This window comes from Mesocricetus auratus, unplaced genomic scaffold, assembly GCF_017639785.1.
Source record: "Mesocricetus auratus isolate SY011 unplaced genomic scaffold, BCM_Maur_2.0 Super-Scaffold_100006, whole genome shotgun sequence".
NCBI lineage: Eukaryota > Metazoa > Chordata > Mammalia > Rodentia > Cricetidae > Mesocricetus > Mesocricetus auratus.
The window spans coordinates 10,544,735-10,615,708 of record NW_024429190.1 but is presented as its reverse complement, the minus strand read 5'-3'; the positions used below and the strand labels follow the sequence as shown (position 1 = coordinate 10,615,708).

The 70,974-nt window shown below is 45.6% G+C and overlaps 2 protein-coding genes, 2 long non-coding RNA genes and 2 pseudogenes across 6 annotated transcripts; 3 read left to right on the top strand and 3 right to left on the bottom strand.

Moving 5' to 3' along the window:
* Window positions 1-12,333: 12,333 nt before the first annotated feature.
* On the bottom strand, window positions 12,334-12,779 carry LOC121140765 (annotated as a pseudogene).
* Window positions 12,780-12,898: 119 nt separating this feature from the next.
* Window positions 12,899-14,394, bottom strand: LOC121140766. The gene is made up of 2 exons (XR_005877669.1): window positions 13,647-14,394; window positions 12,899-13,527 (listed from the first exon to the last, which is right to left on the bottom strand). It is a non-coding gene; the product is annotated as an uncharacterized LOC121140766 (long non-coding RNA).
* Window positions 14,395-14,909: 515 nt separating this feature from the next.
* Window positions 14,910-18,347, top strand: LOC121140764. Its single transcript, XR_005877668.1, has 2 exons — window positions 14,910-15,927; window positions 18,131-18,347. It is a non-coding gene; the product is annotated as an uncharacterized LOC121140764 (long non-coding RNA).
* Window positions 18,348-34,259: 15,912 nt separating this feature from the next.
* On the top strand, window positions 34,260-39,042 carry Xbp1 (X-box binding protein 1). Its single transcript, XM_040746756.1, is given in 6 exon segments — window positions 34,260-34,515; window positions 35,171-35,267; window positions 36,302-36,436; window positions 37,436-37,495; window positions 37,498-37,581; window positions 37,851-39,042. Coding segments are annotated over 6 exon segments (1,137 nt in total). The 5' UTR covers window positions 34,260-34,309; the 3' UTR covers window positions 38,406-39,042.
* A 3,269-nt stretch (window positions 39,043-42,311) lies between these two features.
* Ccdc117 (coiled-coil domain containing 117) lies at window positions 42,312-58,819 on the bottom strand. Of its 3 annotated transcripts, XM_013126516.3 has the most exons (6): window positions 58,474-58,819; window positions 57,980-58,030; window positions 53,345-53,569; window positions 53,034-53,096; window positions 47,501-47,638; window positions 42,312-44,967 (listed from the first exon to the last, which is right to left on the bottom strand). In XM_013126516.3, the coding sequence occupies exons 1-6, from the start codon at window positions 58,653-58,655 to the stop codon at window positions 44,730-44,732; spliced, it is 897 nt and encodes a 298-aa protein (XP_012981970.1). In that variant the 5' UTR covers window positions 58,656-58,819; the 3' UTR covers window positions 42,312-44,729. The 3 variants fall into 3 exon arrangements, with proteins under 3 accessions (XP_012981970.1, XP_005087859.1, XP_021079593.1); XM_005087802.4 differs by lacking the exon at window positions 53,034-53,096 and having other exon boundaries at window positions 58,474-58,809; XM_021223934.2 differs by lacking the exons at window positions 53,034-53,096; window positions 53,345-53,569 and having other exon boundaries at window positions 58,474-58,815.
* LOC121141013 lies at window positions 45,198-45,296 on the top strand (annotated as a pseudogene).
* Window positions 58,820-70,974: the final 12,155 nt, after the last annotated feature.

The window sequence follows — 70,974 nt, the reverse complement described above, 5'->3', positions numbered from 1 at the left end:
GCCATGAGCTGAATAGGTCTGCTTCCACATATTCTACAGCAGTGCTGTAGGCCCTGCAACATAGACAGTGCCATGGACAGGAACCTTCAACCTGTGAGCCAAGTCATCTTTTCCTCTTTGCAAGATGATGCTCTCTAGTGTTTGATATAGTGATGGAAAATGGACTAACATCGGTCCCTAAATTGGGAGTCTCTCGGGTCCCATTTTTCTAGATGTCCAATTTTTGCTTCACAAGTGAAGTTTCTAGGGGCAAAATGACAGGTTGAAATCTCAGTTTTTACTAGATTGTCATCCCATTGTGTCCCTTGGCAATGACAAGACATTCTATACTGCCTTGAGCCAGATCTAATAAGCATAGCTCCATAATTCCTCACTGAACATGGACTTATACGTATAATGCAAGATGTGGGATGCACTTACATTAAAAATACTCCCTTGAAATTCAAAAGTAATTGGATATCCCACCTTTTATTTGATAATCTCCCACAGCCTGCCTGCCTTCTTCCCTCCCTCCCTCCTTCCTTTCACAGGAGCAGGGATGGAAACCTGGGCCTTGTGAATGCTAGACAAGGCTGTAGCACTGAGCTATGCCCCTAGCCACAGTCATGTTTTCTTACCACTTTCATCATCAAAATCTTATTCTCACAGGTCTTGCTAAGAAGGGCTGTGGTATCTCTCTCTCTCTCTCTCTCTCTCTCTCTCTCTCTTTTTTTTTTTTTTTTTTTTGGTTTTACGAGGCAGGGTTTCTCTGTATTGTTTTGGAGGCTGTCGGTCCAGCCCAGTCTCGAACTCACAGAGATCTGCCTGCCTCTGCCTCCTGAGTGCTGGGATTAAAGGCATGTGCCACCACTGCTTGGCTGTGGTATCTCCTTAATACCAGCATGGAGTCCTTCTTGGAGGAACTAAACGACGTTCCCAAGGGTGCAAGAGCGAGAGCAGCTGAGGCAGCTGAAGCAAGAATGGAAGAAATGTGGGCATCACCCGGGAAACCAGGCTAGGGACCACTTCATCAAAGCCCCTCCCAGGGTGGGTGATGCTCATCAGCAGGCCCTTTTGATTCAAAGTCCATGATGTTCTCACAAAGAAATTGATGCAGAAAAGCTCTATGTCCCTACATGAGTCATGATGCCCCTTGCTCCCCACCTTCAGACACCAAACAGAGCATCAGAAAGAGGCCCCCAGAGAACATTCAAGTATGGACCACCTACATGCATTGGAATATCACAAGGCAGGGAGAAGGGGAAACTGAAGGCATGGCTGTGAGGTTATGTTGCACAGCTCACAACTGCCTGTTACCCAAGCTCCAGAGTACCTGAGACCATCTCTTCTGGCCTCAGTGGGCGCTAGCATACATGTGGCACGCACACACACACACACACACACACACACACACACACACACACAAATAAAATAACTTTTAAAAAGAAACGTTGCCGAGTGGTAGTGGCACACGCCTTTAATCCCAGTACTTGAGAGGCAGAGGCAGGCGGTTCTCTGAGGCCAGCCTGGAGTCCTTACTGGCCTGGAAATCACTATGTAGGCCAGGCTGGTCTTGAATCATGGCAATCCTCCTGCCTCTCAGGATTACAGGTATGAGCTACCATAAGTGATTTAAAAAATACTGTACTTATTTCATTTATATATGTGTGTTCATGTGTACAAATATAGGTATGTACATGCCACAGCATGGGTATGGAGGTCAGTAGACAAATTTAGGGGCTGGAGAAATAGCTCCCAGGTTATGAGCCCTGGCTGCTCTTCTAGAGGACCTGAGTTCAATTCCAGGACTTCCCAGCACCCACATGTCGGCATCTGTAACTCCAGTCCCAGAGGATCTGACACCCTCTTTGGCTTCCTTGGGCACCACGTGCGCATGGTACAAAGTCACACATTCAGACAAAACACTCATACATACACAATAAAAATAAACAAAGTCTCAAAAATGACCACCTTAGATGTCACTCTCATTTTCTGCCTTGTTCATCGCTGTGCACTCCAGGCCAGCTGGCCCACAAGCATCTCGATTCTTCAGACTCCAACTAATGCATTCGGCTTTATGTGGTGGTGTAGGGATCCGAACTCAGACCCTCACGATTATGGGGCAAGTGCTTTACCATTGGGAACATCTCCTCAGCCCTTAAAAAATGAAGCCGGGCATTGGTGGTGCACGCCTTTAATCCCAGCACTCGGGAGGCAGAGGCAGGTGGATCTCTGTGAGTTCGAGGCCAGCCTGGTCTACAGAGCAAGTTCTAGTCTAGCCAGGGCTGCACAGTATGACCTGTCTCAAAACAAAACAAACCCCACCAAACCACGTAAACAAACAGAAGTGTCCATAGCCTGACATGGGACATAGACCTCTAGTCCCAGAGCTTGAGAAACAGAGGCAGGGGAATTGTTGCAAGTTTGAGACTAGCCAGGGCTACACAGCATGACCCTGTCTCAAAAACAAAACATCAAAATAAATATCTATAAGTGAGAAAATATAATAATTATAAATAAAAACAGATAACTTGAGTCCAGGAAAACTTACCAAATCAAATGTCGCCTTTTTCTAGGATACTTACTTTTTGTTTGATTATTTACAGTACGCTGTCTTGGGGCTGGAGAGATGTTTCAGCAGTGAGAATTCACCCTGCTCCTGTAGAGGACCAGAATTCCCAGCACCCACGTGGGGAAGTTCCCAACTGTCCCCAAGGACAGCTCCAGGAGACTGGGTGCCTGAGGGCCCTCACAGTCAAGGACACAGATAGATACGTTCCATACAATGCACCCTGTCACTGGCTTCCCATTTCTCCCACATTCACACACCCCCAACAAACAACCCTGAAACTCACAACACTTTGTGTTGTGAGCTTACTCATTAGAGCATGGTCAAACTTCCAATGGCCAACCCCTTAAAGACACCGGAGTCCCAGCCAGTCAGTCCAGCCCCATCCTGTCCCATGTCCCCCCACCCTACCCCCGGGCCCTGCCAGAAACCATCAACTATGAAGGGCTACACTTCAGCATCTATATCACAGTTTTTAAGGACTTCCTTCAATAGTTTCCTGTCTGGACTGTTTCTTTTTTTGGGGTGAGGATGGGCCGGGGTGTGGTGGGGAGGTTATTACAGGAGCCTTCAATGTCTCTTTAAAATAGCCTGATTATTTTGAGACAGGGTCTTACTATCCCACCCAGGCTGGTCTTGAACTCATATGCAAGCATGCCTTGTGCCTCAGCCTCCCAAGTAACTGAGACAACAGGAGTGACTCTACATTTTACTCCTTTAAAATTTTTTTTTGGTATCTTTGTTACCTTTCTATTGCTTGAAGAATCAACTCAGAGACAAAAGCATTTAATTTGGGGCTCATGGTTTCCCAGAGTGAGTCCATGACCACCATGATGGGGAGCAGGGCAGCAGGATGGAAGGCAGAAGGAAGGCAGGCAGGTGACAGGCAGGCAGGCAGGTGACAGGCAGGCAGGCAGTTGTGGCACTGTAGCTGTAGCCGAGAGCTCACATCTCGATCCACACACACGAGGCAGAGAAAGAGACACCAGGAACGGCAGGAGGCTTTTGAAACCTCAAGGTCCATCCCTCCAACAGGGCCACATCTCCAGTTCCTTCTCAGTTTCATTAACTGGGGACGTAGCCTTCAAATATATGAGCTGTGGCGGCTGTTCCCATTCAGATCACCCCAGTGAGGTACATAGCAATAGGGCCCTGAAACCTTCACAGACACTCGGAGCTCTGTAATCACTGTGAGCCCAGGACATTGCCATCCCCACAGGAAGTCCTTGGTCTTTGCTCCTCCTAGTGACTCACCGCCTTCTGACGGCTCTCACCAGAAAGCAGTACATAGGACGGCTGCTTCTTGACCCGCGTGTGCACAGATAGACCCACAGGCTGTGCTTTTTCTCATCTGCCTTTCTCCCTGCAAGGTCATGTTTGCTTTTTAATTAAGCTGAAATCCACATGGCATGAAAGTAATCATTAGCCAGGTGTGGCGATCCACACCTGCCATATCAGCACCGGGGAGGCAGAGGCCTGGAGGACCTCTAGTTCAAGGCCTGGGCTACGGAGTGAGAGTCTACCTATCTCAAAGAGACTCAGGGCTGGGGAGGTAGCTCAGTGGTAGACCTAGCACACACATGACCCTGGGTTTGATCCCTAGTACCACCTCTGCTACCAGAACAATACTAAATCCCAAACAAACAAACAACCATCTGAAAGTGTACAGTTAGCGGTGTTTAACTCACAATGTTGAGTAACCAGAGCCTCCACACACCCCTGCTGGGAAAGACTGTTATAGGCAGCCCCAGGCTCAGACTGGACGCTTGCAGTGGACCCAACAGGTCCAACCAGTACAGAGTAGCCGGAGTGGTTGACTCTTCTTTGGTTGCAGGAGGTTGGGTAGCTAATAAGCTAATAAAGTGGTAAGCAATTAACTAGTTGAGCAATAACCAATTGAATGGACAAATTGGATGACTGGTAACTAAATCTTCGAAGCTCTGACTTTCTCCTCCCTTCTTCCCTTTCTCTGTTCCCCTCCCTCCCTCCCTCCCTCCATCCTTTGCACTCCTGGAGATGGACAACCCCCCTCATGGCACATGGTAGTGAGCTTTCTACCTGGAGAGCCATACCCCTAGGCCCTGTTGCCTCTGGTTTTCTTTTTCTGTAAAAGCTACCCGACTGAGCTGTGACCTGGAATTCTCAGAACCTGCTTTGATTCCAGGAACTGCTCAGTTCATTTTGTTATGTGCTTTGCTCAAATAAACGCTACTGAATTTTCCCTTTGGCATTCCCACAGGAGACACCTCTACCTGCTAACTGGGTCTTCCCCCTCACCCCTGCCCAGCACCTGGAAACCCCCACCTTGCTTTCGGCCCACCCGTTCCTTCTTTATGGCCTGTCAGTTTCTACCTGAAGAAAATTGCACAAGAAGAGAAGAAACGCTTAGCGCTTGGGCTCCCAAGAAGGAGAGTCAGACAAAAATTAAAAATACAAACCACAACATGAAGTCAAGGAAAACTTGGCCAGATGGTCCAGCCCAGAAGAAAACATTCCTAAAGTCAAGAGCAAACCACTCCTCATCTTGGGTGCAAGGTCCCTCCTAGCCCCAGGCTTGAAGACTGCCCTTATGCCATTGATGGCAGCGTGTTTATTTTCTTATCAATCAAGTAAAAGCCAGAGACCAGGCTGAAAGAGAAAAGTCCCCACAGCTGTCATTGACATAAAGACCAAAGTAAATGTTAACATCCTGGAAACTTTGGCAGGTGTTTCAAATGCAGGTGGCCATGGGAAACATGGCCACCTGCCCAACAGTGTCGACCCAGAATTTATCCAAACAATCGTAAAATGTGCTTCTAGTTCATTTTGAGGATTTTTGTTTGTTTTGTATTGTTTTTACAGCCCAGTCTAGCCTCTAACCAGATAGCAGAGGATGACCTTGAACTCATGGTCTCTTGATTCCACTTCTCAAGTGCCTGGAGGGCGTTCATCATCACCCTGGGTTTCATTCAGTGCTGGGGACTGAACCTAGGACTTTGTGCAGGTTAGTCAAGAACCTCCAACTGAGCAAACTCTGCTCTATCCCTAGCCCAAGAAAGAGAGAGAGAGAGAGAGAGAGAGAGAGAGAGAGAGAGAGAGAGAGAGAGAGAGAGGGAGGGAGGGAGGGAGGGAGGGAGGGAGGGAGGGAGGGAGGGAGGGAGGGAGAGAGGGAGGGAGGGAAGGAGGAAGGAAGGAAGGAAGGAAGGGAGGAAGGAAGGAAGGAAGGAAGGAAGGAAGGAAGGAAGGAAAATGTTTGGGTCTGGAGAATCAGTTGGTGAAGTGCTTGCCTCACTATCCTGAAATTTGAATGCAGTCCTCAGAACTCATGTACAAATGCCAGGCTTTGTGAGGAGAGCTCCCCAAGAGGACCTACAGGACGCCTTATGCTCGACTGCTTAATTCTCACAATGACCCTTGAAAGTGTCATGATGCACTACTGTGTGTGTCTGTGTGTGGTCTCCTATGTGCAGATGCACTTGCACTGTGTGGATGTGTGGAGGGCAGAGGTCACTCTCCGTGTTAGATCTCTGACACAGGGTTTCCCACTGAACCTGGCAGGGTTTCGCTAGACTGGCATGTTTGAGCAGTCTTACCAGCCCGCAGTGTCACTAAATGTTCATATTTATTTTTCATCATTTTGGAAATGCTTCTTCAGCACAAAGCTTTTCTTGGGCCGGGGAGACGGCTCAGCAGGTAAAGCGTTTGCTGTGCAAGCATGAAGGCCTGAATTGCAGTCTCAGAACCTGCACAGAGCAGGACATGAGAGCTCCAGACTGTGGCCACAGTGCCTCTGTGGGGCCGGGCGGCAGAGCTAAGATCAGTTAGCCTGGCCTCAGCAGCAGTGCACAACAGATCCTGTTCAAACAACGTGGGAGATGAGGGCAATGCCCACAGTTGTCTTCTGACCTCCACATATGAGTACCGGAACTCCACACGTCATGCAGACACTCACACACGTGTACCGGAACTCCACACGTCATGCAGACACTCACACATGTGTACCGGAACTCCACACGTCATGCAGACACTCACACATGAGTTTTTCGCTTTTTGTTTTAAAGAAAAGATACTATCTCTTGGTTATTGAAGTTTGTTTGTTGCTGTTGTTGTTATTTAAATTCACCCTTGTGTGTCTTACTCATGCAAGGCTGAAGGCATTTCCACCATGCCTCTAATACAATCTTTAGGAGCAGGAGGAAAAATGCTTGGCCATTTCCTGAACAACTGTGTGCAGGGGGAGGGGCGATGGCAGTGTCTCAAGGATCCCTCCACGTCTACACTCTGTGCTTTCACTGGGAGTGAGGGAAATAATGAGAAGGGGGAAGAAGAAAGTGCTTGCTGTCTGCTACCAGAGCACGGGAAGCGAGCCAGTGGGATGCCGGGATGCCGCCTAGATCAATTCTCGGCAATCAGCCTAGGCAATTTCCTGTCGGGCTAGAGAGTCTGAAGAGGGACAGAACAGGCCAGCAAGGCAGAGCCAGACCCTGGGGGACGCCCACAGGGCAGCCTCCTCCCCTGCCCCTCTTCCTCTCCCTCCTTACCCCAGTTCTACCCCAGGAAAAGGCCTTTCCTGGATGACAGAGGCCTGCTTAGATTACCTGTTTTCTGGGAGTCGGCTCATGGTAGACAGAAGCCATATCCACCAGACAGTTCCCAGCAACACAGGGTTAGCATTCAGTAGACAGCCTCACACACTCCGGGTGATTCCCAAACAGGAGGAAAAGCGCTGGAGTTGTGTGAGCTGCCTGACATTCTTCTGAACATCCGTTCTACACAGCACATGTCAGCTTACTCCATGTGGCTTGCTGTGAGTGAGTCCCTGGGGCAGGCACTGAGGTCTCAGCGCAGGTTCCTGATGTGACGACTCACTCTGTATCATCTTTATCCTCTCTCTCTCTCTCTCTCTCTCTCTCTCTCTCTCTCTCTCTCTCTCTCTCTCTCTCTCTCTCTCTCTCTCTCTCTCTCTCTCTCCTCTGTCTGTGTGTCTGTGTGCCATGTGTACGCAGTGCCCTCAGATACCAGAAGAGGATGAGGGACTTCTTGGGACTGGAGTTAGAGATAGCACCGTGTGCATGCCGGGAATCAAAGCCGGGTCCTTTGGGGGGCAGCCAGAGTCTTCACTGCTGCACTGTCTTCCCAGCCCTGAGTGCACTCTTTAAGACAAGTCCACAAGTCTTGCACCCATGTCAGGCGCTCAGTGAACACTTAAAGACTTAGACGTTCTCTTAAGAAGGAGCAGAGCTGGAAATTGAACCGGTGCCTCGTTCACACTAGACAGGAGCTCTGTTCCTAAGCTACACCTGGATGTTCACAACACCCTTCTCCTGAATAAAGCTTCACCTCCCTCCTGTTGTTTTGAAACGGGTCTCAGGGAAACCGGGCTGGTTTTCAACACAGCTACAAAGCCAAGGGTGATCTTGAATTTATAATCATCCTGCCTCCATCTCCAGAGTGTTGGGATTGTAGGTGTGTGCTCTAACACCCGCCCCCCCCAGATAGTCTCCCTATACACTCCAGGCTACCCTGCTATACACTCCAGGCTAGCCTGCTATACACTCCAGGCTACCCTGCTATACACTCCAGGCTACCCTGCTATACACTCCAGGCTACCCTGCCTTGGAACACACTATATAGCCAGGATGCTCTTGAACTCATAGTGATCCTCCTGTCTCAGCCTTCGAAGTACTGTGATTACAGGCTTAAACCACGCACCTGGCTCTAAGCTTTACGTTTTAAATGTTACGTTTTTTCTTTTTAATTTGTCATTTAACTGACTCGGGACTTCACCATCAGAAAAAAGGGGGGGTGGGAATCAAAAGAAGAGACTTGTGTGACAGTATATGCTAGAATTCTGAGTATTGTTCTGGAACTCGCTCTGTATAACAGGCTGACCTTGAACTCACAGAGATCCAACAGCCTCTGCCTCCCCAGTGCTTGGATTAAAGGAGTGTGCCACCACCTCCTAGCTCCTTGAGTACTTTAAACTGTACTTGCCAACCTCAGGCAAGTCCTTCTGTCAGTCCCTAACAAGAAAACAGAGGTCTTAGAAAGCCAAGGCCATCCTGGGTTTGTAGGGTCTGGAGGTGCTTGAAGCCAGCAACTAAGTTCTGTCCAGGATCTAATATTCGTTCAGGTCCAGTCGTGGCTTCTGTAGCCTGAGAACTCACCTATCAACCGGCTGGTACCCTCCACTTTGAAGATGAGCGGCACACAGGGGTATTGGTTAGTAATAGCAGAGCCAGGGGTGGAGCTACGTTGGTAGAGTGCTTGCCTAGCATGCAGGAAGTAAGGAGTTTGATTGTCAACACTCCTTCAGCCAAGTATGGTGGTGCAGTCCTGCCATCCCAGCCTAGCTTGTGCTACATGAGAACCCTGTTTTCTTCTTTTTTTTTAAGTTGCCCTGCACCCTCATGAGCTCTCAGACCTCGGGCACACTCTTTTGGCCAGCTCTCTAAGCCAGGCTAAGCCTGGGAGCTGGTAAGCCCCACCGTGCCCTGCAACTGCTGTTTGCTCAGCTGGGTGTGGACTGCCTGCTTCTGAACTTCTGTTTACTGGGCAAATGTCACCTGGGCCCCTCAGTCTATCTTTGCTACCAGAGAATGGGAACAAAGACCGAAAGGAGCATTCTATTGCTTCTTTCAGACACCCTCGCTCAGTTTTCAGTTTCTGTCTAACAGCGTGCAGAGCAGGGGCTGGTGCAGTTGCCCAGTGATAAACTGCCTGCCCACAGAGCATGCATGGGGCCCCAGGTTGGCTCCATTCCTAGAACCAGAAGTGGAGGTCATTCGAGAGTGTTGCCACCAAAAGAACAGCGAGACAGGACCTAGTCCCTTCTATGCCCATGCAACCGGAAGGATTCTGCATAAAATCTACAGTTGCAGGGACCCAGATTTGAATCCCTTTTCCTTTATGGACAGCTGGGGTGATTTTGTATTTAACCTCTTAGAACCTCATGTTTCTTCTTTGGAAGGCATAGCCCAGGCTGGCAATGCACCCAAAGGACAGGACGTTTGCCTAGTGTGTGCACAGCTTGACCTTACAGGGATCACGGGAAGCAAGAAGGCCAACCATTCACAGTTCATGGCTTGTGTCCATATTTCTTAGCCACTGTTCCTAACACCGACCTGTTTCACACAGCCTCCTACATGTTTCTGTGCAAATAAAGACGCTTTATGGTAAAGCCAGCCCGAACGGGGTTTCACATTCTTCAATTGTTTCCTACAGGGTCTCTTCCTGGAAAAAGCTTCCAGGAACTTCTAGCCATGGGAAGTAGGCAAACAAGAGAGATATTAGTCTGTAGAAATAACAGATTCCCTCTTTCTTGGGCAACGGAGAACAAATCTACTGCTTGGTAACTCACCCCCTGTTCAGTGTCCAACCCAAGTGTCCTGTTCTGAACTGACAAACAAGGCCTTACTGGAAGCCTGGGTTCCAGGCCGGGGTGATGTCGTCAGCCGCTCACTCTCCCAGGAGAACCAGTGACACCTGTCAAGCCTGCAGCCAAGTCCAGAGGGCAAACTGCACATTTCAAGGTCCACCTGGCCCCTTCCCCTTTGTGTTTGTAATTCAAGTGTGGCACGTTTAAAGACACCTGTACTGTTGCCAAGCCAAATGAGGCTTGGAAAGAAAAGAGGAGATTGAAGGTCAGCAGGCTCATTGTGCAAAGAGAGGAGGCGAGACTCGGAGGGTGGGGGCTGCCAGCTCAGAGTCTGGGGAGCACAGTAGCCTTGCCTAACCCCAGAGGCCACAGCCCCGCATGGAGATGGGAAGGTGAGGGACTGGAGGCCAAAGGAAGAGGTGGGGAGACTCTTTCCCTCTCATTCATACCTCTTTTTACTCATTCATTTATCTGATCGAGTTCTTGAGACAGGCCTCATGTAGCCTAGGCCAACCTCAAACTCCCTATGTGGTGGAGGCTGTCTTTGAACCTCCCATCCCAGTGACTCCACCTCCCCAGTGCTGGGACTCTAGGCTACTTACTTACTTAAAAGTTGCTGGGATACAGGAAAGCTGGGCCATGGTGGTCCACACCTTCCTTGTAGTCCTTGTACTGAGGCAGGAGGATTATGCGTTCCAGGCAAGCCTAGACTGCTTAGTGATCTCGAGTCCATCTTGGCTGTAGAGTAAGACCCTCCCGACCCCTGTTTCTCTTTATCCATTAATTCTGATCTGTCTATGGTCAGAACCTGGAATGGTCTGTGAAAGGGTTCATAGACAAGAATTAAAATATATGGAAAAGGACTCGTGCTCTCTGGGGACAGTAGCAGGTGTTAAGGTTTACATCTGTCACTCTTTTGTCAGTTTCAAGTCACTTTTGGGACAGGACAAGCATTACTTCCTTCTTGAAATGTTGTCTCAGGTGCCAGGTGGCCTCGAGCCTCCTTAGTGCAGAGAAGCAGAGCAGGAGGAAAAGCAAAGCCAAACCCTGTGCAAACTCCTATCCATCCTTCAAAGCCCATTCAAATATGGCCTTCCTCATGAAGCCTCCTTGATAGTCTGGGAACTTGGACCTTGTTACCAGACTTCCCGAGAGGCCTTTTACAATTATGCTACAAGTGAACCAGGGTGTGTCACACAGTTGTGATCCCACTTACTCTGGAGGCTGAGGCAGGAGGATTACAAGTTCAGGGCCTTGCTGGACTATAGAGTGAGTCCAAGGCCAGTTTTGGAGCAGCTTAGCTGAGATACTTTTTTTGAAAAAGTGTTGTTATTGTGTGTGTGTGTTAGTGGTGTGTGTATATGTTGGTGGTAGAGGGGAAGGGTGTGTGTGTGGTGGGGTGTGTGTGTGTGTGTGGTGGGGTGTGTGTGTGGGGGGTGTGGTGTGGTGTGTATGTGTGGTGGGGTGTGGGGATGAATGTGGTGTGTGTGTGTGTGGTAGGGTGTGTGTGTGTGGTGGTGTGTGTGTGTATGTGTGTGTGTGGTGGGGTGTGTGTGTGTGGGGTGTGGAGGTGAATGTGGTGTGTGTGGTGGGGTGTGGGGGTGGAGGTGGTGTGTGTGTGTGCGTGTGTGGTGGGGTATGTGTGTGCGTGTGTGGTGGGGTGTGGGGGTGAATGTGGTGTGTGTGGTGGGGTGTGTATGTGCGTGTGTGGTGGGGTGTGGAGGTGGAGGTGGTGTGCGTGTGTGGTGGGTTGGAAACTGGTGTCTCTCAGAGGTAGAGCATTTGCCTAGTGTGAACGAGGCCTTGGCATCTCCCTCAGAACAGGGGGAAGAAAGAGTCAGGTGTGGTCGCAGCTGTTTCCTTACTGCTGGAAAGGACAGACACGCCGTAGCCTATTGGCGCAGCTGAGGGCCATGACCATTGCACAGGGGACGGGAAAGACTCTGAGTGAGTCATGAGGCTCCTGAGGACTTCTCACTCATTTCTTCGCTAGCTGCCTGGCCCATTTCTGCAAGGAGCAGCCCTTGGCTGAAGGTCTAAGACTCTGAGTTAGCATGCCCCAAACCCGTGCCCACGTGACCCAGGGCTGACAGAGTACGTGAGAGGTGTTCTTTCTCACAAAGGGTTTGTTCAGTTGCTATCACCTCTCTCATTTGTTTGTTCTTGGATTTGTTTTGTTTTTGAGACAGGGTCTCATCTATTTTAGGTTCCCTTCAAACTTCCTCTGTAGCCAAGGTTGACTCAGTAATGGGATCCTTCTGCCTCCACCCGCCAAGCTGGGATTAAAGTGCCTGTGTACCTGTGTGTGTGTGTGTGTGTGAGAGAGAGAGACTATGTGTGCCTGTGTGTGTGCCTGTGTGTACATGTGTGCACATGTGTGTGTGTGTGTGTCTAGTCTCTGAGTATTTTCTTCTTTCCTTTTTTTTTCCACAGGCCAAGCCTTGACCTTTATTTAAAAAGCTGCATGTTTATTTCGCTTTCTGACTCTGTGCTTGTGCCTTCAACACTTTCACAACAATTTTCTGCTCCTCGATAAGGAAAGCCCGCATGATCCTGTCGCGGACACACTTGGCACACATGGAGCCGCCGTAGGCCCTGCTGACACGCTTCTTTGTCTTAGACAGTCTCATAAGGACTTGGTCTGACAGCATGAACCCCTCAAAGTCTGCCTGGGCACACACCGCATGCAGATTTAGGTGCTTTCCCAACCTTCTTGGTATAAAGGTAAACGATCCTGTTGCCAGGGGTTCGAGACAGCCTAGTTTTGTTAGAGGCTGTGTTGTAGGAAAGTCTACGTCGGTATGTCAGACGCTGGACCATTCTGAACGCCTCTAAGCACCGTTCCCAGAAGAGCTTCTTTCCTTTCTTTTGAGACAGGATCTCCAGGGTTTTACTCTGAAGACTAGACTGGCCTGGTGCTCATAGCAATTCTCATGCCTTGGTCTCTTGAATGCTGGGTTTACAGGTATGAAGCACCATGGCAAGTTTGCTTGTTTGTTTTTATTCTTATTTATTTTGGAGTGCTAGGCATTAAGCCCGCAGTGTCAAGCGTTCTAAGCACAAGGTCACATTTTCACTTTAGCTGTTTAAGATGGGGGCCTCACTGTGCAGCACAGGCTAGCCCTCCGTTCTCAGGATGGGGGCCTCACTGTGCAGCACAGGCTGGCCCTCCGTTCTCAGGACGGGGGCCTCACTGTGCAGCACAGGCTGGCCCTCCGTCCTCAGGACGGGGGCCTCACTGTGCAGCACAGGCTGGCCCTCCGTCCTCAGGACGGGGGCCTCACTGTGCAGCACAGGCTGGCCCTCCGTCCTCAGGACGGGGGCCTCACTGTGCAGCACAGGCTGGCCTCCGTTCTCAGCCGTCCTTCTTTGATTCCAGAGCGCGGCCAGTGTGCTTCTCCACCTTGGCCGCCTGCAGGCCACATTTTGAAATCACAGCTCCTCTCTTCTGCATCCCCAGACCTGGCCGCCTCTGCTTTTTGGCACCGAGCAGTTGTCAGAAACCACCCACGACCAGCCATGGTGCAATCCCAGGTCTTGCCCTGGACCTCCCTGAAGGCCGTGATGTGTGTGCTCAGCAAGTGTTTGTAGTCCTCTGCTGGACATTTTGTTTCCAGTCACACTAATGGGGGCAAATAAGTGGCAGCCTGGGAGCAGGAATGTCCCCCACAAAGGGTAAGAAGGTATTTGAGTCCTACGCTGTGGGAGGGGACAACGAGAGAAAAGTCACCTGGTGCTTACCTCATCTGTGCTGTGACTGACTAGCAGGTTTTATGGATATGGGGGCTGGAGAGATGGCTCAGTGGTTAGGAGCCCTGGCTGCTCTTCCAGAGGACCCGGGTTCAATTCTCAGCCCCCGCAGGGCAGCTCACGACTGTCTGTGACTCCAGTTCTAGGGGATCCGACTCCTCTTCTGGCCTCCTTGGGCACAAGGGGCGCACAGGCATGCATGCAGGCAAAACACACAGACCCATAAAGTAAAAATAAATTTAAAAGGTTCATAGTTACGCTTCTCTTTTTAAAGGGGCAGATTCCGGTGGGAGAGTTGGCTCACCAGTTATGAGCACTGCCATGCTTGCTGAGCACTTGGGTTCCCAGCACCTCCACGGTGGCTCACAAACATCTCTAACTCCAGTCTCAAGTATCCGGCACACTTTCTGATCTCCTCGGGCTCCTGCATGCCCTGGGTGCACACTCACACACTCAGGCACACACACACACACACACACACACACACACACAGTAAGTAAATACACCGTAAAGAGGCAGGGCGAGGAAGTGGGGGGCGTGTCTAAGTTGGTGGTGCCATTCTAATCCATGCAGGCCAGGGTTTGATGCACAGCACTGTGCCTGGGTGGTAGAACAAGCTTTAATTTCAGTATACGGGAGGTGGGGGCAGGAGGGTCAGAAACTCAAGGTGATCTTCAGTTCACAGTACACTCAAGGCCAGCCTGGGCCACATGAGACCATCTCAAAAGGTGGTGGGGGGTGGGGAAGAAGGTAGCTTAGTCAGTAAAATGTTTGCCTTGCAAGCACCCATGAATGAAGCTGGGCATGCTGGCACAAACTTGTAACCCCAGGACTGGGGAGGCTCCCTGGCTAGCCAGCCTGGTCTAATTGTCAAGCTCTAGGTTCCAGTGAGAGACCTTGTCTCATGAAAGAAGGGGTGGGGGTGTCCTGGAGAGACGGTTCAGTGGGTAAGAGCACTAGTTGCTTTTCCAGAGGACTCAGTTTGGTTCCCAGGACCCATGTGGCAGCTCGCAACTGCCTGTGTTTCTGGCCTCCATGGGTATTGCATGAATGTGGTACAGAGACAGGCAGACAGGCAGGCAGGCAGGCAGGCAAAGCACCAGTACACATAAAAATAAATGCGTAAGTAAATGTTGAGAAAGACTTGGCGTTGGAACGTTCCCTCATCCTTCTGGGAAGTGCTCTATTTCCTCGTCACCTTCTATGGACAGGACAGACGTGTGGAGGAGCGGAGGCCCAGCCTCCCAAGCACCAGGCCTTGATTCCATCTTTGGTCTCTGCCCACGGACTAGAAAGAAAGAGGAAGCCAAATATGAAAGAGGGAGGAAAGGCTGCTAATGGGAGACAGAGAAGAGGTGGGGTCGCCTGTGCTGCTAATAACAGTAATTCACATTAGTCCATGCTCTCCCTGACACCTCTGGGCTGAGTGCATTTGCTTATACAATCTCATTTTAGAGACAAGGAAACCAAGGCTTGGAGAGATTAAGGAACTTGTCCGAACTTACTCAACCAGTATATGTAGGAGGCCTGACAACCTGCCCTGCATCTCCATTTCACAACCCGCAGCTCAGGGTGACTGTTCCTGGGAACGGAAGCGGAGTGGTTTCTCTCCCAGTGCCTTCTGAAGTAAACGGAATTCTTCCTCCTCCTCCTCCTCCTCCCCTTCTCCTCTCCTCCTCCCTCCCCTCCTCCTCCCTCCTCCTCCTCCTCCTCCCCCTCCTCTTCCTCCCTCCCCTCCTCCTCCTCCTCTGCCCCCTCCTCCTCCTCCTCCCCTCCTCCTCCTCCTCCTCCTCTTCTAGGCCTGAAGCTTTTCTCTCTTCTCCTGTCTCCTTTACTCACTTAACCTGAGTTTGTTGTTTTCAAAGTTTAGAGTCCCCAGAATGTTCTCAGTAAGTCCAGACTCCAGTGGGACCCTGGCATCACTCAAAGACAGCAGCATCTTTGTCTTTGAAGGTGAACTCCAGTCAGTTTAGCTGTTCACATAAATGTTGCATACTGGGACCCGTTTTCAAACACCCACCAGGCTCCTGGACCTTCTCAACAGCAAAGCAGTCAGATCTGCTGCCTAGACTGGAGACTGCTCACACCTGTGGTGCCAGGACTGTGAGCAGTCAGGCTGCATGGCAGGGGGACAGCCTGTGCCAACAAGCAAGGCAGGACCCTGGAACAAAAAGAGGACATGGAGAACAACAGCTCGGATTTACCTCGTCTCGTCCAGAGAGGAGCAGTGTCCTGTTGGTTTCTTAGTTTTGGACAAATGGATCGAAATAAGGTAAGCTGATAACAGTAAGGGGAGCTGAGGCTGAGAATGCTTGCTAGTAAAAAGCGAAAGATTTATACTATCTGAAGAGAAACCAGAGTATATGCTTGCCGTGGTGGTGCATGCTTTTAATCCCAGCACTCAGGAAGCAGAGGCAGGCGGATCTCTGTGAGTTTTAGGCCAGCGTGGTTTACAGAGTGAGTTCCAGGACAGCCAGGGCTACACAAAAAAACCCTGTCTCAAAAAGAGCGATTGCAGACTTCTCCTGAGACTTCTCTCTCCTAAGTGGACTTGGAGTCTCCTCCTAAGCTGACCTGGGAAGCATAAAGTTTTCTTAAAGAAAAAAAAAAAAGAGCGATTGCTAGATGTAAGAGTTTAACACTAGCATGGGAAGCATACTGTGACCCTGTCTCAAAAACTTAAAAAGTTGCCAGGTGTGGCAGCACACACATTCAAATTTCAGCACTCGGAAGGCAGAGGCTGTGAGTTGGGGCCAGTCTGGTCTACAGAATGAGTTCCAGAACAGGCTCCAAAGCTACAGAGAAACCCTGTCTTGAAAAACTGAAAAAAAATTCCCATCCAACTTACCTTCCTGACTATTAAAAGAATACGTTTATTGTTTCTTTGTTTGTTTTTGGTCTGAGAATTTCATACATGTTCATAATGTATTTGACTGAATCTACTCCGCATTCCGTCCCTCCAGTTCCTCCCCACGCCACTGTGGTGGTTTGAATAAGAATAGCCCCCACAGGCTCATATAGTTGAATGCTTCATGCCCAGTTAATGAAACTCTTTGGGAAGGATCAGGAGGTGTGGCCTTGTTGGAGGAGGTGTGTCACTGGGGGGTGGGCTTTGACGCTTTAAAAGACTTGAGATTCCAAATTTCCCTCTTTGCTTCATTGTTGTAGATCAAGATATGAACTCTCAGTTACTGCTCCAAAATCACGCCTGCTGGCCTGCCACCATTCTCCCTGCCATGATGGTCATGAACTCTAACCCTTTGAAACTGTAAATGAGCCCTGTGGAAGGTCTTTCTATATAACAGTTGTCCCAGTCATGATGTTTTGTCACAGTGACAGAAAAGTAAGATGCCCACTGTCACTATAGCCTTTCAATTTCATGTGCTTTCTTTCTTCTTCAATAGCACTGAGTGTACTTGGTGCTGCCAGTAAGGGCTGGGTGTAGGGCCATCTACTGGGGCATGGGTAGCCTCTTGGGTCTGCATCCCCAGAGAAAATGGACTGTCTCTCCCAGTAGTCATTAGCTGCCAATCGCTCCGCAGCTGTGGGTGGGACTTCACGCCCACCCCACGTTACCACTCTTTGCGGGATTCTGACTGCCTTGGCCTCAGGAGTGCAGTCACAGTGCCGTGCCCTTGTAGTCCCACACGGCCTCTGACCCTTCACTGATGCTCTCTGAGCCTTGGGAGGACTGGGTCTGGCACAGATGTGCCATTTAGGACTCTTCAGTCTCTCGTCCTCTGCTCATGAACCAGTTGTGGCTCTTTGTGCAATCGACACAGATTGCGAAAAGGAGCGTCTCTGATGAGGGCTGAGATAAGCCCTAACCTGTGGTCTTCGGATGAGTCAATTTGCCATGTACCAAGTCCGTTTAACGGAATAGTGGTGGTAGGGCCTATGATCTCTGCAGCCACAGGCTTTTGATCCCAATATCAGTTCCAGGCACAGCTTCCTTCTCATGGAGTGGATATCAAATTCCATCAGTAAGTGGTCAGTGACTCTTGTAACATTTCATCAGCCAGCATAGCTTGCCAGCCTGGTCATTACTGCGGTTTGCAGGGTTCCCAGCTGCGTAAGCTTGGTGATTTCTTCTCCAGGAACAGGCCCAGCACCTTCCAGTGCTATGAAAGCTAGCCAGTAGGGATGAAGTTTCTAGATCTATACCAACTTGATTTCTCCAAAGATAGGTTCTCTGGAGCTCTCTGTATAAACCAGATGGTCTTCAACTCAGAGATCCATCTACCTTTGAGAGCTGAGATTTAAGGTGGGTGCCACCACTCCTGGAGTTGCATTGGTGTGTGTGTGTGTGTGTGTGTGCGTGCGTGTGTGCGCGCGTGTGTGTGCACGTGTGTGTGTACACACTGCCCAACCCTCTGCCGACTAGCCAGCTTCTCTCTGTTCTAGTTTCAAAACTGATTTTTTTATCAAATAAAAAATTAAATTAGATTTATTCATTTTCTGTACTGTGCCTACAGGTATGTATGTGCTTTGTGCCCTTGAAGGCCTGAAGAGGACATTAGATCCCTTGATTCTGGAGTTACAGTAGATGGCTGTGAACGTCCATGTGGCTGCTGAAAATCCAACCTGGGTTCTCTGCAAGGGCAGCAGAGCTCTTAGCACTGAACCATCTCTCCAGCCCCTTTTGGGGTAAAATTTAAATGATATCAAAATAAAAGGAATAAGAAATTTCAATGCCAATGGAGTGATTTTATTTCTTTGCAGCGATGAAGGAGGCCCGTAATAGTTAAATGTCTTTTGAGCAAGATAAAATTGATTTCCCTTGATGCTTTTTTGAACCTCAGAGTTCAGAATACTTAGGAACGATGGATTGCTTGTGATTAGAAAAAAAGATAAGATGAAATATGGAGTCATTGTCTGCTGCGGGTGGCTGTGACTGGCAGGCATGTCATGTGATGCCATCTTCTCCTTTGACAACCCTTCCAACCCCGTACAAGCGACTGGGCAAACCAACTGTAGCATTCTGCAAAACCCCACCTCCCAAAGGAAGGCTGAATTTCTTGGAACCTCTAAAACACAAGTGACCTTCAGGAAGTAACACAACTCTTCTCCAGAAAGAGGCTGTGGTCACAGACTCGAAGGAAACACTTACCACTGTGACTCGGGGACTTCCTGCCCCCACATACAGCATCTCCAAGAACATTAAACGGTTCACGGATGGACATTGCCTGACATACCAGGAATGTAGCTCAGTAGTAGAGTACTTGCCTGGCTTGGGAGAGACCCTGGCTTCTATCTCCAGCCCTGCAAAGAAAAAAAAATAAAAAAGAAATGAAATAAAAATGAAGCAGGCTAGAAAGACAGGAAATTTAAGGAGCATGAGGAGAAAGAGAAGGAGGAGGAGGAGGAGGAGGAGGAGGAGGAGGAGGAGGAGGAGGAGGAGGAGGAGAAACCATTTGCCCTGGGATCTGGCTTGCCTTTCCAAATGATGGAGAGTCAAGGGACTTCAGCACAACTGGTCAAACCAATGCAGAGATAGTGCACGCTTCCCTAAAGACATCAAACACGAATGCCGTAAACAACCGATGAATGTGCAAGTGTGCTCACTCAGGGCCAGAATGTCCCTTGCTCTGAGTCCCACCACATTGTACTCCTCATTAGCTCACCTCATAAAGCCAGTTACGTTACAAGTTCATTAAAAAAATCTCTTGGGCTATCAAGATGGCTTTGTGGGTAAAGGTGCTGGTTACCAAGCCTGATGACCTGAGGTAATTCCCTGGACCTACATGATGGAAGGAGAACTGACTCCTGCTGGTGGTCTTCAGACCTCCACACTCGCACCAGGCACAGGTGTGAAAGCCTGCTGTCCAGCAGCACACAACTGAACAAACAAATGTGATGCATTTTTTAAAGAAAAATGTTCTTGAAGATAAGAGAAAATAAAAAACTCAAGCTAATACATTTTACTTATCTTTTATTTTCTGAGACAGGTTCAGTGCTCAGTGTAGTGTAGTATAGACCAAATCCCAGCCCCAGGCCTTCCAATATATACTCCTGTGCACACACACTTGAGTGCATATACATATGTAACCACACAACACACAACCACACACATACTACATACACACACACACACCACACACACATCATACACACTACACGTGCACCACACACCACACACACACAAAACACCACATGCACACATATGCCACACACATCATACCATTCACACCCCCTCACAACACCACACACACACCACAAACACACACACCACCACCCACATACCATACACACACACACCACACCACATATACACCACACCACACACACACCACACACACAACATGATATAATACCATACACACCACACCATTCACACACACATGCACATACACACACATACCCCACACATTACACACACACACACACACACAACACCACACAGTACACATACCACTACATATACACACACACAACACCACACAGTACACATACCACTACATACACACACCACACACACACACACACACACTAGAACGTGACAGGGCTGAGGTGGGACAAGGACAAAAGGGAAAGTCATCGGCAGTCCTATCTCTTCTCACCCACGAGAGTGACTCCAGCTAAGTGACTCATCCTTTCCTGGTCTCAGAGAACAGGCTACTCTCTCAGGGTCACCTACTTCCACATGCCCTGCTCAGGTGAGTTCCTCACACAGCTGCTAACCCACCCATGAGAACAACAAAGACAGTGGTCGGAGAAGCCATCACCGGGCAGTGTGAAAAACAAGGCCTGTTTTATGACATGTCACAAGAACCCAGCTGCCCTGGTTTTTAGAGTTCTTTCATAACTGCGGATGTGGGAGTGCCCAGTCCTTGGTAGACGGCCATGCTATGAAGCCGTGAGGCAGTCAGGCTCCCCTCACATCTTTAACATGCGTGAGCTTTCTTTCTTTTCTTTTCTTTTCTTTCTTTTTTTTTTTTTTTTTTTTTTTGGTTTTTCGAGACAGGGTTTCTCTGTGGCTTTGGAGGCTGTCCTGGAACTCGCTCAGTAGACCAGGCTGGTCTTGAACTCACAGGGATTCACCTGCCTCTGCCTCCCAAGAGCTGGGATTAAAGGTGTGCGCCACCAATGCCCGGCTCATGGGTGAGCTTTCTTTTCTCATACTTGCAAAATGGCTACTGAACCCTTATGCAACTAGGTCAACATTCCAGGCAGATGAGAAGGAAAGAGGGTAAGGCCAATAGGCAAAAGGTGAAAGGCTCCCGGTAAAGTCCTTGCCACTGAATAAACTTCCTGGAATCCTCTTCCTGGAATCCTGCCTCGGAACTCCCCCTGATACATTGGCTCAAACTGTACTACTCAGCTGTCTTCGGTTTCACTAAAATCTGAAAGTTGAGTGTTTTCAAATAGGCCCCTTGACAAAGTAGATCTGGCTTAAGACAGGACAGTAGAGTAGATGCTCTACTGAGAACGCAGTCAGTGAGCCTTAGAGCGAGCATATCCACCATTTTGTGTCTGTGATGAGCCAGCCTGAGGCTGAATTCTGCCTTCATGAGAATGGTATTAGGCACCAGTCTCCCAGAGTGATTTAAAGGATCACTAGAGTACGTTTAGGCTGGGCAGGGTGGAGCATGCTGAAATCCCAGCCCTGGGAGGCAGAGGCAAAAGGATTTTGTCAAGTTGAGGCTGGTGAAACCATGAGTTTCAAAGAAATGAATGAATGAATGAGAGAAAGGAAAAGAGAAGGAAGAACCTTTTGGGAAATCTGATAGTTCAGTCGTGGTCCAAAAGACTGGCGTGGAGCTTGGTGTTGAGTGTGTGCTTAGCAACTGCCCAGGCACCACGAAGAAGAAGACGATGATGACGAGGAGGAGGAGGAGGAGGAGGAGGAGGAGGAGGAGGAGGAGGAGGAGGAGGATGCAGTCACTCAGAACTATGAATTCCCTGCTCGGTGTGGAATTGCAAGCCTTCGTCCCAATTTCTCAGGAGGCTGAGGCAGAAGTCAGTGAGAGCAGCCTAAGCAATACAACAAGCTGTCATCTCAAAACAAAACTCCTTTCCCCCCAAACTTGGTATTACTGGATGCCTAGTGGCAATAGGTGCTGCTATTATTATTATTATTATTATTATTATTATTATTATTATTTGATTTTTCTGAGACAAGGTTTCTCTACATAACAGTCCTGGCTGTCCTGGAACTCACTTTGTAGACTAGCCTGGCTCTGCCTCCGAGTGCTGGGATTAAAGGCGGGTGCCACCACCTCCAGGGTCTATAATTATATATAATATATAATAAGCTGTCTTCTAAGAAGAAAGTATAATTGACCCACTTTTTATTCTTCTAATGTTTTATTATTTGTGTGTGTGTGATTGTGAGTGTGTGAATGTGAGTGTATGAGTATGAGTGTGTGCAAATGTGAGTGTGTATGAGTGTGTGTGTGTGAGTGTGTGTGGTGGAGTGCATCTGTTTCACTTGTAGAGGTCAGAGGGCAACTTTATGGAGCCAATTCTCTTCTTTTACTGTGGATTCCGAGGATCAAACTGGAGTCCTCAGAAATGCATGGCAATCACCTTTATCTACTTAGCCATCACACTGGTCCTATTTTGTTTTGTTTTTTAACATAGGGTCTCATCTAGCCCAGACTGGCTTTGAAGTCATAACAGAGTCAAGGATGGCCTTGAACTCCTGATCTTCCTGCCTCCACTTCCTGAGTGCTAGGACTGTAGGCATGTGCCACCATACCAGACTATTCACATTTATTTTCTTTTTTGTTATTTATATTTGTTTTTTATGTATGGATTTTTTTGTCTTCATGTATGTCTGTGCACCACTGGTGTGCCTGGCACCTGTGGAGGACAGAAGATGGCCTCAAATCCCCTGAAAGTGGGCTTAAAGACAGTTGTGAGCTGCCATGTGGGTTCTGGGAATCAAACCCAGGAGCTCTGGAAGAGCAGCCAGTGCTCTTAACCACTGTAGCTCCAGCCCTCACACTTATATTAAAATATTTACATATTTGAATTTGTTTACCAATTCCACATTTCTTGTGGTTATTCCTTTTTTATTTTTATTTTATTTTTGTGTGGTGCTGGGAATGGGGCCCAGGCCTCTTCCATTAAGATATACCCTTGCCCTGCCTTCCCTTTTCCCTTTATTTTGTGTAATATTTTTGTTGTTCTTCGTCTTCCAGTGGCTCATTTTTTCATTTGTTTTCTTTCTCATAGTGTTTGGCTTCTGCTTTTCTAGTACAGTGCTTTGGCTCTCATAGTCACTAAAACAATGTAGCAATGCTACACATCCCAGACAAAGATCCTTTGACCGAAACAATGTAGCAATGCTATACATCCCTGAAAAGATCCTTTGCCTGGCCACATTTTAGTCAGGGTGCAAGCCCTCCTCTAGTCTTGTGAAGTCTAGTTTCATCAAGAACACTCGTCTGTCACTCTGTCTAGAGCCTGTGACTTGGATATCCGCTCACCTTCAACATGCCACCAGTCCTCTCCCTTCCTTGTGTCGTGTCCCTTGTCCCACCCAGTCTGTCCGGGTCGTCTCTGTATCCAGGTTCCCCACCCCCACGGGTCATTGCTGGCCACCTGGCCTGCCTGCACACATCCTGTTAGGTCGGTTTAGCCAGGATCTCCTGCACCTTTGAAGTTTCCTCTCAGTAATTTTCCAACCTCTGGCTTCCACCCTGCTGCTGGAGCTGAAAAGCCACACTTGGCCCAGCTGTGTTTGGCATTGAGCCCAGTCTCTCCAGCTTCAGAATCTATTTATTAACCCCTACATCGAGAGTGAATAAATTCTGTTTGGCTGTCTTTAACAAATAGCCTGGGGCACGTTTTCTTAACACCACTATAGGTTTTTAATTTGATAGCTAAAATGTCTTGTCATAAATGTAAATATTAGCAAAGAATGTCATTTCATTTTTTTTATTTTTATTTTTTATTTTTTTGGTTTTACAAGACAGGGTTTCTCTGTTTTGGAGGCTGTCGGTCCAGCCTGGCCTCGAACTCACAGAGATCCGCCTGCCTCTGCCTCCCGAGAGCTGGGATTAAAGGCGTGCGCCACCAACGCCTGGCTCATTTCATTTTTGAATTTAAAAAATGGAAGTGCCTGGATCCAAGCCAGAGCTGAGGGCGGCAGACATTCTCAGGCCCAAAATAGCAGGTCTTTCCCTCCTCCTCTTGGTCTATCCTCCTTCTCTTCTTCCTCTTCCTCTTCCTCCCTCTCTCCCTCCCTCCCTCCCTCTCCCCCCCCTTTCTTTCTGAGACACAGTGTGTCTATGTATCTGAGGATGACCTTGAATGTTTGATCTTCCAGTTTCCACCTTCTAGGTGCTAGAATTTACAGGCTTGTGCCACCTGGGGCAGTTAATGTGGGACTAAGAATTGAACCAGCCTGTTAAAGCAGCCCTCTTCGTCCTGAAGTCTCACTGCTCCCCTCTCACTGAATATCAAACTCAGGGCCCTTGCTGCTCTCAGAGGGCGTGAGTTCAGCTCCAGCACCACACGGCGACCCACAGCCATCTGTACCAGCTCCAGGGGTTCTGACATCCTCTTCTTGGCACACTTGTGGTACACATACAAACATGCAAGCAGACACCCATACACATATAACTATATAAAAAAGGAGCATGTTTTATTGTCGATTACGTATGTCTGTGTGCCGGTGTGGGGATATGCATATGGAGCTCAGGGAAGCCGGAAGAAGCTCAGACCTTCCGGAAGTGCAGCTTTAGGCAGCAGCGAGTCAGGAGCAGCCAGTGCTCTCCACACTGAGCCAAGCCTCCAGCACGGTGACACCTTCATGTAAAGCTTCGGGGCTGCAGACATAAGCCAGTGGTAGAGCATGTGCTTAGTTTGTACACTGTCTTGGGTTATGCTTTAGCAACTAAACTAACTAGCTAGCTAACTACCTAAGTAACTAACCAGCACCAGTGACATAGCTCAGTGGGTAAAAACACTCGCCTCCAAGTCTGAGGGCCTGAGCTCAGTCCCTGGAGCCCATGAAAGGAATTGATGGTCATACTCCGTCCTCTGACCTCCTCATGCACGGTGTGGCGTGCTTCCCCCACCCCAATTTAAATGAATAAAATGTAATAAAGTTTACAAACAGCCGGGCCTTGGTGGCGCACGCCTTTAATCCCAGTACTCGGGAGGCAGAGGCAGGCGGATCTCTGTGAGTTCGAGGCCAGCCTGGTCTACAGAGTGAGTTCCAGGACAGCCTCCAAAACAATACAGAGAAACCCTGTCTCGAAAAACAAAAACAAAAACAACAAAAAAAAAGTTTACAAACAATTAAAGCTTCGTTTATTATTCTTTTAAACCTGTTCAATGAAATATATGCACTGTAGATGGTAAATGAGACTTCATCATCACCCTTTTAAAATAGCTGAAGATTTATGAACTAAGCCTCAGAGGGCTAAGGGTTTGCTGAGTCTGGTCACAGTGGTACCTGTGATCTAAACACGTGTGTGTGTGTGTGTGTGTGTGTGTGTGTTTATACTTTCTGAGGCTGAAGATTGAACTTTCTCTTGATAATAGATTACATACATGTACAAATATGGGGATTTATTTAGCAAGTAAGGACACTAAGGTTAATGAGACCTCCCTCCCTCCTTCCCTCCCTCCCTCCTGACAGGGTCCCTCCCCTCAGTACCAGGCTGCCCTGCACTCCCATGATTCCTTCCTTGGTCTCCCAGTCACTGAGCTAAGTGGCTCAGGCCACCACACTCAGCTGGAAGGCTGTCCTCATTGCTAGAGAGCAGGGCTAAGAACATGGAAGGGTGGGGAGTTGGGGAGGTGGCAGGCAGTTAAGAACCTGCCCTGGTCTTGCAGGTTTGGTCCCAGGCACCCAGGTCTGGCAGCTCACAACTGCCTGTAACTCCAGCTCCAGGGGATCCTAAGCCTCTGGCCTCTAGGACACCAACATTTGCATGCTCGTACCCAAGCACATAAACATAACTGAAAATAAAAAATAAAATCTTTCACAAAAAGGATTTGAAAGGAGAGAAGGTAAGAATACCCCTTTCGAGCCTGGCACAGTCACGCACACCTTTAATTCCCAGCACTTGTGAGGCAGGCGCAGGCAGGTCTCTGTGAGTTCAGGACAGCCAGAGCTACACAGTAAGATCCTGTCAAAAAAAAAAAAAAAAGAATATAACTTTTGATGTTGGGTTAGAATTGGAGTTATTGGAGCAAACCCAGGTTTTTAAATATATACTTGAAAACAACCAGGTCAGCTTCCTCCTGGCCGGGGTGGGGGGTGGGGGTGGGGAGGTGGGGGGTGGGGGTGGGGCACCGGCAGCTTTGGTGACTCTGAAATACACTGCTGATCAATACAGAAGCAAGTATAGCTGTCTACATTTACACCTTGTTATATCTGTTGGCATGCAGACAGTACAAGTTCATTTATTTTTTTTAATCAGTCTACTAAGAAAATGCAGAAACAGTGTCATTCCACAAGCATTGTCAAATAAATGAACAAATAAAACAAAAAATAAAAAGAAGCAATAAACTTTGGTAACAACAAGCACGCTTAGTGCTAGATCTTTGTCACTAAATAACAGTCCTTTTTGTAGTTGATCTTAAAGTATTTAACTTTTTACATGTTACTCCCAGCTACCTCTCCCTCCCTTCCTCCCCGCCCCCTAGACTCCCTAGCCCCCCACTTTATCCCCACTCTGCTCCCCAGGGAGAGTAATGCCTTCCATGGGGGGATTTTCAAAGTCTGTCACAACATCCCAGGCAGGACCCAGGCCCTACCCCGTGTGTCCAGGCCGAGAGAGCATCCCTCCACATGGAATGTGCTCCCAAAGTCAATCTGTATGCCAGGGATAACTAACTACTGATCTCCTACCCCAGACCCCATAGATTGCCGAGGCCTCCTCACTGACACCCAAATTTAGGGGGTCTGGATCAGTCCCATGCTGGCCTCTCAGCTATCAGTCTGGGGTCCATGAGCTCCCCCCTTGCTCAGGTCAGCTGTCTCTGTGGTTTTCACCAGCCGGATCTTAAACCTTTGCTCATCACTCCTCCCTCTCTGCAACTGGGTTCCAGGAGTTCAGTTCAGTGTTTAGCTATGGGTGTCTGCCTCTGCTTCCATCAGCCACTGGTTGAAGACTCTAGGATGGCATATAAGGTAGTCATCAATCTCATTATCAGGGAAGGCATTTAAGGTACCCTTAATGCCAGTTGGTGTCATTCTTGTAGATCTCTGGAAATCTCACTAGTGCCAGATCTCTCCTCGAACCTACAATGGCTCCCTCTATTATGGCATCTCTGATCTTGCTTTTCTCTATTCTTCCCCTGACTCAACCCTCCTGCTCCTCCATGCCCTCCTCTCCCCTCTTCTTCTCCCATCTCTCTCTCCTCTCCCCTCCCCTGCCTTGATGCTCCCAAGCCCCTTAGGAGATCCCTTCTCTGGGATACCATGCACATCTCTCTTAGGGTCCTCCCTGTTTCCCAGACTCTCTGGCGGTGGGATTGTTGGCTGGCAATCACCTGCTCCATGTCTAAAATTCATCAGTTTTTTTTTTTCTTATATTTTTGGGCCTAGCCTTTAAAGGATGAGCTATCTCTCCAGCCCTTCACCTTTTTTTTTTTTTTTTTTTTTTTTTTTTTTGAGACAGGGTTTCTCTGTGGCTTTGGAGGCTGTCCTGAATTAGTTCTGGTCTCAAACTCACAAAGATCCACCTGCCTCTGTCTCCTGAGTGCTGGGATTAAAGGCGTGACCCACCACTGCCCGGCCAACTTTTTTTTTTAAACAGGAAAAAATGCACATTTTATAGCAAGCCTAAGGCATTGGAGTGTGAGGTCACATTCTATGTTAAAGGCTGGATGTTTAATCCCCAGCACTGCCAAAACAGAAAAACAGACAAAAAACCCCACACCAAAACAGGGTACGGAGGTGCACGCCTATGATCCCGGTGAGGGAAAGGCCGAGGCAAGAGAATTGGCACAGGTTTGAGGCCAGCCTGTGCTACACATTGAGTTCCAGGCCATCCTGGATTACACAGCAAAATCTTGTCTCATAAAGACAACAAAAGGGTCTGGAGAGATGACCCTGTGGTTGAGAGACCGCTGTGGTTGCAGAGGACCTGAGTTCGCTTCCCAGCACTCACATGGCGGCTCATCTGTAACTCATGTTCTAGGGCATCTGACACTCCCTTTTAGCTTCTGCAGTCACCAGACATACACAAATGCGGTACAGGAAAAACCCCCATATGCATTAAACAATAAAGAAAGAAATTAAAATGGAAGGAAGAAGGAAGGAAAGGTCTTTTGGGGCTCAGGTGTAGCTCGGTAGCAGAGAGTGTATCTGGGATGTGCGAAGCCCTATGTCCCATGCCCAGAGCTTGCACAGTGGCTGATTACAAGACTAGGTCTGGGCTGGGAACAGCCCATGGGCTGGGGGACAGCTCAGTGAGTAAGAAAGAGCACTGACGACTCCAGCAGATGACCCTGACTCAGCTCCTGGCTTACAGCCGTCTCTAACTCTTGTTCCAGTGGATCTGTTGCATTCTTCTGGCCTTGGAAGGCAGCAGGAACACATATAATACATAGACATATATGCTGGCAAAACACCCATATACATAAATAATAAAAATTTCTTAAAATTCCTTAAAAAACAAAACAAAACCAAATAGCCAGGCAGTGGTGGTACACACCTTTAATCCCAGCACTAGGGAAGCAGAGGCAGGCGGATCTCTGTGAGTTTTAGGCCAGCCTGGTCTACAGAGTGAGTTCCGGGACAGCCAGGGCTGTTATACAAAGAAACCCTGTATCAATAAAGCAAAAACAAAACAAAATAAAAAACAACAAAAACAAAAAACAAAAATTGAATATATTAAAAGATATCAAAATGGTCAATAGATGGAGACAGCAGGAGTTGTGGCTTAGTAGTAGAACAACTGTTTAGTATGTATAAGACCCTGGATCTCATCCCAGCACAGGAGTGAGAGAGTTATAGGAAAAGGTAAAAAAGAATGCATTGAGTTAGGTCTGGAAAGATGGTTCAGTGGTTAGGCACACTTCTGAGTCTTCCAAGGATGTTCAGTTTCCAACACATATATGACTGCTCACAACCACCTGTAACTCTAGCTCTAGGGGATATGATGCTATGATGCCCTCCTCTAGTTTCCTCAGCATCACATACATGTGGTATGCATACATGTAAGCAGGCTAAACACTCACACACATGTGGTGATATATTATTATTTATTAAAGCTTGCCTGAGGATTCAGAAAGCAAGGTCACCCACAAGCCATAGAAACCAGGCACACACCTTTAATTCCAGCATCCAGAAGCTAGGAGGTGGTGGTACACACCTTTAATCCTAGGACTCAGGGCTATGAGGTAGACAGAGTTCAAGACCAACCTAGGGATACACGAGATTGAATGAGTCTAAAAGAGTAACTGATCACATGCCTTTAATCCCAGCACTAGAGGGGTGTAAAAGATAGATGCAGGGTCTTCAGTATTCAGTAGGAGTCATTCATTCTCCAGCCACACTGAGGAGAGGTAGACATGGAAGTCTCAGGATTCTCCAGCCATGCTGAGGAGAGGCAGCAGTTTGAGGTTTGGTGGGGCCAGGATCGCCTTTCAATCTGGGGTAAAATAAGAGCTAATGGCTGGTTGCTTTGCTTTTCTGATATTCAGCTTGAAGCTTGAACCCCAATATCATTCTCTGGGTCTTTATTTATTGGTGTTACACACACATAAAATAAAAGTAACAGCTGAGAGTGGTGATTTTAATTTCAGCACTTGGGAGGCAGAGGCAGAGGGATTTCTGTGAGTTCAAGGCCAGACAAGACTACATAGCCAGTTTCAGAATAGTCTGGGCTACAAAGTGAGACCTTGTCTTAAATAGATTAAATTTAGAAAATAAGAAAAGGAAAAATTGTAAATTTAAACATTAAATTAAAAATAACTATGTAAACTCTACATATTAAGAAGGGGCTCCCAGCCAAGAATGGTGACTTGTGTCTGGAATCCTAGCACTTGGGAGATCCAATCCTTGTCAGGCTTTGAAGATGATAACATGGTAGTGTCCTTTGAAAGCCTTTTTCGGTGGGAGCTGAGACACAAAATGATCCACCAACAAAGCTTCCAGTTCTGCTTTGTCTTCCATTAGCGGCTCTGACATGACGGAAGTACCAGTGATGGGGGTGGAGTGGTCCCAGTCCTGAGGTGGGCTGCTTTCTCCACTCCATCACCAACAGTGACACTCTGTGTGTGTCCAGACTGCTGCTCCTCAGAGAGAAGCAGGGCTGCAGGGCTTCCCTCAGCGGGGTGTTTGAACGGACTCTGTTAGAGAGTGCAGGATTGCTTTGGAGGCTCCATTCTTCCGGGCACCACCTGACGCTCAGGAGAGCTTACCCGCAGGCACACGTGGCTCTGGGCAGAGGCACACCCACCCTCGGTGTTGCTTAGTTTTAGAAACAGGCTCTCCGTGTGCTTCAGGCTAGCCTGGAGTTCGTGGAGCAAGGAATCTTCCCGTCTCAGTTTCCACAGTAGCCATGCCACCTTATTGAAGCCTTGTTCTAAAAGCACTACATCAAATGGTGAAATACAAGAAAAGGATAGAATTATAAAGAACACATTTTTTTTATGTAAACAGTGTCTGGGATTAACCAGCTGAGGCAGGGGCCCAGGGCTTGGCGCCTGGCAGACAAGCACTGCTCCTCCTGAACCGCATCCCCCATCTAGCCTACAAGTCTTGTTTTTTAAATCTATTTTTCTTTATTTTCTGTGCATTGGTGTTTTGGCATGCATGTGTGTCAGGTTCCCTGGAACTAGAATTACAGGCCGCTGTGAGCTGCCGTGTGGGTGCTGGGAATTGAACCTGGGTTCTTTGGAAGAGCAGTCAGTGCTCTTAACCACTGAGTCATCTCTCCAGCCCCTAGCCTACAAGTCTTTAGATTTGTTTATTTTTTTTCAAGACGGAGTTTCTTTGTGTATCAGCCTTGGTTGTCCCAGAACTCTCAGAGATTCACCTGCCTCTGCCTCCTGAGTGCTAGAGTTATAGGTGTGCACCACCACCTGGCTCTGATTTGGTTTTTTTTAAATTTTTTTAAAATTTTTCGAGACAGGGTTTCTCTGTGTCTTTGGAGGCTGTCCTGGAACTCGCTTGGTAGTCCAGGCTGGTCTGGAACTTACAGAGATCCGCCTGCCTCTGCCTCCCGAGTGCTTCGATTAAAGGCGTGCGCCACCACCGCCCAGCTTGATTTTTTAATTGCGGTAAGATACATAGACAATTTAGCATTTCAACATCTCATGAGCCTACATTTTGGTGGCAGGGATGTGTCCTCAGAGCAGCCACGTTTCGAGTGCTCTGTGACTTGTCAAGTTTCAGATAATTGACCCCACCTCTAGCCTTCCCTGTGACTTCTTTTGACTCCTACTGGTCATCCCTGCTTCTTGAGTGTCACAAGACTGAGGACTTTGTAGTTTGTCTACTGTGTATCCGTTGTGTCTTGTGAATGCTTTAAAACATTACTGGTCTCTTATGCAAGAGTTATCTAGCTAATCTTGCACAGAGGCTACGAAACCATTCAAGCGTTTGCACTGAACTGTTGAAGATTTCATGAACAGCAGCCTGCAGTGGGTCAAGTTACTGTTCTCAGTATGAATTGAAATGTTTGCCAGAAAGATAAAAAGCCTGAAATATACCTGAGGGGTGAAAATCAACGTCTCACTTCTAACCCATTAACCCAGACCAAAACCCAGCTGTGACATTTGTCTCCTCTGCCCCACACCTTGTCCTCTGTCCACCCACAGAGTGACTCACTCTGCCCTGAAGGCGTTGGTCACGTTCCTCCTGTTTCTCTGGTTTCTTCCTCCTTCCCTGCTCTGCTCTTTCAGTGCTTTTTCCTGGCAGTGAATGCAGGGTTCCATGATTGCTAAGCAAATACTCTGCCACTAAACTACATCCCCAATTCTGATTTTCTTTTTATGCCTGATGGTTTTTATTCATCATCACCAGAGTGTTTGTGTGTTGGACACATGATGTGACCAGGCATGTATGTGACAGCTTGTGTGTTGGACACATGATGTGACCAGGCATGTATGTGACAGCTTGTGTGTTGGACACATGTTGTGACCAGGCATGTATATGACAGCTTGTGTGTTGGAGGCCAACTTTGTAGAATTGCTTCTCTCCTTCCACCTTTATGGGCTTCCAGGGATCAGCTCAGATTTCAGGATCACGTACCTTGCCGGACGAAGTCATCTCTTTAACTCCCAATGCTTTGAGTTTCAATGTTCCTCTGGGATTTCTAGCCCAGTACCAGACATTCTTTTATAAATCCTAATAAATACAAAAGTGTGTGTCATAGTTACACAACTTTCCTCAGAGCCTCTCTCAGATTTACCAGGTCCTTTCTCGGATTTCTACCAAGAGAGCTCCCAAGGTTCTTCCATAGGCAGCAGTGAGCCTCCAGCCACTAGAGGCTCTTTAGGACCCAGCAGCTCACAGCTCAAGAGATTCAGGTTTCTCATGCTTCAGAAGGGCTCTATAAACCCACAGCAACAGTTGTGCACACCCCGAGCTGGACCTGCCTGCTTAAAGGAACAGTTACTGGTTTCCCCTCATCAGCATGGACAGAGAAAAGGGACTCACAGCCCATTTCAGGGAATAACAAACACTGTGTCTCTTTACAGCCTTGCTTCTCAATCTGTGGGCCGTGACGTGTGTGTGTGTGTGTGTGTGTGTGTGTGTGTGTGTGTGTGTGTGTGGTCAAGCGACCCTTTCACAAGGGTTGACTATTAGCTATTTACATTATGATTCATAACAATAGCAAAATTGCAGTTATGAAGTAGCAATGAAATAATTTTATGGCTGGGGTCACAACATGAGGAACTGTATTATAGGGTAGTGTCGTTAGGAAGGTTGGGAGCCAATGTTTTAAAGGGTGGGTGAAAGAGCCCTAGCTTTTACTTCTCCCTGGAGGAGTATGTTGTTTGGAAGAGCTAATCTGACTTCACAACCCTGAGCCTTTCCTTAGGACTCTTTGAGGTTTGGCTCACTTTCTGGTTGTTGGCTACCAATTTTCCTCACCTTTGCACCCATAGAACCAGAGACATGCCAGGCACCAAGCAGAAAGTAGTGTCTACTTGACAAGGTTTTGTTTTGTGATCCAGGGAACTTAACACTTGTCGTTGCTTCCAGAAAATGAGATGCATCTGTGGGTTGTCTCTAGTTTCTACTGTTTAATATCTTGAGTCTGAATCCTCTCTTGCTGCTGCCTGGTAGCTCCTCTTCCACAAGAACCTGGCTGTCCTCCTTAAGTTATAGCACCTGGCTTGAGTGACACTACCGGTCTAAAAGTGAAGAAAAAAAAAAGGAAGGAAGAAGAAAGAAAGAAAAGAAAGAAAAAAGTTCTAGCCATCTGATTGACTTTACCACAGGTCAAGGGATACAGAACATTTTATTTTCCACTCATAAAAGCTGACACTCATGTAGGGACTGGACAGATGGCTCTGTGGTAAGAACGCCGCACAAACATGAAGGCTGAGGATTCGAATCCCAGCACCCAGGTGAAAAGTCTGGCATGGCCGAGCCAGCTTGTAACGCCAGTGTTGGAGAGCAAAGACAGGCAGATCATGGAGGCTTGGCGGCCAGCCAGCATAGCCCCCGGGACAAGCTTCAAGCACAGTGGGCAACACCATCTAGAGAGAATAAGGCTGGAGCAATGGAGGACACCTAACACCCCCTGCAACCTCTGTCCCCTCACTCTCCAACGAAAGAAATACTAATAGTGTCAAGGCTGGGCACACAGTTCAGTGGTGTCTCTAATTTCACAGACAAAGCGGGCTGAAGGAATAGTTGAGTGTTGAACCCTAGGTTCTGGGCTCAGGCTCTAGCACAGCAAAACAAAGAAAACGATGGTGATATAAGCTCATACCAGGGAGTTTAGATAGACACAAAAACGAAACCACACGTATTCCCACTGTGCAGACATTATTTATCAACCCCTTACTATGTGCTAAACAGTGTTCTGGTGTTTTCTTTTAAAGTTATCTTTTCTTTTCTTTTCTTTTCTTTAATAGCTCCGGCTAGCCTAGACCTCCCTATGTAGCCCAGGCTGTTCTCAAACTGGAAACAAAGAGCTAAGACTACACATCATCATGCCCGACTACATTTAGTTTTGAAATTATCTCTCATCTTGCAAAATTTCCCCAGTGTGTGTGTGTGTGTGTGTGTGTGTGTGTGTGTGTGTGTGTGTGTGTGTGTGTGTGTGTGTGTGTGTGTGTCCCCGCTAACTCCAAGCCGGATATGCCACCGTTCGATTTTCCGCTGCTCTGGGGGCCGACGTGGCGCCGGACTTAATGTGGTCAGGCTGGGGTAAAGACCTGTGAGACTCAGTCTGGAAATCTGGCCAGCGAGAAATGCCTGGCATTCCCAGCGTCAGGGGTGGGAACGCGTTTGCGGAGGACCCAGGCCTCTCCCAACCCGGCCTTTGCTGTCCACTCGCCCTCAGGCCCAGCTCCCCGGGCGGAGGACAGCTGCGCAGCCACGCTGGACACCCGCCCCGCCCGCACTGGGCCCGCCCCCTGGCCCGCAGGACCAATAGGCGCTGAGAATAGCCGTTCGTCACGCGGAGCGGGCCTATCGCAGACGGCCACGACCCTAGAAAGGCTGGGCGCGGCGAGCGGCCGCGGGGCGGTGGCGGCGCTGGCGTAGACGTTTCCTGGCCATGGTGGTGGTGGCAGCGACGCCGAACGCGGCCGCCGCGGCCCCGAAAGTACTGCTTCTATCGGGCCAGCCCGCCGCGGACGGCCGGGCGCTGCCACTCATGGTTCCAGGCTCGCGGGCAGCAGGGGCCGAGGCGAGCGGGGCGCCGCAGGCTCGCAAGCGGCAGCGCCTCACGCACCTGAGCCCGGAGGAGAAGGCGCTGCGGAGGTGGGCCCCTTTCTCGTGGCGGTCGGGAGGGCTCTGTGGGGTGGCGTAGACCGCCTCTAGTACCTTTCTGGAGGGAGGCACGGATGGAGCTGAGGCGGAGCCGCTCCGAAGGTCTGCTCAGTCTGTGTCGGGGAGGCTAACACTGGTCAGACGGTGCCTGACGCTCAGTCCTCTGTGAATGCTTGCTCTCCTTGGAGGTCCCGGGGCAGGGTCCGCTCTGGCTGTCATTGCAGCCGCTTGGGAACTCACCACTGGGACCCGAGTCACCAGCCTCCAGCAGCCCGAGTTGAGCTTGGGGAGGGACGGTTGGTAGCGCGCCCGCGGCCTTCGCGGAGCCTGTTGGACAGAATCGGAACCAGAAAGCCGCGGGGGAGGAGGGAGGATGCTCATGACGCAACGGGAATGTGTGTCAGCCCGGTGGTGAAATGAGACCTGAGCGGACAGCCACACGGGAGAGAATCTAGCAGGCCTTCAAGGCCCACGGGCAGAAAAGCTGTGGTTTTTGTCTTTTTGAGAGGAGGAGCCTCAGAATGTATTTACCACTGTTTAGCCTTATTCTGGAAAGTCAACGAAAGCACCAGCTGGCCACATTTACAAATGAAGATAGAGAAAAGCTGGATATGACTCGGTTCGTTATGTTCCTATCTTCCTTTAGGAAACTGAAAAACAGAGTAGCAGCGCAGACTGCCCGAGATCGGAAGAAAGCCCGGATGAGCGAGCTGGAACAGCAAGTGGTGGATTTGGAAGAAGAGGTAAAGGGACTTCAGGCCATGCTTTCTTCCCGGCCCGCCCTAAGCTGCTGCAGCCCTTTCGAATACAACTCAAAGTGCCATTTAAAGTTTAACTAGCCTAGCAGATAGGCGGTGGTGACTCACTCCTGACAGCTAGATCCTATCGACAGAAGTTGCTCAGAGATTAGCCAGGGCAGATAGGTCATGGCTTAACCTTCAGCACTCCTGGCTCTGCCAAAGGCTCACTAGAATTGCCCTTCCTTCTAGCATTCTCTTGTTATCTGATCTGAGAAAGGGCTACTGTTGTTTTACTCATCAGCTGGTTCTTAGAAGAAATGTGGGTCCTATCAGTAGCAGTTAAAACAACCCCGCTATTTTGTTAGTTAGACCCCCCCCACTGTTGTATACTCAGCACAGAGCATTAGAGCATTTTCAAACAGCTTGTTTTAGCTGACTGTTCTTTCCTGCCACCCCCACAGCTCTCGAACCCCGTATCCTTTTGCTTCCAGGGCACGTGGCCTCCATCCCAGCATTCTCTTAGACTTCCAGTTTTTTTTTTTTAGACCTTACACACATTTACATCCATTTATATGTATACACACTTTCACACCCAGTAAGAACTCTTGGTTCTGTGTTTGGGCCACTTCACTTAAAATATTTAACAAATCTACAGATTTTTCCTGCCAACTTTTGTTTTTTTAAGATGAGTAACATTCTACTGTACATATGTACCACAAATTGCATCTGCTGTGTTGATCATCTGTTGGGGGGCACCAATGTCCCAGGCTGGGCTCTAACTTGCTGTGTAGCCAAGGATGTCCCTGGATTTCTGCTCCTCCTCCTGCTATCTTCACCCATGTTAGTTTTATGCAGAGCTGGAGGCTGAACGCAGGCTTCATGTATAGTAGGGCAAGGACGCTACCAACTGATCTATACTATGCCACCAGAAGCACAGTGGTTATGAACAGCTGCATATGCACAGAACTTATCAGTCCAATGAGGAAACCAACTGTAACAAACCACGTTTTAATAACCTCTCCTGGACTTTCTTACAGAACCAAAAACTGATGTTAGAAAATCAGCTTTTACGAGAGAAGACTCATGGCCTTGTGATTGAGAACCAGGAGTTAAGAACTCGCTTGGGAATGGATGTGCTGGCTACTGAAGAGGCTCCAGAGACAGAGTCCAAGGTAAATTTTGTGAGGCCTGGTTGTGACATGAACGGATTGTATTTGTGTTCCTGATCAAGTCTTCCTTTTCTCTTTTCCTTCTTTTTTGAGACAGGGTCTTAACCTCTTAATTTTGGATGGTCTTAACATGCATCAGTTTTCCTGCCTCTGCAGACATGTGCCACCATGCCTAGCTGAACAGTCTTGAAAATCTCCCTTTTCTCCACATTTCTAACAGGCAGCATGTTCATCCTTCAGTGACACTCATTCTTCGTGTGTAACAGTGCTACTAAGCCCTAATGATCCAAGTAATTTACATGGCTCTCAGAACAAGTGCTAACAAACACCAATAGCCACCAAGCTGTACCATGCAGGCATCAAATCAGGAGGAGACTGCAAGGGCTAGTCACATTTGGTGGGCTTTTGGTCTTGTTTTGAGACAAAGTCTCTGTATGTAACCAAGGTTGACCTTGAACTCATTATCTCTTGCCATAGCCTCCCGGGTGCTGGGATTATAGGCACTACAAGTGTTTCCTGGACCTTTTTCTTTTTCCTTTTCTTTTTGTTAGGCCTCATATAGCCTGGGTTGGTCTCAAGCTTGGTATGTAGCTGATAATCCTCTGTCTCCACTTGCCAAGTGTTAAGATACAGGCATATACTACTTTATTTGATGTAGTTATGTAGGCAAGGTGTCTGTCTACATGAGTGTGGTTTGTGCACACCTACGCAAAGTGTACAGAGGTGAAAGGAAGATGTTGGACGTCTTGCCCTGTCACTCTCTACCTTATTCCTTTGAAGCAGAGTATCTCACTGAATCTGGAGCTAGGCTGGTGGCCAGCAAACCCTGGTGGTCCTCGTCTCTGCCTCCCTCAGTGTTGGGGTTATACAGACACGTCATGCATCACATTTACATTGATGCTTGCATATCTGGCAGGCTTATGCTCTGAGCCACCTCCCATAGCCTGGTGTGCATTTCCTTGGAGACTTTTGCTGTTGCCTCACTTTGGTCTTTCCTTCCAGGGAAATGGAGTAAGGCCGGTGGCCGGGTCTGCTGAGTCCGCAGCACTCAGACTACGTGCACCTCTGCAGCAGGTGCAGGCCCAGTTGTCACCTCCCCAGAACATCTTCCCATGGATTCTGACACTGTTGACTCTTCAGACTCCGAGGTAGAGCTTGTTCTGTCTGTGTAAGATTGGCTCATTCTGTAGTATATGATATGTGACATGCCTAGTCCGGCAAATGGAGAAAGAGAAGTTTGTATTGGTAGGGTTAGGGGTGGGTTTAGGTCATGGAGTGGGGAGAAGCTGTTCTGATGGGTGGGTCCTTCTATCTGAGAGCATAAGGCCTAATGGACACTGTGGAACTCAGCACTAAGTGTTCCTGGTAGACCATCACACTCATTCTAATAGTGAACTTTTTGTTTTTTCTCTTGCAGTCTGATATCCTTTTGGGCATTCTGGACAAGTTGGACCCTGTCATGTTTTTCAAATGTCCATCCCCAGAATCTGCCGATCTGGAGGAGCTCCCAGAGGTCTATCCAGGACCTAGTTCCTTACCAGCCTCCCTTTCTCTGTCAGTGGGGACCTCATCAGCCAAGCTGGAAGCCATTAATGAACTCATTCGCTTTGACCATGTATACACCAAGCCTCTAGTCTTAGAGATCCCTTCTGAGACAGAGGGCCAAACTAACGTGGTAGTGAAAATTGAGGAAGCACCTCTCAGCTCTTCAGAGGAGGATCACCCTGAATTCATTGTCTCAGTGAAGAAAGAACCTTTGGAAGAAGACTTCATTCCAGAGCCAAGCATCTCAAACCTGCTTCCATCCAGCCACTGTCTGAAACCATCTTCCTGCCTGCTGGATGCTTATAGTGACTGTGGATACGAGGGCTCCCCTTCTCCCTTCAGCGACATGTCTTCTCCACTCGGTATAGACCATTCTTGGGAGGACACTTTTGCCAATGAACTCTTTCCCCAGCTAATTAGTGTCTAAAGAGCCACCCCACACCGGGCCCTTTCCTTGACCATTATACTGCCTAGAGGATAGCAGAGAAAGATTCCTTTAAAGTATTCTTTTAAACCTCATATCTGACTTCCAAGTATTGTCTTTTCACATCCAGCCATCTAAGGTATTCAAAAATAATGGAATTCAGGACTACAGCTTTTGAGATTGTTTTAACTTAAAGGTGGTAGAGTTTGCCCCACAATACAAGGAGGGTCATTTGACAGTTATTTCCCAGGTTGGCTTTAAACTATGTAGGTGAGGCTAGGCTGGAACTCTTGACCCTCCTGTCTCTATCTCCCAAGTGCTGGCTTACACAGGTGTGCACTTCCACACCTGCCTCTTGACATGTCCTAAAGTGGACATGGGGTTTATGAATGGCCTTTGATAGTTTCTCTTTCCCGCCTCTCAGCTTCCCAGGGTTTAGTTTACTTCTACAAGCATAAACCCCAACCTGATGGGGCTTGTTTATCCTTATGTACAGTACGAGTGAAGATCAAGAATCTTTGTAAATTATAGAAATTTACTATGTAAATGCTTGATGGAATCTTCTTGCTAGTGTAACTTCTGGAAGGTGCTTTCTCCATTTATTTAAAACTACCCATGCAATTAAAAAAGCAATGCAGCAGCCTTGTTCTGTGATTTCTAGCGCTACTGTATTTTCTCTTCACTGTTTGCTAAGAGAGAGTCATTTATCCAACTAAAGTGAGCACAGCACTTTTAATTTTTATTTAATTTTTTGTTTTTCGAGACAGGGTTTCTCTGTGTAGCTCTGTAGACCAGGCTGTCCTGGAACTCAGAGATCCACCTGCCTCTGCCTCCTGAGTGCTGGGATTAAAGGTGTGCACCACCACTTGGGGCACAGCAGTTTTTAAAGTCACTGAAAGCCTTTACACTTTGATTACTACCTGCTCCAACTGCTGTCATAAGTGCCTCCATCTTATTTTGAGACGATTTCTTCAGGCCAGTTGATAAATATCACAGCTACCAAGTGAGAGAGGTAGAACCCTAATCACCATCTTTTTTGGTAGTGGTGGTAGGGGGGCGGGCAGTACTGGGTTATTAAACCTAAGATCTCTACATGCTGGACAAGTGTTACACCATTGAGCTACAGCTGGGTCTCCTTAACTACTGCTTTGCCATCCGATAACAAAATCTGTCCTGATCAGGGAGTCCCAGACTCCCTGGTTTCAACTCTTGACACATTTCACCTGAGTAACCCGGGGGACACGCAATCAATCCCACCTTTGAAAGAGGGACAGTGGTATCTCTAAGAACAAGACTTCAGTTACATGCACTTCACATCTGACAGGTGTCATCCTATGCACTGGAAGTTCAGCTTTGTCTCATGATCCACTTTGAAAGGTTTTACTCCCTCATGGCATCTTAGGATAGGGGTATTCATTCACAAGGCTGGGCTCAGTATAGTGCTTTTCTAGCAGCATAAGGCCTTGGTTCCATCCCTAGCACAAAACAAATGAGCAAATCTATTCAGGAAGAAAAGGCCTAGGGGTATAAACCAACTACCAACCTCCAGAGACCATGACCTCATCCTTTACTGTGCATTCTGGTCTGGGGAATCTTAAAAGATGGCAAAAGAACTTCATTTTACCCATATAAGCAGATGAACTCATTTCACCCCCCCCCATTTAACATTTGTCTTCCCTACTAAGATTACTTTGGGGTGATCAAAGTAAACCCACAAACAGAAGGAAGAACTGTGAGTCCAGTCAGCAGGCTCAACCAGACTACAGTTGCAGGACAAATACAGATCATGTGTTGACTGCTATGACTTGAGGGCAAATCTGGATAGGGCCCACCTAGTAAGTCTGTCACAGCACGATCCAGGTTGCTTAGGCTAAGTGCCAGTGCTGTGAACATAGGACTACCTACAGTTGTCCTGTGACTGAAAACTATCTCACCTTGGTCTGGAGGACCAAGACACTAAAGGTTTATACAGGCAGATATGCTTGCCTCCATCCAGAAGAGCAAAGTATTTGTAGAGACTCAAGTCATTTATATTTAATAGTATCACATCGAAGAAGTTGCTGTTGTGCCAATAGCACAGAACAGAATAAAGATTTCAGAGTTTCATTTCCTCCACAGCCAGCCAAAAACAACATCATCAGCTTTGAGAAAACACCTGGTTTTCAAGGACACTTTCATATTGAAACACCAAACTGGCTAGATCTAAAAATTAACATTCTATGAAACCAAATACTTATTAAATGTGGTGCTATGCTGAAGTTCAGAACAAAGGTGCAAGCCATGGCTTCAGGCAAAATTCCTGGGCCTCACAAAACAGCTATGCATCTGCCTCCTTGCTTTTCTATTAGATGAGATGGAGCTAAACAATAGACACATGGCCTACGTCAGGAGTATTTCAAGTATCAGTTCCATTTCGGTCTCCTAGAAACTTAAACTCAATCTTTACTCTTGTGACTTTAGAAGTATCTGTATTTTGAATACATGTTCAAGTATAGGTGTACATTCCTATGTTGGGCCAGAGGTCAACATCAGGTGTCTGGTGCAATCAGTATCCACCTTACTTTTTGAGACACGATCTCAAACTGAACCTGGAGCTCACAAATTCAGGTAGACTGATTGACCAACAAGCCCCAGGGATCCTCCTACATCTGCCTGCCTTCTCAAGTGCTGGGGAGACAGATATGCACTCCCACCTCTTTAAAATGAGGGTTAGGGATCTGAACTCAGGTCGTCCTGCTTGCAATCTTACTGACTGACCCATCCCCTCCAGACCCTGTTTGTTTGAGACAGGTTCTCATGCATCCCAGGTTGAGCTCAAACTCAATATGGAGCACACAATGATTCTGAACTTAGGAATCTTCCTTCATCCACCTCCCCAAATGCTGGGATTACATGTTTTACCCTTCTGACCTAAATTTTTTTGTTCTTTGACAATCTTCTAGTTATGTGTTTTAGTCATATTCAACCCATTATCTTCATCTCCCTCCCATTGAACCCTCTCTTTCCAATAATGCCCCCCTTCTATCTTGTATGGATGTGTCCCACTGAGTTTAATTAAGGTTGCTTGTATGAACATGGGTGGGTAGTGGTTTACTGTAGCATGGGCAACTTACCAGTGGCTACACCACTGAAGAAACGACTCTCCCTTCCCTAGCAACCCTCTTGACTTCTGTCATTCATGAAGTAGGATGACTGGCTTACCCACCAAACCAGTGCTGAAAAGTCAACACCAGCAGCATCTTGCAGGAGTTTGAGTTTCAGCATTGTTCAAAATGCATTCCTAAAATACTACTGGTAGTCTGAGGAACTAGGGGACTAACAGAGAACTAAACCAATACACACAAACTTACATTTCCTTGAGTATCTATTCACCTTGTACTCAAACCCTGGTTCCAATGAGCTGGTTAGATAACGAAGTGTCACCATCTATTCTAATCTTTATTTCCAACCTGTTATGTTAGGTAACTTTTACCATGGTTTTCAAAATTTGGTAAAATAAAATAGCCTCACCAGTCAGAGATGTGGCTAGCAAAAAATATTGCAAATATGCAGGCAATACTGCCACCTAGTGACCTGTCAGCTCTTAGCAAAAGAACAACATGCACCAACATCATAAGACTTTGCCTAATTTCTCTCTAAAGTGTCCAAGCCCCTCCAACTCCACATATAAACACTGAAGGATCAGTCACAGGGGCAGCATCAGATGGTCCCCAGAAGAAACCCACTCAGGCGGAAGCAAGCTGTTGGCACATTTAGAAAGGCAAAACAACTTGTCTATTAGAAACAGCTCACTTTTCAAATTTCAGGACAAATGTAAAGTTTTTCAATGATATGAATGCTGCCTTAATTAAAATTTAAAGGAAAGCAAGAAAAAAATCTATTTCATTTCCATATGTACAGGATACTTTAAACAGTTGAAAACACTTGACTTTTATTGGAGATAATAAAACACAGAAAAAACAGATTCTCATTTTTAAAGTAAAATTGACACCATCTTCCAGAATGTTCTTAGTTCTGTACCATTCTTGTCACTATGGACCTGCTAGTTAATGTTCCCCCTGAAGTTATTCTAAGTCCTGTCCTACTTGTTTCTACATTTTACATTTTTATCTTTTCAAGAATGAGCAGTGTTTAACTGATTTAAATTATGAGAACTGGATTCTTCATATTAAGAACAAAAAACAAAAAACCCAACCAAGAATGCCCCCCCAAACAAACCTCCCCATACATACACCCAACTCAAACTCAGAGAAACACATTTGTTCATTGAAGCTCACCTGCTTTAGAGAATTGCTGACCTTCACACATTAACATACTGAGCCAATGTCTGATCCATGCTTCAAAAACTACACAAGACGGAAAGACCTGTTAAACCTTTAGGAAAACCTTAAGGCAAAGCAAAAGGCTTATGCTAGAAAAGAAAACAGACTGCAGAGGCATCAGGGCTGTGGAGAGTCAGATGAGTCAGCACCACAAGGATGAAGAGGGATGACTTTTGTACAAATATGTGCAAGAAGATAAGTCCAAAAAGGAGCATGAAACATCATTTTCCTGCAGAAATAAAGGTCATGTCAGATAAGGACTCCTGAAAAGCTCTGTTCTTCATTAAAAGCCACCTCTTCTCTCCAGTGGTTACCAAATGCATCAGCATCATTTGAGGCCTTTGGTAAGAGGCAGTCCTGGTGTTCTATGCACTTTGGAAAGCTGCCACTTCCTCCCATTCTCACACTGGCTAACCCCAAACTCTGGGCAGTCCTCGTATGCTTCTACACTGTATTAAAACTCCTTGGCACAGAGAATTCTTTAAGGCTATAAACTTTACTAGTTGGTCTCATTAAACAAGTCAGGAGTTTTCAAACGACATGAGTTAAACACTTGTACATTTCAACAGAAGACAGTTTTCTTTCACCTCTGAGTCTGAGATGAAGAAACAATAAGCTGGTTTCCAACTGGTTTCAATACTAGTTTGAAGCTTGAGTAATTTTATTGTGTAGACATAACCATTTTGTTTAAATATTAAACATTAAACTTTTTCCTGACATCCAGACAGAAACAGAGAGAGCAAGAACGATAGGCAAGAGGAGACAGTCCACTGTACAGACCAGTACTCCGATGCCATCACGGGAGGGATTTCAGCATGGGCTGCAAAAATGCCTGGAAGCTAGTTTCTAAAAATTCCCCTCTACTTGGCGCGAACTTTTTCTCTTTTTCCACTACAACGGGAGAAGACCCAGAAAGTGACAACTGAACTGAGGTGCTCTGCTGTGGAAGAGCTATCTCACACAGACTGCTCTACAGCGCTGAAGGAGTTGCCAAGCCTTCATTACATACCCTGCCATGCTGAAGAGCTCTTCCTGAGAAATTAAAAACTTTTACCCTGGTTTTTCCCAAGAACACCTTGAGCCTGGTTCTAGTACTCACAGGGTGAACATTTCCTGCTGGTAGGAGGCCATCTTCCATTAACTTTTAGGCTTACTATACAATAGCTTAAGCACTGCACAATGAGCTATTTCAGTAAATCTCCAAGATATTTATTCTCAGCTAATTCACTGTTTTCAAAACCAACATTAAAAAACTCAACTTGTGGATGCAAGTACAACCTTCCCTTTTTAAACTTTAGAAGCTATGAATAATGCCGGATTTAGCTGACACTGCATGTCCCCAGGATTCATGAAGAGACACCTCTCTCTCAGGCAATTTATAAGGGTTACCTCACACTCTTTTAATCAATTACTTATAGTTAACTGAGGTGTAAACATCACTGACCAACTGAGCTTATCAGTCATTAAAGCAGACCAAGAGCTACTGCTTGAGTAATAATGGCTACCCGGACCTGATGATGCCAGCACGTTTCATTGCCTCTTTAATTCCTTCGCAAGAGACTCAAACTACTGCTTTTTTCCCTCCCTCCCGCTCCCCATGCGTACAGTCACCACTACAAGAAGCTCAACACATGACTCAGCTGTCAGGGTGCAGTGGCAATTAGGAGCATTCCTCTTTATAAGCATCGTAAGAATGAATGGCTTCAACAATGTGACAGACGATTTCAGTCACCATAACACATCCAGCGTCTATGGTTGTCTTTAAAGAGACTGTAACATTTCTTGGATAAGCCTGATAGAAAACTGTATTTCCCTTGAGATAAGCTTCCTTGGCAAAAAGTTGAATTCGATAAATGGCTACCCACAATGACAGTCCCACCCTAAATCACAGGTGGAGATATTACACCCGTTTCATAAAACTTTCAGGTCCCTATACTATACAGGCAGGCTCATTACTGAACACAGGAGCCTTCTATAACTTGCCAAGCTGACGCAGAGCTGGTCTCTAGAGCTCCATCTCTTCCTCTGTGCTAGCAGCTGTGTCCAGACTATGGTAAAGTGGCGTGTCCGTGTGCCGAGGCTCCAGTAACACTTCAGTTCTCTGTGGAAAGGCAGTGATGGCAGCTGTATGCTTCGTTTGGCTCTCTCCCATGTAGTTCTTAGGGTTAGATGATGGCTTTGGCTTCTCAGAAAGGATTTCAGGGAGAGGTTTCCAGAGCACAAGTTCCATAGAAGGACGGCTCCTGGGATGTGAAATACAGACTCCTATAAAAACTTGAGGACATTCAAATCTCTACAACAAGCTGCTGCTCACTGCTTAGCACCTTCCAGTTATGACCCAGCGGCCCTCAAAGTGCCATCTACTGTCCCTTTGTATTTCTACCCATCAGCTACTGTATACTTCCACTATTATTTTCATCTTGATGTTTTTCATCAGTTCTCATCATATAAATTCTCTTGATTAAAACAATAAATGTTCACTTCAGCAGCAGGTATACTAAATTTGGAATGATATGGATTAGCATGGTCCCTGTACAAGAACACACAAATTCGTGAAGCTACTCATGTTTTGTTTTAAAAGAGAGCTGGAGATATTTAGGAGAATTCAAACAGGACTTAAAAAGATTATGTGCATGTGTGTGTCTGTGTCTGAATGGGGATATGAACATGTGTGCAGTAGGTGACCAAGGAGGCCAGAAGCTTAAGTTCCCCTGGAGCCACCTGGTATTGGGTGTGTCAGGAATCAAACTCCAGTCCTCTGCAAGAGCAGCACGTCCTCTAGGAAGTGAGTATTATTCCCAGGTCCTCAAGTACATAAAGTTCCATATGTAATTATTTTCTCTGATATGCTAGAGAGTGGAGCCAGGCCCTCACACATCTAAGTGCTTCACTTCCTAGTGGCCTCGCCAGTCCTATTTATATTTTAAATCATGAACAGCAGCAAAACAAATATCCAAGCAAAAACTGGGCCACTGAGCGGGGTGTAATGGCACGTGCCTTTAATTCTAGAACTCAGGAAATAGAGGCAGGTAGACCTCTGTGAGCTCATAACTGGTCGTGTCTACATATCGAGTTCTAGGATAGCAGGGTTTTGAGACCTTCAAAACCAACAAAACAAAAACAAAGAAGGGCCCCAGATTTAACTTAATGCCACAATGTAAGGCCCACTGAGCCACATCACTAGCTATAATGATACACCCAGACACGTTTTTTAATGTACAGATTTGCACGACTACAGCTTTTTGTTTTGATTTGTGATACTGAGTCTCATGTAAGCTGAGTTACTGTTCTAGTACTACACCATTTCCCTAGCCCTGTCGGTGACTACTGTATATTAAATAATTATAAATAAGAATGAAACCCTGAACCAGCATACTCATTTCTGATGACTTGTTTCACAGTTAGGAAGTAGAATGCTTTGCAGCTAAACCAAAACAATTACGTTAGGTGTGCATAGTCATGCATTTTCCCATCCATCGCTGGGAGTAGTGCCTGTTAACCCAGCACCTGGGATGTGCAGGCAAGAGAGTCAGAAGTTCTAGACCAGCCTGGGCTACATGAGAACCTATCTCATCTCCAAAACAGAAAAAAAAATCCTTACCCTGAATTTAGGAAAATCTTCTGGAACCCAGAAATAAAACAGAAAAAAAAATTACAATGAAGAATATTCTCAAAGGCCTAGTCTGGAAAACTACTAAGAGCAGCAGACACTACTTTGAGCAGGAGGGCAAACTGACCTGTATACATGTGGCTACACTATTTACACACCCTCAGGTTTGAGTAGTTAATTATAAACTTAAGCTAGGGCCCAATTGAAAACCTTCTGGCTCTCCCACAAGCAGCAGCTGAACTCCGCCTGTGCCCAGCACTATTGAGGTCTGGGTTCCAAGAGTCCTTTTCAGACTAAACTTAGCCTCAGTGAGTATTGAGTCTAGGTTTCCCAGGCAGTATTTCCATGTCTTTAGTCTGCCTGCTATTCTGCACATAGACAATGAGAACGGAGACCTTCCACACTTGGCAGGCCTCCTGTGTTTGCCACCCTGTTTCCCCCTCAGCCTCTCCCCTTAGTCACCACTCCCTACCCTAAGCCTGCCCCTTTTCTCACCCGCTGTTTCTACTCTAAAGATGTAACAAACAGTTAACTGCGCTCATTAAACTACGGGCGTATTTCTGCTTCTCGTTTTGTGGTGCTGAGGATGGAACCCAGGACTTCATTCCACCATGAGTCACTTCCCTAGTCCCTATTTTTTTTCTGTCTTGTTTTCATCTTAAAACTATGCTATCTTTTGTCATTTTTCCCCCTTCTATTGAGACAAAAATCTCGATAGGTAGCTCAGACAGGTTGGAAACTAATACCTCTGCCTCTCGAGTGTTGCTGGGATTGCCTGTGTAAGCCACCATGCCTGGCTTAACTTCTGCTTTAAATCATCAGGAGTGAAGGAAGTGGAAGCAGGAAGACTGAATTTGCACCTAGCCTAGGCTACATAGTAACATTCCCACTCCCCAAACAAAACACTAAATACTCCAAAATGGCCCCAAAAGGCTATGCTATGGTTTTCAGGCTTTGGGATAACTATTTCAATTGTTTCCCATTTGACATGTCATTTTCCGTTACCTAGTCTCCATGCTGTGTCTGAGTAACTTAGAGAAACAGATAAACCAGAGGTTTCAAAATATGGTTACTGTTCTTCCTGTAAGAATTTAAGAGGACTTTTGACACTACCCTTTCCCAAATATTGGAACAGTTAAGGGGAAATGTTATGCACCATAACTTACATAGACTCAATCATCTTCTTTGTGAAGACTTCATCGAATTCCCTCTTCAAACCCGTTTTCATTGTGTCAGAAAGGACAAGACTTGGGAGATGGCTAACATTTCTGTCACTTTCAACCTCTTCATCTTCGTCAATTATCCTAAATAAATAATGAAGCACAAGCAGAGAAAAGAAAAAGAATTAGTTAAGGTATTGGTGTTCTTGCAGTAAATGAACAAAATTTAAAATCCAAAGAATAAAGTCACAGGCGCTATAGTGAAAGATAAGTAAGGTATACATACCTCAGAGAAAAGTGACCACATAAAGCTACATTTTCCCACACAAGTGGGAAGTGTTATCAGTAGTTCATATAGCAGAAAAAATCTGGAATAAGTTTGAAAACTGTCCTGGAGAGCTGACCCTAACATTGCTAGCTGAATTAAGCCATGAGTACTCCCTCTACCACTTAGTATTTTCAGGACCACACCCCCGGACAGTGTCAGTGCTACAGCAGGGGTCTCCAGAAACTATCCCACCACCAGAACCTCAGCCCTGCCTGCACCCAGAGGAGCAATCGCCAGAGTCTCTGCACTGCCTACACCTGAAGGAGAGTTCAAGGGAGCCACAGCCCCCAACTCTACCAGTTGGGGGAAGAGGGACCCCCTGGAGGAAGACATGGGTAGACCCAGTGTAAGAATACACTCAACAACATAAAGAGCAACATGGCACCACCAAACACTAGTGGTTCTACAACAGCAAGATCTGAACATCCCAACAGAGAAGACCTTAAAATAAGTTTATGAAGGTTGAGGCCATTAAAGATGAAATAAAAAATTACCTTAAAGTGGAGGAAAAGATAAACAAAAAATGGGAAAAAAAATCAACAAATCCATTAAAGAAAACCAAGGAAAAACAATCAAACAGGTGAAGGAAACAGTTCAAGACTTAAAAACTGAAATAGAGGCAAAAAACAAACTGAGGGAACTCTTGAAAATTTAGGTAAATGATCAGGAACTACAGATGCAAGCATAAACAACATAATACAAGAGATGGAAGAGAGAATCCCAGGCATTCAAGATACAATAGCGGTTTCAGTCAAAGAAAATGTTAAATCCAATAAGTTCTTAATACAAAGTATCCAGGAAATCTGGGACACCATGAAAAGACTGAACCTATGAATAATAGGTATAGAAGGAGAAAAAGTCCAGTTCAAAGGCACAGAAAATATATTCAACAAAATCATAGAAGAAAACTTTCCCAATCTGAAGAAGGACATTCCAGAGAAAGTACAAGAGGCATACAGAACCCCTCCCCTGAAAAGAATTCCCTGTCCACATAAAATAATCAAAACACATACAGAATAAAGAATATTAAGAGCTGCAAAGGAAAAAGTCCAAGTAACATATAAAGGCAGACCTATCAGAATTACACCCAACTTCTCAAGGGAAACAACGAAAGTCAGAAGGTCCTAGTCAGGTATTATTCAGACACTAAGAAACCAAGGATGCCAGCCCAGACTATTATACCCAGCAAAGCTATCAATCACCAGATGGCAAAAACAAGATATTCCGTGACAAAACCAGATTTAAACAATACCCACCCACAAATCCAGTCTACAGAAAATACTAGAAGGAAAACTCCAACCCAAAGAAGTTAGCCATACCCACAAAAATACAGGCAACAGATAATCCCACATCAGCAAATCCTAAAGAAGGTAAACACACACACTCAATACCACCACCAACAAAAATAACAGGAACTAGCAATCACTTGTCATTAATATCCCTTAATACCAATGGACTCAATCAGACTATAAAATGTTGGACTAACAGATTGGATACTAAAACAGAATCCATCCTTCTGCTGCATATAAGAAATACATCTCAACTTCAAAGACAGATATTACCTCAGAGTAAAGGTTTCGGAGATTTTCCAACCAAATGGACCTAAGAAACAAGCTGTTGTATCTATCCTAATAGCTAGCAAAACACAGTTCAAACTAAAATTAGTCAAAAGAGATGAAGGACATTCCATATTGCCACAGAAAAACTCCATCAAGTGAAGTCTCAGTTATGAACATCCATGCCCTAAATACAAGGGCATCCTCATTTGTAAAACAAACATTACTAAAGCATCAAGTCCCACATTCTCACTACTGGACAGGTCTCCTAGACAGAAACTAAACAGAGAAATAAAGGAAGTAAAAGATGTTATTGACTCAAGTGGGCTTAACAGACATCTATAGAACATTCGACCCAAACACAATAGAATATACCTTCTCAGCACCCCATAGACACTTCTCTAAAATCAACTACATACTTGGTAACAAAGCAAACCTCAACAGAAAAAAAAAAAAAGAAAAAGAAAAAGAAAAAGAAAAAACCCCCTGTATCTTATCAGATCACCACGGCTTAGAGTTAGAATTCAACAACACCAATCACAGAAAACTCACAAACTCATGGGAACTGAACAATGCTCAACCAAACCACCACTGGGCCATGGAAGAAATAAAAAGGAAAGACTTCCTAAAATTCAATAAAAATGACCACACAACATATCTAAACTTATGGGACACAATGAAAGCAGTGCTAAGGTTCACAGCATTAAAGCCTACATAAAGAAACTAGAAAATTCCCACACTATGGAATTAACAGAATACCTCAAAGCTCTAGAAAAAGAAGCAAACTCAACAAAGAAGTAGATGGAAGGAAATAAATTGAAAGCTGAAATCAACCAAATAGAAACAAAGAAAACAATACAAAGACGCAATGAAACAAAGAGTTGGTTCTTCAAGAAAAATCAACAAGACAGACAAGGCTTTATCCACCAAACTAATCAAAAGGCAGAGAGAATATACAAAAAGCAGACAAACAAACAAACAACAACAAAAAAACAAAACCGGAAATGAAAATGGGACATACCAACAGACACAGAGGAAATCCAGAGAATCATCAGGTGATTCAAAAACCTGTACGCCACAAACTTGGAAAACTTAAAGGAAATGGACAATTTTTTGGATAAGTACCACATACCAAAATTAAATCAAGATCAGATAAACAATTTAAATAGATCTATACTATAACCCCTAAAGAAACAGAAACAGTCATCAAAAGTCTCCCAACAAAAACCAAAAAACAAAATGCCCAGGGCCATATGGTTTCAGCACAGAATTTCAAAGAACTCATAGGAACACTCCTTGAATTGTTCCCTACAATAGAAACAGAAGGAACATTGCCATATTTCCCCCCTTCCTCACAGGGTTTCTCTGTGTAGCTTTGTAGACCAGGTTGGCCTGGAACTCACAGAGATCTGTCTGTCTCTGCCTCATGAGTGCTGGGATTAAAGGCGTGAGTCACAACCATCTGGCTTGCCAAACTCTTTTTACCAGGCTACAGTTACCCTGATACCTAAACTACACAAAGACACAACTAAGAGAGAATTACAAAACCAATCTCCCTCATGTCCATAGATGTAAAAGAAAGAAAATACTGGCAAACTGAATTAAGAACACATCAAAATATCATCCACCATGACCAAATAGGCTTCATCCCAGAGATGCAGGGATGGTTCAACATACGAAAATCCATCAATGTAATCCACTATATAAACAAGTGAAAGAAAAAAACCAAATGATCATCTCATAGATGATAAAAAAGCCTTTGAAAAACTCCCATACCCCTTTATGACAAAGGTCTTGTAGAGAGCAGGGATACAAAGAACATAACTAAACAATAAAAGTAATATACAGCAAGTCAACAGTCAACATCAAACTAATGAAGAGACACTCAAAGAGATTCCACTGAAATCAGGAACAAGATAATGCTGTCCACTCTCTCCCTGTCCAATGTTGTACTCAGAGTTCCAGGCTAGAGCAGTAAGACAACAAAAGGAGATCAAGGGGATACAAATTGGAAAAAAAGAAATCAAACTTTCGATATACATATACTTAACAAATAAGCGACCCAAAAATTCTACTAGAGAACTCCTACAACTGATAAACACCTTCAGAAATTTAGCAGGATACAGTAGCCCTGCTATATACTGATGACAAACAGGATAAGAAGGATATCAGAGAAACATTACCCTTTACAATAGCCACAAATAACACAAAGTATCTTGGAGTAATTCTAACCAAACAAGTGAAAGACCTGTATAACAAGAACTTCAAGTCTCTAAAGAAAGAAATTAAAGAAGACATCAGAAAATGGAAAGATCTCCCATGCTCTTGGATAGGTAGGATCAACAAAGTAAAAACAGCAATCTTTAAAAAAGCAATCCACAGATTCAATGCAATCTCCATCAAAATTCTACCACAATTCTTCACAAACCTCAAACGAACAAACTCAACTTCATTTGGAAAACAAAAGACTCTTGATAGCAAAACAATCTTGTACAATAAGGAACTCTGGAGGCATCACCATCCCTGACTTCAAACTCTATTACAGAGCTACAATAATGAAAACAGCTTAGTTTTGGACCAATGGAATTGAATCAAAGACCTTGTATCAACCCATATACCTAGGAACACCTGATTTTTGAGAAAGTAGCTAAAATTATACAATGGAAAAAAGAAAGCCTCTTCAGCAAATGGTGTTGGCATAACTGGAGGTCAGCACACAGAAGAATGCAAATAAATCTATATCTATCACCATGCACAAAACTCAAGGCCAAATGGATCAAAGACCAACATAAATCTAACCACACTGAGTCTCATGAAGTGGGACGTAGCCTTGAACGCATGGGCACAAGAGACCACTAACTAAATATAACACCAGTAGCACAGACATTGAGATCAACAATTAATAAATGGGACATCCTGAAACTGAGAAGCTTCTGTAAAGCAAAGGACACTATCAACGAGTCAAAACAGCAGCCTACAAATGGGAAAAGATCTTCACCAACCCCACATATGACACAGGATTGATCTCCAAACTATACAAAGAACTCAAGAAACTACACATCAAAAGATCAAATAATCTAACTAAAAAATGGGGCACAGACCTAAATAGAATTCTCAACAGAAGAAACTCAAATGACTGAAATACATTTAAGGAACTGCTTAACATCCTTAGCCATCAGAGAAATGCAAATCAAAACAACTCTGAGATACCATCGTAGACCTATCAAAATAGTCAAGATCAAAAACACTGATGACAGCTTAAGCTGAAGGGGATGTGGACTAAGGGGAATACTCCATTGTTGGTGGAAGTGCAAACTTGTACAGTACCTTGGAAATCAGTATGGTGGTTTCTCAGAAAATTGGGAATCAATCTACCTTAAGACTCAGCAATACTATTTTTGGGCATATACCCAAAGGATGCACACTCACACCCCAAGGCCATTTGCTCAACTATGTTCATTCATAGCAGCATTATTCGTAATAGCCAGAACCTGGAAACAACCTAGATGGCCTTCAACTAGAGAATGGATAGAGAAAACGTGGTCATTTACACAATGGAGTGTGGTAAGTAACCATCACATCTTGAAATTTGCAGGCAAATGAATGGAACCCATTGTAACCCAGACCCAGAAAGACAAACATGGTATGTACTCACTCGAAAGTGGTATTAGCCATAAAGCAAAGGATAACCAGTCTACAGTCCACAACCCCAGAGAACCTAGAAAAACAAAGAGGATCCTAGGAGAGACATACATGGATCTGCCTAGGAAGGGAGAAAAGACAAGATCTCCTGAGTAAACTGAGAGGGGAGGCAGGGAGTGGGAAAAAAATGTATAGCTCAATAAAAACAAGAAAATGTATTTTTTATTTCTTGATCTCTAGAATCACCAAATGATGCTCCTGACCATCTTAAGAGAACTGTGACACAGAAGCAGCAGCAAGCCTTGCAACACACACTGTCTGTACCTGTCCTCAATCTCCTGAAGCCTCCTTCGGGCAATTTCACACTGTGGTTCTGCAGTCGTTTGATCCATTTCTTCACAGATAGCATCTAGCATATTGGGTACAGAAAGACCACTAGGACACGAGTTTACTCCATGACCTTCTAAACCCTGGTGTGTGTCAAGAACCCATTCATTAGCAACTGAGCAGAATTCAGCTTCAGTCAGTCTCTTCTTTCTTATTGGACACCTAGGATGAAGAAGGCAGAAAGCGGTAGGAATAGAGGGAAGAAAAATAATTAAAAACTATTACAGATGAAATTCAAGCCATTTCTCTAGTCAATTAAAAGGATACATGCTACCATGCCCAGCTCACATTTATTTAGTCCTCAAAAAGATGTGTTTATTTATGTTTGGTGTTCTGCCTGCAGGTATGTGTGCCACATGTGTGGCTATGAGGTTAGAAGAGGTCTCAGATCCCCTAGGACTCGAGTTATGGACATCTGCGAGCGACCACGGGGGTGCTTAGAATTCATTCTGAGGGTCTTCTGCAAGAACAAGTGCTTTTAAGTCCTGAGCTATCTCTCCAGTCCCAATTTATTATTACTCTTTTTAAATCAAATTATTAAATATAAAAATCTCTATTCTACAGCTAGAATATCATGTATTTCCCCCCCCCAATAGCTTCTCTGAGAAATTTTCTTCTATTTTTTACCAATTTATGCAGCACTTCCAAGACTTTAACCTTTTAAAGGAAAAAATCTGCAGGAAAGATCAAGCGGGAAGCAAAGCAATAAAAAGAGGGTTTGCTGGAGAGGTGGCTGAGAGTCAAGAGCACTGGCTGCTCTTCCAGTAGATACAGGTTCAAGTCCCAGTACCCATAAATGATCTGTAGTTCCAGTTCAGGGAATTCTACACTCTGTCCTGGCCTGGCTGGTACAGACATACACACAGGCAGAACATTCCCATAACTAAAAAGACAAAGCCACAGTTCTGCCCCAACTACATTTTGTTTTTGCTTCAGTATCACATTCCCTGACCCACATGAGAAAGTGTCTGGTTGTCACCCTGTATTTCCTTACAGCAGACACACCCATCTACCAACGCATGCTTCAAGCACCACAAGAACAGGCCATTAGCACACATTTCTTCCCTTTGGCTATCTGTCCCTGACTAATGGTGGGATCTCCCTTTCTTCTAGGGTAACATACCCCATCTACTTCCTAGATGTCTAAGTACTTAAGAGACCTTAGAATTCATCAAACCCAGCTAGCTTCTTCCTTTTGGAGATACGTGGAAATCTATCAGCTGACCTTTCCAAAGTGTCCCAGTAAAGTTGAATGTTGAGTGGAGCCAGAGACCCTGAGTTCTACCCTAAATCTAGAGGGGAAGTTAATTGTTAAATTGCTTACCATGAGCTTGTATCAGCACTATGTGTACCCTGCTAGCTAAAAGCAATACACTTTCCTTTTATTTTTTTAAACAAGTATTTAGACTACAAGCTCTCTATTGAATAGCAGCAGTGTGTGCAGCACCAAGGTTAGATCATATAACCAAAATGCCCATTCATTATTTCTTCTTCAGATTAATTAAACTGATGGTCAAAGGAAATGAATAAATATGTTTATAGGAGAAAATTTTTAACCCACCTTAACACTGTGAAAATAAATTATTAAAGTTTCTGGAATGTTTAATTTGACAATATTACCCTATTAAGCCTGTATTTATTTAAAAGAAATCATAATCCATTATGTTTGATTTAAAATTTTACCTCATTAGAAAGTACTAGTAGCCAGGCATTGGTGGCACACTCCTTTAATCCCAGCTCTTGGGAGGCATAGGCATGGGGATCTCTATGAGTTGGGAGGACAACCTGGTATACAAATGAATTCCAGAACAGCTAGGGATACACAGAGAAACCCTGTCTCAAGAAACAAAAAAGCTGCCCCCGCCCCCAAAGAAGAAAGTACTAGAAAATATCTAGGAGGCAAGAGAATCTGGAGTTTAGGGCCAGAGTCAGCTATACAGTTCTAGGACAGCCTGATATGCATCAAATTCTGTCAAAAACAAACACCACCAACGATGACGACAACAAAACTCCTTCAAGCTGGGTATGTTGGTGCACGCCTATGAAACACCAGCTAAGAAAAACCATAAACTGAGAGAACAGGCAATTTCCCAGAGCATCTAACATTCATCTATGAAATAGTTCTTTGATTGTTTGGTTATTTTATGCCTGTAGGCTTACTTTGCTATAACTGAATATCAATAGTTAATTAAGCTCTAAAAAACCGTGAATTAAAAATGCTTCTAGGAGCTGGAGAGATGGTTCAATAGTTAAGAGCTCTTACAAGACCCAAGTTCAATTCCCAGTGCCCACATCAGGTGGTTTACAACCCTCTGCAACTCCAGCCCCAGGGAATCCAGCACCTTCTGGGTTCTAAGCATCAGCATACACTTGTGAATGCACACACAAATTTTAAAGACAGGCTTCTAGATGCTGAGAACAATGTGGCAAGCTCAGCAGTACACATCCGGGCATATATCCAAAGGTCTAGGCTATCCCTGTCAATGCCCCAATCTCTCCATTCACAAATCAAAGGTAGTTAACTTTTAAAATCAATAGTTTCTACCCTACCCCCACCTCCCAGGATTTCTCTGTGTAGTCCTGGCTCTCCTGGAACTCACTCTGCAAACCAGGCTGGCCTTGAACAAGAGATCTGCCCGCCTCTGCCTCCCAGGCATTGGGATTAAAGGTGTGTGCCACCACACCTGGCTTTGTTTCTACATTTTAAGCAAACACTAGAATCAACAATTCAACAATCTAGAGCACTACAAAAGGCAAAAAAAAAAAAAAAAAAAAAGTTCTTGTGTGTGTTTTTTTTTATAGCAACCCTAAGGCAACAACTCCCATGATCTAGGGGCTTTTAATTAAGAAAACTCTTTGAACTGGGAAAAACAGCTCGGTTTGCCATGAAAGTATGAGGGCCTGGGTTCAATCCCCAGAACCAACATAAAAAGAGCCAAGCTTGATGACTCATAATACTAGCGCCAGAAGGCAGCAATGGCAATACCCTGGGTTCTGCTTGCCCCCCTCCCCCAACTCAACTGACATGGTGAGCTCCAAGCCAGTGAGAACCTTGCCTTAAAAACTAGGTGGGCAGCTAGGGAGATGACTCAATGGATGAAAGCACATGCTGGTCAGCATGAAAAAGAGTTTATTTGTAAATGGCAGGCAGACCCAGGAGGAGATGGATTTACAGTGCAAGCAAAATGCAAGTTCTGGGTTCAAGTGAGATACACTGCCTCAAAATATAACATGAAGAGCAACTGAGCAAGATGCTGGACGTCGACCTTTGGCCTCCACATACTTGACAGCACAGCGACCTTGCCTCAAAACAAACAAAAAAAGGATGGATGATACTTAAGAAATGACACCCAAGACTTCTGTATCCCCCTACCCTGAGTCTACCTACATTCACTCACTCACTCGAAAAAAATAAGGTAACCTCCAAGCATTGTTTTTTTTGGTCAGTCTAAGCATAAACAAACCTAGCCAATTCAAAGTTTCTCTTAATTATTTTAATCTCATATATGCCAGGCTGGCCACAAGTCAGCACTGTTACTGAAGACGGCCTTGGATGTCCATCTTCCTACTTCCACCTTCCTCCAAGAGCTGAGACTATTGGCTTTTGTTTCATACAGGCCAGGGCTGGCCTCAGACTCTCAGGTCTGGAGTTACTGGAGTGAGCCATCATTATCAGAAAAGAATTCAGTTTCTACAAAGGGGAAGGGGTAGGATCATACACACAGTTAAAACTATCCAGGACAGGGCTTAAAATAAATGAAGCTCAATGGGAGAACAGTTGTCAAGCATCTGCCAGGCCCAGGGTTTGGTCCTTCCAACAGGAAAAACAAAAAGCAAGATGACTGGATGAGTAAAGATGCTGACCACCAAACTGACAGCTTGAACTTGATCCTGACTACGTGATCCGAGAGAACCAACTTCTGAACGTCTTCTAACTCCCACACACCCACCATGGCATCTGGTCATATACACAGTAATAATGAATAAGGGGGGAAAACTCGGGTATTGAGACATGCTGTATTTAATCTCAACAGGCAGAGGCAAGCAGATCTCTAAGTTTGAGGCCAGTCTGCTCTACATAATGTGTTCCTGACTAGGCAGGGTTACATAGTGAGTCTGTCTTTTAAAACAAAACAGAAAGCAACAGGTAGACCTTGAGAGAGTAAAAGGAAGCAATCCCCCCCCAGTGCAGTGTGGACAGGTAGCTAGCTACAGACATAAGCGACTGAAGCACACATGACCATAAACTTTAAGTTTCTGAACTACTTTCCTAAAAGTAAGAAACAGGCTATAAGGTTACCTCTGACAAGAACACAAACCCTATCCAGTATACATCCTTTGATTTTTTGTTTTGTTTTAAACTCTATCTATGATAGTTTAAAATTCAAATACTATATTGGTTACAGAGTGAGACTTCCTCTACCTGCTTGACACCCAATTCCTGCCCCTAGCAGGCAAACAATGTCACTAGTTTAAAGAGATACAATATGCTTTACCTTTTCCACTTAAAATAGGACACACGTGTTAAACTAACAGCCACCACACAGAGGGCAAATGGTCCTCGAAACTTACTCATCATCCTCCGCCAATCGCTTGTGTTTCTTTCTACAGTGAATGGGAACACTGTTGGAACAAACAAAACAAATCAGTCAGCCAAGACAGGCACTTGAAATCCAAGGTTTCTGCATTCCGTCCTTCTGGCTCTACTTATCGGGATCTCCCGCCACAAACTGCAAATCCCTTCTCTGGCCGTGAGAGACCTGCAGCTCCCAAGATCAGGTCACGTCGTGCCGAGGACGTCACTTAAGCAGACAAGAAAATCTGAAGTTGTCACTTCAGTCCGGGGCAGTGACCGTTGAGCACTCGCTCCAGGACCCATTTCTGTCCCCACACTGCCAATGAGGAACCGCAGGGTCCCGGAGCCTCTCGAAGTTGTCCCGGCCGGCGGCCGCGCGTCCTGAGGGAGCGGCCAGGCCGAAAGACCCTCGGTGGGTCGCCGGCCTGAGACCCGGGACTCACGGTTAACGTCCCGCGGGGTTAACGGGCCCGCCCCACCTGCTCCTCACCGTCCGCGCGCTGTTCTCCCGCTCGGGCTGCTGGGCGCAACGCGGGAGCCCGGCCGCGGGGCCAGGTCAGGGCCGGCGGCTCCTGGCGGGAAGGCCCGGCCCGCGAAGGCCGGCGGCGGCTGCAGGAAGTCCGCGCTGCCTCTCAGAGGGAGGCCGCTGAAGGGCCGGCCGAGCGCCGCCATGGCCTTCGAGACAAGGCTGCGTCCGCCACCCCAGTCGCTAGTGTATTTCCAGGTCCCGTAGTGGCGGCCGCCGCCGCCGCCGCCCACGAGAACCCGCCTCCAAGCCCGCTTCGACCCCCACGTCACGCCTTCTAGAACCCTCCACTCCCGACCGCCCAGAGTCACGTCGGGATTTGTTGTGTTTATAGGGCCGCGGTCGTGAGGCATGCCGGGAATTGTGGTTCCTGAGGACTACGAGGAAGATGGCTGGCGGTGTGCTCGGCGAGTCGCCGGAGGTCAGCTCGCCCCGGTAGCATGAGCTCCTAGGATGACAGGGTCCCAACCCCCGACACAGAATATTGAGCTGGGCGTGGTGGCTGCTCATGGCTGACGGTGGAGACGCGATGATCAAGCTTTTGACTATGTAGCATGCTCTAGGCCAGCCTGGTCTGCGGGAGACCCTGTCCAGGAAAAAAAAGAAAAGTTATATGCCTGTTTCTTCGCTACTGAAACAGGATAATGAAAGTATTTTCAGAGTTGAAGTGGGGAATAAACGAATTTTTAAAAATCTAGAGGCGGGGCAAGGGGGTAGTGGCACACTTATTTAATCTCAGCAGCCTCAGGGCAGAGGCAGGAGGATCTCTATGAGTTCGAGGTCACTCTGGGCTGTGTTAGGAGTAATATGGAGCGAGTTTAGGAGAAGGTGACTGCGATGGGTGGTGGCACCGCCCGTGGGCGAACTGGAAAAAGTGTCCTGCGGACTTGGCTTATGTGGAAAGTTTATTGACCGGGAGGTAAGAAAATAAGGGAAGACAGAGGGGGACAGAGAGAGGGAGGGGTGGAGAAAGAGAGATGGAGAAAAAAGGGGAGGAAGGGGAAGGGGAGAGGAAAGGAGGGGAGAGGGAGGAGAGAGAGAGAGAGAGAGAGAGAGAGAGAGAGAGAGAGAGAGAGAGAGAGAGAGAGACAGAGACAGAGACAGAGACAGAGACAGAGACAGAGACAGAGACAGAGAGAGAGAGAGAGAGAGAGGAGAGTAGGCGGAGCTTTCCTCTTAAAGGGCCAGGGTATGAACGTGCACAGAGGGGTGAGAGGTTCGCCTGGATTACAACGGTCTACATGTCTACATAGGGTGTTCCAAGCCAGCCACGGTTACATAGAGAGACCCTGTCACAAAACAGAGCAAAACACTTTTAGGGGTGGGGCCTGACAACCGGAGTATTATTCCAGAACCTGAGGAGGAAGGAAAACCGACTCCAAAGAGTTGTTCTCTAACTTACACCCGCAGAGCTTGGTGTGCACCCCACCGCCAGGCCCGCACATTAGCTCTCATGTGCCCATACAATAATAATAGAGAGAAAACGAAGAGTCAATGAAGGTCTGGGGGTGGGGTGGCTCAGTGGTAGGGCACATGTACAACACCACTGAAATAGAAAGTGCTGGATGTGGTGGCGCGTGTGCAATCCCAGCAGATGGAAAGCTTTACAAAGAATGGAGATTTGCTCATGCACCAACTTCTCCACTCCAGATGTAAACCCCACTAGGTGAGAATAAAACCACTACTACAATTTTGAGCCAAATTTGAAGCAAACTTTATAAATACTGGCCAGGACCATGGATACCCAAGACCCACACTTAGAATATGGCACTGAATTACATTAGTCAGGGGCTTATAAAGACAAAAACCATAAGGGTACACATCTCCCGTCTTTGTCCAATCAGAGGCAAGCATATGTCCTGACATACTTCCTGCCCACGTACTCCCTGCACATCCGGTGTCATTGGGGCAGCCAAGCTTGCTTACAGAAGTGAAAACTTGTGACTTGCTATCTTACATGAACAACAGTCCCCAGCATTCCAGGAAGTTACCTGTCCTTGAGCAAGTGAGGTGAGAGGCAGTTTTGTTTTTGTTTTTGTTTTGTTTTGTTTTGTTTTTTTGGTTTTTCGAGACAGGGTTTCTCTGTATTGTTTTGGAAGCTGTCCTGGAACTCGTTCTGTAGACCAGGCTGGCCTCAAACTCACAGATCTGCCTGCCTCTGCCTCCCGAGTGCTGGGGATTAAAGGCGTGTGTCACTAACGCCCTGTGAGGCAGTTTTGTTTTATAGGTCTCTTAAACACAGTAATTTAAACTTAACCATCACACCAATAAACTAAGGGATTTAGACAGAGGCTAGGAGATAATGGTGTGGTGATATCTTGCTTGTACAAATAAAGCTTGTCTGAAGATAAGAGGGCAGAACTAGCTACTATAGAGGTCAGGAGGTCTTTATAGTCAGACAGGAAATGAGATGCCTGGGTGGAAACAGGAAGTAAGATGGCTGGGTAGAGAGAGAGGATATAAGCGGGAAGAAACAGGAACTCACTGTCTTTCCGCTGGGAAGCCAATGAGGTAAAGGTGGCTGTGGCCTGCTCCTTCTTCTCTCTGATCTCTCAGCATTTTTCTCTTTATGTGACTCTGGGTTTTTATTATTTAGACCAATTAAGAACTCCATTTGCAAAAGGTGTTTTTCTTCTTGAGTTTCCCAGAAAACTCATTCATGTTGGTGACAGAAGACTCACATGAACAAATCCCATGTATCTTGTCACCTGAGGAGTCACAAAATCATTATATATTCTCATTGAGCAGTCATATATTTTAAAGTGTTGAACACTAAATATGTTAAATTATAAATGAAAAAGGACCTGGGCAGTGGTGGTGCATGCACTTGGGAGGCAAAGGTAACCAGATATATTATATACATGTATCAATACATAGACAAAGGCACACACATGCCTGCACACACATCTATGTATGAATATACATGTATATGTGTGCATATCATACATATGGAGATCATCTCATGTTGTAGAATAATCTTTTTGTACATTGTGAAAATGTATCTTTGCCAAGGCACCTTCCTATTGGTTTAATAAAAAGCTAAATGGCCACTAGCTAGGCAGGACTATAGGCAGAACAGCCAGACACAGAGAATGCTGGGAAGAAAGGCAGGGTTGCCAGGAAATGCAGAGGAAGCAAGAAATACTGGAGGACAGGTAAAACCACAAGCCACATGAAAGCACATAAATTAATGGAAATAGATTAATTTAAGCTATGAGAGCTAATTAGAAACAGGCATAAGCTACCAGTCAAGCTTTCATAATTAATAATAAGTCATTACTGAGGAGAAAACGGTCTGATGAAAAATCCACTATCATCCCATATACTCACACAGACGAGTACACGTTTGCACAGAGCACACAGTATTCACAGCTAAATGTGTACTTTTCCAATTGAATAAATATCTCATCCAGAACTATAACACAGTGCTAGTTTTCCCTAGACTGGACTGGCTCTTTTATCAAGGCTAAGGACACCTACCAGCCAACATTACCAGAAGCACCAAATCATGAAGGAGTGGAAGGAAGTGGTCCAAGTTCCTGGAAGATCGCTGACTATTCCCAGAAAGGGCTTAATATTCCTCTTTTGTTAATTAGGCTGTCTCTCCATGCCTTTTCCCCCCCTCAATATACGTTTTTATTTAAATTAGAAGCATGAATGCTTCACATGTCAATCCCAGCTCCCTCTCCCACCCCTCCTTCCTTGTCCCTCCATCAGCCCTCCCAGCCCCCCACCCAATCCCCACATCATTCCCCAGGGAGGGTGAGGCCCTCCTTGGGGGGATCTCCAAAGTCTATAATTTCATGCAGGAAAGGACCTAGGCCCTTTCCCATGTGTCCAGGCTGAGAGAGCATCCCTCTATTTGGAATGAGCTCCCAAAGATCATTCATACACCATGGTGAACACTGATCTACTACCCAAGGCCCCAGAGATTTCTGTGGCCTCCTCCCTGGCACTACATTCATGGAGTCTGGATCAGTCCCCTGTTGGCCCCTCAGCCATCAGTCTGGGGTTCAAGAGCTCCCCCCTTATCCAGTCAGCTGTCTTTGTGGGTTTCATCATCATGGTCTTGACCCCTTTGCTCATCACTCCTCCATCTCTGTCACTAGGTTCAAGGAGTTCAGTTCAGGGTTTAGCTGTGGGTATCTGTCTCTGCTTCCATCAGTCACTGAAGGTTCTAGGATGACATATAGGGTAGTCATCAACCTTATCATCAAGGAGGGGCTATTAGTGTAGTCTCTCCACTATTTCTTAGTTTGCCAGTTGGTGTTATCCTTGTAGATCTCTGGAGGTCTCACTAGTGTCAGCTCTTTCCTCAAGCCTATAATGACTCCATCTATTATCGTATCTCTCATCCTGCTCTCCTGTATTCTTACCTCAACTCAATCTTCCTGCTCCTCCATTTCTTCTTCTTCCCTCCTCTTATCCCCCTCTCTTTTTCCTGGTTCCCTCTCCCCTCCTCCCAAAGTCCCAATCTGCTCAGGAGATCTTGCCTCATTCCACTTCTCTGGTGTATCATGCATCTCTCTTGGGAAACTCCTTGTTTCCCAAACTCACTGGCACTGGGATTGTAGGTTGACACTCCCCTGATCCATATCTAGAATCCATATATGAGTGAGTACATACAGTGTTTGTCTTTTTGTGACTGGGTTACCTCACTCAGGATGGTTTCCTCTAGTGCCATCCATTTGCTTGCAAATTTCAAGATTCCATTGTTTTTCTCCACTGAGTAGTACTCCATTGTGTAAATGTGCCACATTTTCTCTATCCACTCTTCAGTTGTGGGGCATCTAGGTTGCTTCCAGGATCTAGCTATTACAAATAATGCTGCTATGAACATAGTGGAACAGACATCCTTGTTGTATGAAGGTGCATCTTTTGGGTATATGCCTAAGAGTGGAATTACTGAGTCTTGTGGTAGACTGACTCCCATTTTCCTGAGGAATCTCCATACTGATTTCCAAAGTGGCTGTACGAGTTGGCACTCCCACCAGCAGTGGAGGAGTGTTCCCCTCTACACATCCTCTCCAGCACAAACTGTCATTGATGTTTTTGATTTTAGCCATTCTGACAGGAGTAAGCTGATATCTCAGAGTTGCTTTGATTTGCATTTCCCTAATGGATAATGATGTTGAGCACTTTTTCAAGTGCTTCTCAGCCATTTTATGCTCCACTATTGAGAATTCTCCATTTCGTTCAGTCCCCCAAGTTTTAATTGGATCCTTTGGTGTTTTGTAGACTTGCTTCTTGAGTTCTTTGTAAATTTTGGAGATTAGTCCTCTGTCAGATGTGGGGTTAGTGAATATCTTTTTCCAATCTGTGGGGTGCCTTTTTGTCTTGCTGACTGTGTCCTTTGCCTTACAGAAGCTTCTCAGTTTCAGGGGTCCCATTTATTAATTGTTGATCTCAGTGTTTGTGCTACTGGTGTTATGTTCAGGAAGCAGACTCCTGTACCAATTAGTTCGAGGGTACCTCCCACTTTCTCTTCTAAGAGGTTCAGTGTGGCTGGATTTATGTTGAGGTCTTTGATCCATTTGGACTTTTGTGCATGGCAATAAACATGGATCGATCCGCATTCTTCTACATGCCAGCCTCCAGTTATGCCAGAACCATTTGTTGAAGATGCTTTCTTTTTTCCATTGTATATTTTTAGCTTCTTTGTCAAAGATCAAATGTTCATACGTGTGTGGGTTAATATCCGGGTTTTCAATTCAATTCCATTGGTCTACCTGTCTATTTTTGTGGCAGTACCAAGCTGTTTTCAGGACTATAGCTCTATAATAGAGCTTGAGGTCAGGGATGGTGATGCCTCCAGACGTTGCCTTGTTGAACATGGTTGTTTTGGATATCCTGGGTCTTTTGTTTTTCTATACAAAATTGATTATTATTCTTTCAAGGTCTGTGAAGAATTGTTCTGGGATTTTAATGTGGATTGCATTGAATCTGTAGATTGCTTTTGGCAGATTGCCATTTTTACTACATTGATCCTACCTATCCAAGAGCATGGGAGATCTTTCCATTTCCTGGTGTTTTCTTTAATTTCTTTCTTTAAAGACTCAAAGTTCTTGCGATACAGGTCTGTCAATTGTTTGGTTAGCATTATCTCCACGTAATTTAAGTTGTTTGTGGCAATTGTAAAGGGTGATGTTTCTCTGATTTCTTTCTCAGCCCTTTTATCATCTGTATATAATAGGCTACTGATTTTATTGAGTTGATCTTGTATCCTGCTGAAGGTGTTTATCAGCTGCAAGAGTTCCCTGGTAGAGTTTTTTGGATCACTTATGTAAACTATCATATCATCTACAAATAGTGAAAGTTTACTTCTTCCTTTCCAATTTGTATCCCCTTGATCTCATTTTGTTGTCTTATTGCTCTAGCTAGAACTTTCAGTACAATATTGAAGAGATATGGGGAGAGGGGACAGCCTTGCCTTGTTCCTGATCTTAGAGGAATTACCTTGAGTTTCTCTCCATTCAGTTTGATATTCACTGTTGGTTTGCTGTATATAGCTTTTAAGTATGTACCTGTTATCCCGGATCTCTCCAAGACCTTTATCATAAAGGGGTGTTGGACTTCGTCAAAGGCTTTTTCAGCATCTAGTGAGATGATCATGTGATTTTGTTTCTCAGCTTGTTTATATGGTGGATTACATTGATGGATTTTCGTATGTTGAACCATCCTTGCATCCCTGGAATGAAGCCTACTCGGGCATGGTGGATGAGGTTTCTGATGTGGATCCGATTTGCCAGTATTTTTTTTTTTTTTGAGACAGGGTTTCTCTGTATTGTTTTGGAGGCTATCGGTCCAGCCCAGCCTCGAACTCACAGAGATCCGCCTGCCTATGCCTCCCGAGTGCTGGGATTAAAGGCGTGCGCCACCACCGCCCGGCCCGATTTGCAAGTATTTTATTGAGTGTTTTTGCATCAATGTTCATGAGGGATATTGGTCTGAAGTTCTCTTTCTTAGTTGTGTCTTTGTGTAGCTTAGGTGCCAATGTTATTGAAGCCTCGTAAAAGAGTTTGGCAAAGACCCTTCTGCTTCTATTGCATGGAATACTTTGAGGAGAATTGGTGTAAGCTGTTCTTTGAATTTCTGGTAAAATTCTGCACTGAAGCCATCTGGCCCTGGGCTTTTTTTGGTTGGGAGACTTCTGATGACTGCTTCTATTTCCTTAGGTGTTATAGGACTATTTAAATTGCTTATCTGTTCTTGATTTAATTTTGGTAAGTGATATTTATCCGGAAAATTGTCCATTTCCTTTAAATTTTCAAATTTTATGGAGTACAGCTTTTCAAAATATGACCTGATGATTCTCTGGATTTCCTCACTGTCCATTGTTATGTCTCCCTTTTAATTTCTGATTTTGTTAATTTGCATGTTCATACTCTGCCTTTTGGTAAGTTTGGATAAAGGTTTATCTATCTTGTTGATTTTCTCAAAGAACCAACTCTTTGCTACATTGATTCTTTGTATGATTTTCCTAGTTTCTACTTTATTGATTTCAGCCCTCAATTTAATTATTTCTTGGAGTCTGCTCCTCTGGGGTGAGTTTGCTTCCTTTTGTTCTAGAGCTTTCGGCTGTGCTGTTAATTCTCTAGAGTAACTATTCTCCAGTTTCTTCATGTGGGCACTTAGTGCTATCAACTTTCTTCTTAGCACCGCTTTCAAAGTGTCCCATAGGTTTGGGTATGTTGTGTCTTCATTATTGAATTCTAGGAAGTCTTTAATTTCTTTTTTTTTTTTTATTTCTTCTTCGACCCAGGAGTGGTGCAGTAGTGTATTATTCAATTTCCATGAGTTTGCAAGGGTTCTGTGGTTTGTGTTATTGTTGAATTCTAACTTTAAGGCATGATGGTCTGATCAGATACATGGAGTTATTCCAATTTTTTTGTACCTGTTGAGGTTTGCTATGTTGCCAAGTATGTGGTTGATTTTTGAGAAGGTTCCATGTGGCACTGAGAAGAAGATATATTCTTTTGTGTTTGGATGGAGTCTTCTATAGATGTCTGTTAAACCCAATTGGGTCATAACTTCTCTTAGTCCTTTGTATCCTTGTTAAGTTTCTGTCTTGTGGTCCTGTCTAGTGGTGAGAGTGGGGTGTTGAAGTCTCCCACTACAAGTGTGTGAGATTTTATATGTGCTTTGAGTTTTAGTATGTTTCTTTTACAAATGTGGATGGCTTTGTATTTGGGGCATAGATGTTCAGAATTGAGACTTCATCTTGGTGGATTTCTCCTGTGATGAGTATGAAGTGACCTCCTTCCTCTCTTTTAATTGAGTTTAGTTTAAAGTCTAATTTGTTATATATTAGGATTGCTACCCCTGCTTGTTTCTTGGGTCCATTTGATTGGAAAATCTTTTCCCAACTCTTTACTCTGAAATAATGTCTGTCTTTGAAGCTGAGGTGTGTTTCTTATATGCAGCAGAAGGATGGATTCTGTCTTCAAATCTATTCTGTTAACCTGTGTCTTTTTATGGGTGAGTTAAGACCATTAATATTGAGGGAAATTAATGACCATTGATAGCTCATTCTTGTTTGTTTTGGAATGATTGTTGTTGGTGGAATTGTATATGGATTTCCACCACTTTTTCTTTTGCCTGTTGGTAAAGTGGGATTATCTATTGCCTATGTTTTTCCGGTTGTAGTTAACTTCTTTGGGTTGGAGTTTTCCTTCAGAATTTTCTGTAGGGCTGGGTTAGTGGATATCTATTGTTTAAATCTGGTTTTGTCATGAAATATCTTGTTTTCGCCATCTATATTGATTGAAAACTTTGCTGGATATAGCAGTCTTGGCTGGCATCTGTGGACTCTTAATGTTGGTAGAATATCTATCCAGGACCTTCTAGCTTTTGTAGTTTCCATGGAGAAGTCAGGTGTAATTCTGATCGGTTTGCCTTTATATGTAACTTGGCCTTTTTCCCTAGCTGCTCTTAATATTCTTTCTTTATTCTGTATGTTTGTGGTCTTGAGTATTATGTGTCAAGGGGATTTTTTTTTGTGGGTCCACTCTATTTGGTGTTCTCTAAGCTTATTGAACCTTCATTGGCATGTCTTTCTTTAGGTTTGGAAAGTTTTCTTCTATTATTTTGTTGAGTATGTTTTCTGCCTGTTTGAGGTGGGTTTCTTCGCCTTCTTCTATACCAATTATTCGTAAGTTTGGTCTTTTCACAGTGTCCCATATTTCCTGGGTATTTTGTGTTATGGATTTGTTGGACTTAAAATTTTCTTTGGTCAATGAATCTAATTCTCTTAGTGTATCTTCAACACCTGAGATTCTCTCTTCCATCTCTTGTATTCTGTTGGTTATGCTTGCATCTGTAGTACCTGACCGTTTTCCCAGCTTTTCTATTTCCAGCATTCTTCCGACTGTTTTTTTTTTATTGTTTCTATTTCAGATTTCAGCCCTTGCACTGTTTGAATTTTTTCTTGTTTTGTTTTTTGCTCCATTTCTTGCATTTTTGGGTTGCTTTTTCTTCCATCTCTTTAAGGGATTTTCTCATATCCTCTTTGAGGGCCTTTATCATTTCCATGAAGTTGTTTTTTATGTCATTCCCTTCTAGTTCATTTGTGTTGGGGGTGTTCCAGTCTTGTTGGTGTAGGGCCTCTGGACTCTGGCGGTTTCATATTGGTTTTTCTGTTGCTCCTTGTGTTTTTATATTGTCGCCTTCCCATCCATTATTGCAGTGGGTTCCAGAGGGTGCCTCTTCCTCTCCTGATGGGTGTGGGACCAGGGTTCCCTTCTGTTGGGTGTAGGCAAGTCCAATGTTCTGGTAGCTCTCCACTTCCTGGTTCGTGGGTGGAAAAATGGACTAGGATGCTGGGGTGCTTTAGATCTCACTGGGGTGGATGGGAGCCCCCGTGGTATACCCCAGGCACAGGAGTGTGGCCTGGAGACAGGTCCTGATAGTCTTAGTCACGTGGGTGGAGCAGGAGACCAGGCTGCTAGGGTGAGTTTGCTCCTGCCTCTGAGATGGAAGACGCAGTGGTAGACCCCAAGCACCCGCAGCCAGTCTAGTCCTGGTTCTGTTGGTGGAGCAGGAAACTATGGTACTTTGGCTCCTGCCACCTCTGCTGGGGTGGAAGCCTCAGTGGCAGAGCCCAGGCCCAGGCAGGTGGTCTGGAAATGGGCCCTGGTTTACCTGGACCTGTGGGTGGGGCAGGAGACTAGGGAGCATTGGCTCCTGACACTGGGATGGAAGACACAGTCGACCCCAAGTACCAGCAGCCAGTCTAGTCCTAGTTCCATGGGTGGAACAGGAAACTATGGTAACTTGGCTCCTGCCACCTCTGCTGGGGTGGAACCCTCAGTGGCAGAGCCCAGGCCCAGGCAGACAGTCCTCTCCATGCCTTTAATTCTAGCACTTCGGAGGCAAAGGTAACGAGATCTCATTCAATATGTATGTATGTATGTATGTATGTATGTATGTATGTATCTATCTATCTATCTATCTCAGGTTCTCTCAACATAGCCATGGTTATCCTGGAACTCACTACATAGACAACACAGGCTTCAAACTCACAGAGATGCATCTGCATTTGCCTCGTTAGTTCTGGAATTAATGAGTGTACCACCAAACCAGGCTAAAATGTTCATTATATTCTTAAACCTCTGCAAAGCTTAATGTAAAGATAACCAACTATTCCTAGTGTAAGACTAACACAGTGCAGGATTGTGAATTTGACTTCAGCATTGCAAAACAAGTTCAAAGAATAACAAATTACTTTTTTCAATTTGTTTATATGTTAAAAACCTCCTAGTTCCTAACTTTGTGGTTTAAGATTGATTTTAAAAATAAATAATAAAACTAATTATATTTTAGTTGCCAGTTTAAAAAAAATAGTGGAGGCCAGAAGAGGGCATGAGATTGCCCTGGAGCTGGAATTTCAGGTGGTTGTGAGCTACCCAGTATGAGTGCTAGGGACTGAACTCTGGTCCTTTGCAAGAACAGTACATGCTCTTAACTGCATTGTCATCTCTCCAGCCCCTTTAGCTGCAGTTTTTTATCCATAGTAACTGTCTCAGTTTCTAATCTGCCCAGTCCCACAGCTGTTCAGTTTCAAATACACAGAGGTGTCTATTAACTATAAACTCTTTGGCCAATGGCTCAGGCTTATTATTGGCTAGCTCTCTCTTAATTATTAACCCATTTCTATCAATCTTTTTATCTTCATATGATCTTGGCTTACCGGTGATGCCCCAGAACCCTTTCTTCCTCAGCAGCTACATGATCTCTCTCTGTCTCTCTGTCTCTCCCCAGACTTGCTATGTTCCTCTTCCTGGCCTTCTCCAAGTCTGGTGGCCCCACCTATAGTCCCTGCCTGGCTACATCCTGCCTGCCCAGTGCCTGAAACACCTCTACTCATCAGCCAATGAGAGAAACATTATTTCACAGCATACAGAAGGATATCCCCCATCATCTTCGCCCCTGTGAACTGAGAATGTTACTTGATGAGCCTAGGAAGAGAAGACTCCAGTCAGACTTTCTCCAGTAAGATAAGACCATGCAGAAATAGATAGATTAGTCGTTACAGATTAACAATCAAGAAAGAGCTAGCACAAGTCACAGGTTAAGAGTTTCATAATTAATATAGCCTGCGTAAGTTCATTTGGGAAAGGCGGTTCTAGAACCCAGCAGAAAATCCCAGAACAAAACTTTTTATTTTTCTTTTTCAAGACAGGGTTTCTCTGTGTAGTCCTAGAACTAACTCTGTGGACCAGGCTGGCCTTAAATTCAGAGACCATCAACGTCTGCCTCTCATGTGCTGGGATTAAAGGCATGCGCCACCACAGCACAGCTGACCAAGGCGACTCTCATGAAGACACCTTTAGTTGGGGAGGCTTGCTTACAGTTTCAGAGGCTCAGTCTGTGATCATCATGACAGGGCTTTGGAGGCAGCAGGCAGTGTGGTGCTGGAGCTGGGAATGCTGCATCTTGCAGGCGAAAGGAATTAGACCAATTATTACACTAAGTGAAGCTTGAGCAAGGGAACACTAAGCCTGCACCCAAAGTGACACACTTCTTCCAACAAGGCCACACCTCCTTTTAGTGCCAATCCCTTTGAGAGCCATTTTCTTTCTGCAGTTCTGACGAAGGCTAACTGTCCTGATGAACTTTAGTATGTCAACCCAGGATAGGGTTTCCATGCTTAAGAGCCCACCTGGAGTAAGTCTGGGGCTACACTGGGATCCCAAACACCCAGAGTAGTCCCTGGCTGGATAACACAGCATTGGATTGGCGGTAAGTGTGTCTGAGAGGTCATCTGGCGGATACCTCACACCATTCATCGTATTTGTGGTGGGTGTCAGATGTCAAATGAGTCAATGATGAGCTAGAATAGGTTCTTCCTTTGTATTTGTTAATTAAATTAAATTTTAACCCAAAATTTAGTGTATTGTTGAGAATGTGCCATGATCTGCTAGGAAACTTTCTATGCCAAAACTATGAATGGGACATTGGGTAGAT

What these genes read in the sequence shown, in the direction of transcription:
- Ccdc117 (XM_013126516.3), bottom strand. Translation starts at nt 58,655, where the DNA reads ATGGCGGCGCTCGGCCGGCCCTTCAGCGGCCTCCCTCTGAGAGGCAGC. An exon ending in GGGAGAACAGCGCGCGGACG is followed by an intron (nt 58,031 to 58,473) that starts GTGAGGAGCAGG and finishes TTGTTCCAACAG; the next exon opens with TGTTCCCATTCACTGTAGAA. An exon ending in CGATTGGCGGAGGATGATGA is followed by an intron (nt 53,570 to 57,979) that starts GTAAGTTTCGAG and finishes TCTTCATCCTAG; the next exon opens with GTGTCCAATAAGAAAGAAGA.